Source organism: Lathyrus oleraceus, chromosome 2 (assembly GCF_024323335.1).
Source record: "Lathyrus oleraceus cultivar Zhongwan6 chromosome 2, CAAS_Psat_ZW6_1.0, whole genome shotgun sequence".
Lineage (NCBI taxonomy): Eukaryota > Viridiplantae > Streptophyta > Magnoliopsida > Fabales > Fabaceae > Lathyrus > Lathyrus oleraceus.
Window position 1 is genome coordinate 57,558,411 of NC_066580.1, and position 72,089 is coordinate 57,630,499.

Below are 72,089 nucleotides of genomic sequence, written 5' to 3' on the forward strand. Positions count from 1 at the left end.
GCAATAACTAAAATCAACTAACATCAATCAACAACAGCATAAACACACTAATGAGATTTTCTGGACAGAGTTATGCAACAATATTCAACATCATCATCCATTGAGATTCCAACAAATAAACAACTAACAACAGCATAAAGCATTCATCATTCCATATTCAACATGGAAATTTCGAAATGTCCAGAAGTGAAAATCAGCCATGCTAGTAGCATCATCAAACAACAAACAACAAGAATATAGCAATGGTTTTTCTCGAATCAACCAAATGTGAGCAAATCGATTGGAAACAACCTCAAGCATGCAAAATGAAAACCATGTTTCTCTCAGCATAATCAACCATTTCAAACCATTTAAAGTTCATGATAATCAGCACAACTCACACTAGCTAAAGCATATCATGGCATGGAGAAAGAAGGTACTCGAAAACTTACTTGTTTTTGAAGCAAGTTGTGAAACAGTGATGCTTATGATGATATGAGTGCAAACAGCGGGCTCTTATGCTTGGCAATGCTGAATGTTTGAAGAAAACCAGCTCACCCTTGCCTGAAACTCTCAAATCTTGAGTTCACCATTGTCATGCCCATTGAAAAACAGAGCCAAGAGAGAGCTGCACAGGTGTGGTTTCACACTTGGAATGGGCTTACTATGATGATGGACGATGAAGGAAACAAGAGGAAGCTCGAGGGTTTTTAGGATTTTTGCAGAAAATCACTTTGAGCAAAATGCACTATGTGAGAGTGAGAGAGAATTCTGGTTGTGGCTGCTGCAAAACTGTCTAGGGTTCCACAAATGTCAGAAAATGACTTATATATCACCTGTTTAGAGTTGGATTAGGGAGTGCTAAATTGGTTTAGTTTAATGAGAACCATTTGCATTTTGCTAATCATGTGCACAAGTGAAATGGAGGTATGTTACTTGCACGTTTTTGGGCCTGCTACAGGCTGCATACAGACCATCATGCTTTGCTGTTTTTATTCTGTACTAGCATGCTGTACTGGTTTTTGCTCAATGAACAAAAATGCATAAAAATGCCAACTTTGTACCTTGGTCCAAAATGGTAGGAAAATGGTGATATGATGATGGTTTAGGGTTTGGAGCAAATCACAAATGATGTATGGAACATTTCCCAATTGACCAAATCAAGAAAAAGTCAAAAACTCAAAAAGTCAAAGTTTGGTCCAACTTTGAATTTAAATGAAAAAAGTCCAAAAATGCCATTTTGATTGGCAAGGTTTTAGGCCATGAAATTTATATTTTTGGAAAGAGGATGAAAAATGTGGTTTGTAGGAAAAAACCCCACCAAATTTGGCCTTATGGTTTGAGAGATATGGCTTGTTGAAGTTCAAAAATTGGTGAAAATGATTTGATCATATCTTGACAACCACACATGGGATTTGAGAGTTCTTGGACTTTTTGAAAATGGGAGAACAAGATCTTCAACTTTCATGTTGGGCAAAAATTCATTTGAAGCTTGCATCATGATGTAAGTTTAAGATCAAGAAGTTTCCATTTTTGGCAGTTGAAATTACAGGTCCATTTTCTATTTCTGGAAAATTTTCTGATTGGCTTGATTTTCTTCCATGATGAGGTTTGACATGATATATGAGGCTTATACAAGCATGAATGAACTCCTTCAAATCAATTCTATCCATTAAATCCTTGATTAAATCAACTGTTGACCAAGTTTGACTGTCTGTTGACTTTTCTAGGGTTTTGAGTGACTGGACTTCTTCTGATGAATTCCAAACCCTAATTCCTTGAGAACTTGACTTCAAATGATGTCCCAAGATGTATGAACCTTTGATTATTGATCATGGTGCCCAAATTCTGCAAGAATGGCCACCATCCATTGCTTTGACTGATCAATGACTGACTTTGACCTAATTGTTGATGATTGCTTCAACTGCAAGCAACAAGGTTAGACTGACAATATTTTTGTACTTTTTGAATGATAAACACATGAAAGCAAAGATATACAAATGCAAAGTATGCTTGGTGATCAAGAAACAAACCTACAAGGCAATCTACCCACTAGGAGGGGACAAAGGCATGCAATGATCCTTGAGGTTATGATATGAATGGTATGGGCCATGAGGGATCTTAGGGCCCAAAATTGGGGTCTTACACTGATATTCCACATCTATGTGTGATAAGAGTGAGTGCGTTATCTATGTGTGCTACTGTTAGAAGTTTTATTTAACTTCTGTATGTGTGCTACTATTAGAAGTTTTTATTTAACTTCTATGTGTGTTGAGTGTGCTGTCGCTCTGAGTGTATTAGCTAGGTTAATTTCCCTGCTAGATGTGTGTTTTCCGCTGCTGTGAACTCTGTTGTGATGCCAAAGTGTTTTAGCCAAAAATTTGCCAAAGGGGGAGTTTGTAGATGTTTGATTGGCTGCATGTTATGTTTAAAACATTAACTGGACTCTAATGTCTTGACAGATGTCACGACATGCTTTAGAGATGTTTGATTGGTTGTATTTTGTGTTAGAACATCTAACTGTACTCTGATGTCTTGACTGATGTCATGACATACTTGAGTAGTATGCTGTAGGTTTAGCTAATACAGGATTTACTGAATGTCAAACTAGATGTTATAATATTCATCCCTAACAACAGATACTGAGGTATAGAATAGTTGGTTGTCTGTTATAACTCAGTATTTAAGTTTAGTCTGTTTATCAAGGCAATAACAGACCTGGAATAAGGCCTACTGTCTGAATGTCATACTGGATGTTATGACATTCATCATTGACAGCATATACTGAATAATAGGCAGGTTAGTTTTCTGTTGCAGTTCAGTATGTATCTCAGTCTGTTTATCAAGGGAATAACAGACTTGGCATAAGGCCATTGTGTAAATGTCAAATTGGATGTGTTGACATTTATTACTGTAAGCTGATACTGAAGTATAGACGGGTTGGTGTTTTACAGTACAGCATTTTGTACAGTCTATTTTCAGAAAAATAACAGACTTAGGATATGGTCTATGGTATGGACATCAAACTGAATGTTGCGACATTCATTCTTGACACCATATGCTAAATTGTAGGATGATTAGTTTTTCTATTTTTGCATTTTTCTCAGGCTATTCTTCAGGAATCCAACAACTGAGCTATATTCAGGAAACTAACAACTGAGCTACAATTAAGGAACCTAACAAATAGCCTATTTGTTAGTACCCTAATGTGTGGAAATTAGGTTAACTTGCTTGACCTTAATTTCAGGAAATACAAGTACAAGGCCCAAGAGCTGCAATATAAAAGGATTGCAATCCTTCATTCAGTACTCGGGGGATTTTAGGCGTGAAGATTTTATTGTTCCATCATACTTCACTGGTGTATTTTTGTGTGTCTTGTATTAGGTGTTTCTTGTGAGCCAAGCAATTATCACCTAGATGATTGCATTGGACTAGGGTGTTCATTGAGTTGTAAGTGTTATGTCACTATAAGCTTTTAAGCGTGAGTGCTGTGTATCTTGATTAAAGCTGTTAAGCACAATCAAGAATTGTTTGAAGTGTGACTTCAGGATTATCTTTAAACTTAATTAAAGGTTGTAATCACTGAGGTGATTGAGGGGGAGTGAGTAGGAACTATGATCTTAGTGTAAGATTGAAATTGCATTGGGTAGGTATTAAGTGATAGGATTAAACAGTTGGTTTAAGGTCTGAATTAATACTACTAATAGTGGATTTCCTCCCTGGCTTAGTAGCCCCCAGACGTAGGTGTGTGTGACACCGAACTGGGTAAACAATTCCTTGTGTTATTTACTGCACTTTATTTTTAAGTTCTGCATAATTCTTGTCTGCGCAGAATTGGATGTCATAACATCCCATGTGACATTGAAAGTCTGTTAACTAGAATTTCACATGGGATTCAGAGTTGGTGGGGAAATGGTCATTATGTTCAATGTAGCCCTTTTTCCAATATATATCACCAATTTCAAATTTGTAAAGATCCATGGAGTCTCGCCATTTGGGACTACCATTCTATCAAATAAATTTGAGCCTTTATCCAATCTTTGCACTCTAATTTATTTCTGTTTAACAAATGTTTGCATGTTTTAATTGATAAATATCATTGATTTAAACGAATAAAGTTTTTACAAACTATTTTTAAACAAAGTGAACATTCACAAAGACTGAAAGGATGAATGGAATGTCTTCAGTGCTCTCCCAAGGATAGTATGATCTCACAAAGGTTAAGACATTTGTTCATGTTCTGGCATGTTTGTATCCTCTTCATCATCTTTCAGGTTGTCTCCCCCAGCGAGGGCAGAAAAGAATAAAACCTCAGCAACTCCCCAGAGAGTCTGGAGTTTTGGCCTCGATAGTTTAGAGATGTGTATACCTCTATATCAGGCACTAGCATTTGTATTTTATCAAATATATGGTTGTCATCCCTTGTGCGGACTGACCTAAAATCCCTTATAAATTGATAAAAGTTGATATGTTATCTACTCATGAGGAAGTTTGCCTTTCCCCCAGTGAGCAGAAATTCCCAGCATGAGTAGAAGTCTCCAGTAGAGTAAGCATGTGTTATCTGCAATGCTATTTTTCAGATATCTCCTCAGCAGTAGTTGCCTAGAGCAGTTGGTGAAGGGTTTGTTCCCTTTTCATCCCCAACATGGCACGTGTTGATGAAGGATTCACTTCCGATTCCCTCAGCCAAGACAGTTCCTCCAGAGGTACTTGTGGTTTCTCCCCGGAAAAGTTGCCTACAACTCACCCCCCCTGGAGGATTGCTTGCAGCATATTATCCCCAGTATGGTCGCCTACAAACCATTCCCTATAGGGTTACCTGATCCTATCTTGACGTTGGTACCCCCTCCGATTGGAAAACATTTTCCAGTATTGAGGGATTCTGAGGAAGATGTGTTGTTTCCTTCCCCAGCGGAGCAATTTGTTACTTCTCCCGTTAGCAGAGATGTCTCTTCGGCAGTTAGAAGAGAATGCTTGATTGATGTGTATCTGTTTGGTGGTTGGTCCCCATGGAGTTTCATATCATCCCCTGATAAGATCCCCAATAGAGTTCTTCTATGACAAATCTTATTGATATCTCTGCATTTTCCCCGGCTGAGACTTTGCCTATCCCCGGCGGTTTATAGTTGTGACCATTGCTTATCCCCAGCAGTGGTCTTTGTCCCCAACAGTGATCGGTGATTCTTGGTATTTATTGCTTCCCCACCAGATTTGATTTCTCCTATGGGCCCGACCTTTCTCTTTTGAGATGTTATACCGGATGTCAGTCCATTAATTTTTGGACTTGTTTGTGTTAGATATGTCTGTCTGTCAGCATTGATCATACATAAATTACGCATATACATGCATAATCGTATCATTCAGATATTCATGTTGCATTCTTTGCCATATATCTTTGTTTGTTATCTCCTGTTGTGGGTGAAATATTCTTCCCCAAGCAGATGTTTGTGTCTGATCTTTCCATATAGAGTCAGCCCTATAGGCAGAAAGTGTCTATCTTTCCTTCTATATTCCCCACTGAGTTATGTCCTCGTGGATGATTTGTGTTTCAGTTTCCTCCCAAGTTGTGTATCTGGATGGAATTACTCCCCAGAGTTGTATCCTCATTGGGTTGAGTCTTGTTTAATTGTGTCTTTCTAGTTTGTTCATAGACTGACTCCTTTCTTGTTATTCCCCTACAATTCCCTACGAGTTAGGTGTTCAATTGCTCAGTAACTAGTAATTGCTCATCCTTTCCCCAGTGAATATTTATGTGGCCTTCTACCCAGTAACCGGTAGTTGTAAGTCCCACTTCTGCGGTTTTCTACCCAGTAACCGGTAGATATAATCCCCTCTTTGTTGGTTATCTTTATCCAATATTCGGTATTGATATTCCTTCATTTTTTGAGTATACCATCCAATAACCGGTGATATATCTCTCGGATGATTGCTTTTGTTAAGCAATTCATCCCCCGCGAGTCATCTTTCATTTACCCTTGTTTGGTAATGATTGTTTCTCCTTTTGGATTGGTCTTCATTTTATAACCAGTAACCGACATCCCGATGTCCTTTCTTTTCGGTCGATTTGTCCTTCATTAACCTAGTAACCGGTTGTGGATAATCTTCCATGCGAGTATGTTATCTACATTATGACGGTAATAGATAATATATCTCATGTGCTCTTCAGTCGAAGTCTTTTCTTCCCCAGTTGAGTAAGATTCGTTTTTCCTTGTGGAATCAAATAGCCATCCTGTAAATTGAGTTTGTTTTTTCAGCCCTCCTTTTCGGATGATGAGTGTTTTAGATATGTTCCCAATTCATGCTCGGTTGGTCACCTATCATATGCCCAGTAATCGGTATCCCTGGTGTTCCTTCCTTTTGTTCCCTATTATAACTTTTTGTCCCTTATGGAGTCAGATTTTTCGGAGTTGAGATATACGTTTTACGTCCTCCTCTGATGTTTCGGATGATTGATATCTCTCACCCTTATACCGGTCTTAGATATTCTTTCTCCTTGAGCGTGTTGTTCTCACCCAGTAACCAGTGTTTTGATTGCATGTCTCTCTCTTTGAGTTTATTACCTAGATGTTGGTAATATCTCGTTTTTCTTCCTCAGCTGTGTCCTTTGTGGACATCCCCGTCTGAGTCCGGATTTTTTTTATCCGAAGTATCCTTCGCAGATAGTTTTGCTGTATTGGTATATTCCTCAATACATGCATCTTTGCGTCAGCTCGAGTCTTTCCATCGATTTATTTTCGTGGAATCCCCTCGTGTCTCCTAGCAAGTTTTCAAGTCGTGACCTGCTACCGCATTTTTCCCTTATTTCTCCCCAGAGTCTCTGTCTCCCTAGTGAGTGCATTATTCCTATGGATTTTTAGTTTCTCCTGATTTCTTTTTCCTTTGTGGCTATATTTCCCCATAGAGTATTAACTTTTGCATGCATACATCTGCATCATTAGGTCTCTTAGGGTCCAAAATTCGTCTCTTTGTTATTATTTAAGCCCATTCTACCTCGTCGAGACGAAATTTTAACCTTCATATCTCCGGCTAGAATGACCTTAAATAGGGGCATCTGTAAGACCCTAATTTTCACCCTAAGATCACTCATGGCATCATATCATTTCTCAATGCATTGTGTCGCATTACGCGAAAAAACCGGTGGGAAAAAGAAACAACAGAGCCGCCACCGTGCGTTATTTATCCCAAAGGAGGGAAAGGAAACGCTCGAAGTAAACCTGGTAAGGAATGGTCTCGCGACCATAGATGCAAGGATCGGGAGTCGGTTATGCAAAGGGAAGGTATTAGAACCCCTACGCATCCGTCGAACTCGACGGGATCCACGCTCAGAAAGAATAGAAGAAAGGTTGCTAAAGACTGCTCACAAACTGCACAAGGCTGGAAGGAAACACAGAAAGACAAAAGAAACGGGGGAACGGGGGAAACATGCTCGCTAGGATGTCGCATCCTATGCATACGTATCTTCTCTAACTAGAGAAAGAATCAGAGCACTCGTAGCTCGGCTAACGCATGCCAAACAAAACCCACACAGGAAACTGACTGCCAATCGCTGGACTTACGTCAGACTCCACACAAACAGGCAAACATGGAAACCGAATGCCAATCGCTGGACTTACATCAGACTCCGAACCAACAAACACACACAGGAAACCGACTGCCAATCGTTGGACTTCCGTCAGACTCCAAACAAAGAAACAAGACACAGGAAACCAACTGCCAATCGTTGGACTTACGTCAGACTCCAACACACACAAAGGGTTGAAAAAGAAAAAGGGCGCCCGGAGAGATCAGCTCATCTCCTGCCTACGTACCTCATCTGGTATGAGGATCAGGGCGACGTAGTTCCCCTAAACAGGGAAAGAACTTCTAACCTAACTAGATACAAAGGGAGATAACAGACTACTAGGGAGACTACGACTCGAGCCTAGAAGTTGTCATGCATACGATCCCTATGTTGAGGTTACTATCCTAACTTGCACAGGAAGCAAGCTCTCCTAAACAGCACATCATCACATACAAGCACAAGTAGCACACACACTATATGCAAACAAATGGGCTCATACAAGGCTAGGCTGTAAAAACAAGCCAACTGGAATGGGGTGTTTTCAGCTCTTAACCCTAACATTTAGAGTTAGGGTGAAGCAGATGAAATGGGAAATGAGGGTTATGCCTCCTAGCTCTTATCCCTGGCCTGGGAGAGCTTGACTCAAATAGAAAATATGGGAGTTCAAAATGTAGGAATTCTTCTCCATAGATGACTGACACAACAAGATCTTGGGTTCTTATTCACAATGCATCAACACATGGTGTGTGAGCAAAATGAATGACCCAACTGAATAGCAGGGGATGGATTGCACATCCCTTTTATCTGCCAATTGCCTCCTAAGAGGTCTTTACTTGCTTGGCACAAAATTAAACATTCACAAACATTGCCTCTTAAGGAGGGCTTCAGACAGGTGCCTGCCAACATAACATGACAGGTCTTCCAGACTACATGAAGATCAAGAGATTATACCTTAGTGGTAAGCAAACCACAAGCTAGCAAAGCAAAGTTCAAATGAACTTAAAGCAACTTAAGTACCTGTGAAAACAACTAAACCAATCAGTTCAACTGTACAGACAAACAATCAACAGTTAATAACAAACAAACCGACAAATCCAATCAGGCAACAATGAGCAAGCCACAAGCACAAGTGAATTTGTTCTCAAAGCCTACAAAACACACAAAGGTTAGCAAATGACAACAATTGAACAAGCTTAAATGAATGAGCCACTCCAATCATGGAAATGTATACTTGAACCTGAAATTCACAACCCAAATGGTAAGACCAAACCACTAGGTCAAAGCCTAGGGTCAAAGGAGGCTCAAAAAGTCAAAACAAAACTTCAAGCTCAACACAAAGCATGTTTAATCACTCAAGAACAAGTCCCAAAAAGGACCAAATCATAATCAATAAGCAAGTCCATGTACCAAGCAAGTGAAGTCAAAGACCTTGCTGATCCAACTCTATGGGGGAACGCACGGTTGGGAGTGCCTTGCTGATCCTATACTCTGGGGACGATAGAGAAACCAACTCAATTGGGGAGTCTCTGGCTGGGGAACACACTGCTGCTGGAGAAAGGATCCCACCGGGGACAACCTTCACTGAATCTAATCCGCTTGGGGACTCCACTAGGGGAAAGAACCAATGCTCGCCTCTGCTGAGGATAGCCGTCGATCCACAGGTAGGGTAGACTCTACTGGGGATGATTTTCACTGAACCTGATCCACTTGGGGACTTCACTGGGGAAAACCATCAACACAAACCTCTGCTGGGGAGATCTGCTAGGGGGAAACATTCACAACCCTGATGGGGAAAGGCATACACGACCCTGCTGAGGATTACAGTACTTCATACCCGACTGCTGAGGAATAAACTACTCACTGACATCTCCACTGGGGATACAACATCCTTCTGACTTGGTGGGGATTAACAATCTTCAGACTAGCTAGGGATAAACCCACTTTCAGGCCTACTACCCAACTGCTGGGGAAGAACAGTTCTAATAGTTTTCAGACTTGCTTGGGGGAAACAGCCACTTCCAAGCCTACTGGGGAATCCCTAATCCTGCTGGGGAATTCCTGATCTTGAATATGCTGGGTAGACAAGTCCTGAACTTGCTTCATCTGTTGGGGAAGATCCCCATCCTCTCACACTACTGGACAGTGCTGACAACATCCCTGAACAAACCGTGGCTTATCTGCTCTAGCCAGGAATCAAAGGTAATGACCTGCAAAACCGTAAGACACACATGCCCCAGGGGATTGCATGGACAAGATACACTCAAGTGTACTCAACATTCAAAATGATTTTCAAATCTTTTATCTTTCTACACGTTATTGTCTAGCCTTCATGTTTTTATATGCAATGTTTATCAAAAATTCGGACGTTTTTGCAAACAAAACAGTAAAATAAAAACAAGAGAGCAATTTATCTGAATAACGACATTTATTGATTGAAAATGGACCTGAAAAGGCGAATACATCAGGAAGCAATTCCTAGGAAGAGGTAATTGCGCATAAAAGGAAAACAAACTATCCTAATGGCAATGTGAACACGGCATCCACTATTTCCGAATTCTGTTATGACTCATAGATCCTCAATTTTCTCAAATTCCCTGCTTTCTGAGAAGAATGATTGGACCGATCATATCCTTCGAGATGGTAGACACTGAAGCGCGATGAAGTACAGATAACTCAGACTATAGTCTTCGCTTTAATCCCTCTTTTGGCTGGATCGCCCTTTCAGGTGTTCAATCCACCGGGATACCCATTTTTGCCTAAGCCGCCCTTGCGGGTTTTCGACTTACCGGGTGTATAAATTCTTTTCATTTTTTATCCCTAACTTTGGCCCGAACCTTTTCCTTTTTTTTTTGGTTCGCCGGGATACCCTTTTTTGCTTGGACTCTTTTATTCTTTTTGTCCAGCGGGTCAATTTATGCGAAGTATTTTTGACTACATCTGAGTTAACAGGGGACAGAAAATCTTCACCATCCATAGTTGTAAGCATCAAGGCTCCACCGGAGAAAACCTTTTTAACAACATATGGACCTTCGTAATTAGGAGTCCATTTGCCCCTGTTATCTGTACCGGGAGGAAGGATCCTCTTCAAAACCAAATCACCAGTCTGATAGCTTCGAGGACGCACTTTCTGATCAACGGCTCTTTTCATCCTTCTCTAATACAACTGCCTATGGCACACAGCCGCTAACCGTCTCTCTTCGATAAGGCTTAACTCATTAAACCTTGTTCGAATCCACTCAGCTTCGTCAAGCTTGACATCCAATAAGACCCTAAGAAAAGGAATCTCCACTTCGACAGGTAGGACAACTTCCATACCATACACAAGGGAGTAAGGGGTTGCCCCGGTCGACGTACGTACTGAGGTACGGTACCCATGCAAAGCGAAAGGCAGCATCTCATGCCAATCCTTGTACGTCACGACCATCTTCTGCACAATCTTCTTAATATTCTTGTTTGCCGCCTCTACAACACCATTCATCTTCGGTCTGTAAGGAGAAGAATTGTGATGTTCAATCTTGAAATCTTTACAAAGCTCTTTCATCATCTTATTATTGAGATTCGAACCATTATCAGTAATGATTCTCTCAAGAACCCCGTAACGACAGATGATCTCCTTCTTGATGAACCGGGCAATCACTTGCTTGGTAACATTAGCATAGGAAGCTGCTTCCACCCACTTGGTGAAGTAATCAATCGCAACAAGGATGAAGCGGTGTCCATTAGAAGCAGTAGGCTCAATCTTCCCAATCATGTCAATGCCCTACATCGCGAATGGCCAAGGAGAATTCATGACATTCAAAGGGCTTGGTGGTACATGCATCTTATCAGCATAAATCTGGCATTTATGGCACTTCCGAGCGTACTTGAAACAATCGGATTCCATAGTCATCCAGTAATAACCGGCTCTCAACAATTTTTTGGACATTGCATGACCACCAGCATGGGTACCAAAAGATCCTTCATGCACTTCTTGCATCAACATGTCAAAGTTCCTCTTGTACAACACGTCGTCCTGATTCAGATAAAAGCTTCCAGCTAGCCTTCTTAGGGTTTTCTTGTCATTCTTCGATGCACCTTCAGGATACTCCTGGCTCTTGAGGAAATTCTTGATATCAAAGTACCACGGCTTCTCATCAACAACAGACTCGGCTGCACACACATACGCAGGCCTCTCGAGTCGATTCACCGCCACATGTGGCACATGATTCCACCAATGAACCTTGATCATAGAAGACAAAGTAGCCAAGGCATCAGCCATCTATTTCTCATCTCGGGGGACATGATATAGCTTCACCTTTTTGAAGAAAGTCAGGATCCTTCTGGTGTAATCTCTGTAAGGAATCAAATGCGGCTGATGAGTATTCCAATCTCCATTGACCTGGTTAATCACTAGAGCGGAATCTCCATAAATGTCCAGAGTTTTGATCCTTAAATTGATGGCTTCTTCAATCCCCATGATACAAGCCTCATACTCAGCCTCGTTGTTGGTTACATCAAAAGTCAGTCTGGAAGAAAAAGGTATATGAGCCCCTTTTGGATTGATAAGCACAACCCCAACACAATTGCCATTCACATTCACAGCCCCATCAAACAAAAATGTCCACTTGTCATTAGGATCCGGTCCTTCCTCGACAAGAGGCTCTTCACAATCTTTCATCTTCAGATACACGATGTCTTCATCAGGGAATTCAAACATCATCGGCTAATAATCCTCGATCGGTTGCTCGGATAGATAGTCTGACAGAATACTACCTTTCATGGCCTTCTGCGATGTGTACTGAATATCATACTCAGTTAGAATCATCTGCCAACGAGCAACACATCCAGTGAGAGCCGGCTTCTCAAAGATTTACTTCACTGGATCCATCTTAGAAATCAATAAGGTAGTATGGTTCAACATATACTGCCTCAGTCGGCGACAGCCCAGGCCAAAACACAGCAAGTTTTCTCGAGCTGCGAATATTTTATTTCACAGTCGGTAAACTTTTTGCTAAGGTAGTATATGGCATGCTCTTTTCGACCAGACTCGTCATGATGTCCCAATACACACCTGTAGCACCTCAAATTTGCACCCCCCCTTTTGTACATTCATTTCATATTAGGTCATTAACATGATATGGTCCACTGTATAACATTGCATTGTCCATTTGCCCAAGTGCAAGCCCACTGACAAATTAGGTCAAACTGGTCAGGAGATCAGGTCAAACAAGCAAGCATGTGCTATTTTCATTGGAACAAAGCCTTAGGGTTGATTTATCAAGCTCATATGGTCTAAGGATCATTGTGAAGTGGTTTGGCCAAAGATTGGATGCTCAGAAGCCATCAATCAAGCTGAATTTCTTCAGAAACCCTAGAAAGTCAACTGTGGTCAACTGTGCTTGATTTTATGGATTGGAAGGTGTGAGATGGTTTGAAAGGCTTCATTCATGTCCGTATAAGTCTCATTTGACATATCAAAGACCAAGGTTAAAGATTTGGAGGTCAGACAGAAAGTTTCCAAAAATGGCAGGTGACCTGTAATTTCAATTGCCCAAAATGGAAAGTTTTTCTCCTCAAAATTACTTCATCATACAAGCTTCAAATGGATTTTTGTCCAACAGGAAAGTTGAAGATCTTGATCTCACCATTCCAAAAAGTCCAAGAACTTGAAATTCCCATGTGTGGTTGGCAAGATATGGTCCATTCATTTTCAGAAAATGCCCAAATTCAAAGTGGCATAACTTTCACATGGAATGGCCAATTTGGTTGATTTTTATTTGAGCAAACCACATTTCATATGATCTTTCATGGTGCATAATCAAATTTCATCAAAAACTCTTATAGCAAAATGCCATTTTTTAAGTGAACACATTTGCATTTTTTAGCATGACATGGTGATTTTGAGAAATACTTTGAATTTGCACATGAGACCTCTTCTAACACATTCCAAATGATATTTTTGACTTGTGAGAACTGGTTTTTGCTGTCATAGTGGACTGGTTTAGAAAATGGCATATTGGACCTAACACTTGAAAATGCACATTATGCTAATCATCCTAATTTTGCTAATCATGATTAATTTTTGGATTAGGCATTGGTATATAGTCTTAATCATAACTGTTTCTCATGATCCTAATCACAATTCTCAGTTCCAAGATCAAAATTCTCATATTCTCTCACTTTTCTCACAATTTCACATACACTATTTTTGATCATTTCATCAATAATTCATCAATATTGTTGCAAGTTCTTGGTGGAGTTTTCATCTGCAGGTGCATCTAAAAGACTGTTTGAAGGCATTGAGGTGAAAATCGTGCAAGAACACCAACTGTTGCAAGCTTGGATTTCCATGGAAGCTTGAAGAATTCATCACCGGGAGCACAATTGAGCCGCTACAAGTGTTCCATTCCACTCCTACATCATTATACTACTTCTGCTTTGGCCATTGAAGACCTAGAAATCGCGAATTCCACAGCTGCCATTATCATAAGGTTGGATCTCGACCTTAATGATTCTCCAAATTGTGATATGATTTGTGTAGATCCTTGATTGTAGAATGTAGTGCAATTTGTAGAATTAAGATTCGTCAAGATTTGAGAGAGAAATCTTGATTTGAACTTTTAACGTCAAACCTTTTCTTGCTCGATCCGTCCAATACAGTAGGAATTAGGAAATTCATTTGTATATTGTGGATGTATATGCTTAGACGGTTCCAATGGTACCTCGTTTGTTAATTTTGGTTGAGTTTTGTTCATTATGATTTCCGGAGTTTTGAATGATGAAAAACAGCGAAGAACTTGAGAAATTCTTGAAAAATTAACGTGTTGATCTTCGTTCCCTGGCCGCGCTTTCAAATCCGTGTTTCCCTCCAAGCCGAGCGAATCAGAACGCGCCATCACATTAAGTGATGCGCTGCGTTTTGGCCTTTGACCCACATAATTACCATAATGCCACTCGCGCCAAATAAATTCATTTTTCATGCTAAATATTTATTTCATTATTTCCACAAACTTCAAAAAATCAAAACAAATCCAATTTTAATCCAATTTGCGTGAGGTTTTTTTTTGTTAGATTCCAAATTTCATCTAGTTTTTTATAGGCATGGTAGTCCAAGTTGTGCGTGGTGATTTTGTTGACTTTGCCTATTGCCTTTGACTTGTGTAAATTTTGTGTATGTTTCACCATTTAATTCATAAAATGATCATTAATTATCCAAATTGAATGAAATTTCACATGCTTGTTATTGACTCTCTTCTGGTGATTTTGATGTATAGTTTGTGAATTTTGGATTTATGGTTTGCAAGTTGTGATGTGTGCAAGTTGAGTGTGACAATGTGTGTCACACTATGTTAGGTCAATTTATGATTTTTGTTGCCATGCGTATGCTTTGCCAAATGCTCTCAAATTTTGCATGTGTTGTCATCTGTATGTCTAGTTTTGCCATGATTTTTTGTAGGAATTGTTGAACCATTTCCTATTTGATTGGGATTTTTGCTTGCTGTTTAGACATTTTAGGGTCTTGTTTGAGTGATTGACTTCCATGTCTTGTGAAATGCTCATACCATATCATATGAATGTGAAATTTGATGGAGTGACTCATAACATGTTCAGATGTAGTTTGGCTTTGGTCCCATTCATTTATTAGTTGTTCTCACTGTTTTACATTTGATTGAAGTTGATGCTTATTTTGCTACCATGTGTTGGCTTGCTTGGATTTCTGTTGACTTTATGATTTTCATTTCCTTACTTCCTCTTGTCCAAATGGCATGAAATTTGATATGTAGCTCATTTAACGTGTCCTGTTTAGGCTGGAATTTTTTTGGAATTTATTGAGCTGTTTAGGTATTTGTTTGAGTGTGGCCATTCTGTTTGATCATATAGGATTCACAATTGCCTAGTTTGACTTAAATTGTGCATGAAATGAATTTGGTGCATAGTTTTGATGTGAGACCAATTGGATTCTCTTTTTAATTGATTAATATTGGTTTTGATCATGTTTCACTTGCTGTTTTGACTTTTTTCACTTCCTTTTGACCCTAGGCTTGTCCTAGTGGTCTTGTATCTCATGTTTGAATGTGATTTTCAGGTTAAGAAGCAAAATACCTTAAGGAGGTGGATTCACATTTGATTGAGTTGTCTCATTTGATCTTGTAAACTAACTTGGGTTATGTTGTAGGATGCTTGGCTCCTTTGAGTTGACTTGCACTTTGGTGCATTAGATTGTGTTTGTCTGTGTATAGCTAATTGTGAACCATTTGCTGTTTAATTCTGTGATTGGTATACTGATGATATTTGATTGATTTCAGGTACATTAGTTGCTAATATTGCTTTGCTTTGCTTGATAAGCAATTTGCACTGAGGTATAACTTTCTTGTCTCCATGTAGTCTGGAAGACCTGGCTTGTTATTTGGCCAGGCACTTGTCTGAAGTCCTCCTTAAGAGGCAATGTTTGTGATTGTTTACTTTTGTCCCCAAGCAGGTAAAGACCTTTTGATAAGGCAATTGGCAGAACCCAAGGGATGTGCAATCCATCCCCTGCTATTCTGTTGAGTCGTCCCTCTGCTCACACCACTGTGTTGATGCATTGGGACACAAACCCAAGGTCTTGTACAATGTACAGTTGTGTCCGAGTCTCGAGTGTAGAAGGGTTCCCACTTTCTGAACCCACACTCCTTTGTCTGAAGCTCTCCCTGACCAGGGATAAGAGTTGTGAAGTCTTATCTTCATCCTCCTTTCATAAGCTTCACCTTAGCCCCTCAATGGCAAGGTTAAGAGCTAACACTACCCTTGTACAGAGGACTTGCTCTTGCAGTCTTACCCTTTGATTGCGCCCCACTTGTGTGTATATAGTGTGTGCTACTTGTGAATGCTTGATTTGCTGTTTACTTGTGTTGAATAGGATAGGCTTGCTTCCTATGCAAGTTAGCTAGAAACCTTGAGTTAGGGATGATTTTGCATGATAACATCTAGGCTCGAGTTAGTCTCCCTAGTTGTGTTTCCCTCTGTTATCTGGTTAGGCTAGCCTTTTGTCCCTTCGTAGGGGAACTACGTCGCCCTGATCCTCATACCAGATGAGGTACGTAGGCAGGAGATGAGCAGATCTCTCCGGGCGTCTGTGTCTTTGTTTTGTGTTGTTGTGTGCTTGGAAGCTGATGTAAGTCCATCGAGTGGCGTTCGGGTTCCAGTGTGGGTTCGTTTGGTTCGGATGCTGATGTAAGTCCAGTGATTGGCATTCAGGCTCCATGTTTGCCTTCTTGTATGTGTTTTGGGTTCGGATGCTGATGTAAGCCCAATGATTGGCGTTCAGGCTCCATGTTTGCCTTTGCCTGTGTTTGTTTGTGTGCGTGTTAGCCGAGCTACGGATGCTCCGATTCTCCTTCGTCCAAAGGAGATGCGTATGCATAGGATGCGATATCCTAGCGAGCATGTGTCGTTTCCCTAGTCCGAACTACTTAGACTCTGATGTCTATGCCTGATAGACTAAGTAGGCCCAGGATGCGATATCCTGCCGAGTCAGTTTCAGTCTTGTTTGGTTTTCTTGTGTCTCTTTCAGCCAGTGTGTGTGCGTTTGAGCAGTGTTTTAGCAACCATTTTCCTTCCTTTTGTGCGTGGATCCCGTCGAGTACGACGGATGTGTAGGGGTGCTAATACCTTCCCTTCGCATAACCGACTCCCGATCCCATCTCTCTTTGGTCGCGAGACCATGTCTTTTCCAGGTTTACTTCGAGCGTTTCCTTTCCCTCTTTTGGGATAAATAACGCACGGTGGTGGCTCTGTTGTTTCGTTTTCCCGCCGGTTTTTCGCGTAATGCGACAGCTGGCGACTCTGCTGGGGATGATTGAGAAGTTGACCTGTGCTGGTCCTTCTTCCCTAAGCGAGTCCCTCCTAGCGCTCTTTAGGTTAGGGCTTTGGTTGCTTTGTGTTGTTATTTATTGCATTCATTTCATTTATTGTTTGCATTTATTGTTTGCATTAATGTTTGCATTCATTCATATTCATCTGCTGTGCTGGCTGTGTTTCTCTGTTTGGGGTGGGAGTTACTCGAGGTAAAAGGCCCAATACCCAGGCTATGAGTGCAATCTAGGAAACCTAGGAATAAAGTGATTCATGGGAAGCGGTTAGTATGTGCCACTTAGCGGAACATTGATATCACGAGCAGTTCAGACCCTGGTAGGATATCATCGTTACATACTTCAGGTGTGTATATGATGATATTCTGCGAAAGGTTATTTATGTTGCGTTTCTTTCGACCTTACCCTGGCCTAGATGACACCCGTGAGTGGGGAGGGAATGATCATTTTAACAGGTACAGATGGTGACTGTTGGTGACTCAGTTTCTCATATTGGGTTCAGATGACAGTTGACCAGTTGACTTTGGGTTTCAGAGGATTGCTGTTCAGATTTCGAGCCGCAGCTTCAATCCTGTGTTCAGAGATGCACAGCTTGCCAGTCGTGTCTGCATCATGTGCATCATATCATGTTTATTTTTCAAAAGAAATGCAATAAAAAATAATAAAAAATGAAAAAAAGAAAAGACTAATCCCTGCACGCATATCATTTCTCAGGTACATTCCAGAGCTTGGTTCACTGATAGAGATGGCAACAGTCCCAGAGCCGAAGCGGAAGACCTGTTCCTATAGCTTTCACCGTGAGCCTTTGACGTCTCTGATTGAGTTGAGTAGCTTTGTGACCGGTGATCATCTGAAGGGGTTCGTTGACCAGTATGGGGATCTGTTGACTTTATTGAAGATGGTAGTTGACCCAGTGCCGTTGCAGACTCTTCTTCAGTTCTACGACCCGGAGTTGAGATGTTTCACTTTCCAGGACTATCAGTTGGCGCCTACTCTCGAGGAGTACTCCATTCTGTTGGGTGTCCCTATTCAGCATCAGATTCCTTTCTTGGACGTACCAAAGGAAGTTGACTTCAGGGTTATTGCTAAGGCTTTGCATCTGAGCATCCGAGAGATTAGTGATAGTTGGAAGACCAGTGGGGATGCAGTTGGGTTGCCTTTGAAGTTTCTGCTGAGAGTTGCTAGAGAAGAAGCAGATAAGGGGAATTGGGAAGCTTTTCGTGCCCATCTTGCTGTTATGATTTATGGGATCGCCCTGTTTCCGAGTATGCCCAACTTTGTTGACTATGCTGCAGTCTGCATCTTCATTGGAGGGAACCATATTCCTACTCTGTTAGCTGACACTTACTATGCTATCCACAGTAGGCATGGTAAGGGCGGAGCTATCAGATGTTGCCTTCCACTCTTGCTCAAGTGGTTTATGTCTCTCCTGCCAGTCAGCGGACCGTTTGTTGACACTCAGAGTACTTATAGGTGGACTCAGAGGGTGATGTCTCTCACTTCATACGACATCAGATGGCAGTCTTATCAGATGGACGTGCGGGATGTTATTATGAGTTGCGGAGAATTCCGGAACGTGCCACTTGTAGGGACCAAGGGTTGCATCAATTACAACCCAGTTCTTTCTCTTCGCCAGTTAGGGTTCGTGATGAGTAGAAGGCCACTTGAAGCCGAGATAGCTGAGAGTGTGTATTTTGAGAAGCGTACCGACCCTGTTAGATTGGAGCAGATTGGGAGAGCTTGGAAGTCTATTGGTGTTAGAGATGGATCCGTCTTAGGGAAGAAGTTTGCCATTGCTATGCCTGATTACACTGATTGGGTGAAGAAGAGAGTGGAAACTTTGCTGTTGCCCTATGATGGGATGAATCCGTTGCAAGTGCAACCACCCTTGATTTTTGCTGATACTGTGTCGGCCGAGCAGTATAAGCAAGCCCTGATGGAGAATCGTCGCCTGAAGGAGAAAGAGCAAGATGCCCAGATGGAGTTGTATCAAGCCAAAGCTGATAGGCTGAACCTGACTCATCAACTCAGAGATGCCCGGAGTGCAGGTGTTGGTGGGGCGAGGAGCAAGAAGAGATCTTATTCAGAGATGGAGACCTTGCTAGATGCAGAGCACGGAGAGTGTTTGAGATTGCATAGAGTTGAGGCCAGTTATCTGAAGAAGATCAGAGACTTGGAAAAGCAAATCAGAGACAAAGATATCCAGCTGAAGAAGGAAGTCGACCAGAGACTTGCATCAGAGACCCAGCTTGGGTCAGAGGTTGTCGAGCTTAGAAGACAGTTGAAGGAGAAGATCACTCCCTTGCCAGAATGTTCAGAGTGTGAACTGTTGATAGACCAGTGTCACTACTTGAAGACGCTCATTCCTGGAAGTAACTTGTCTTAGCTTGTATTTCCTGAGGTTTATGTTATGAATCACCCCTAGGCTTGTTGGGTGGGATTCTTTTGGTTGTACTTTGTGGATATTTGGATCTTTGTTGCATGATCCAGTCGCTCATTTATAGATGAGATTTTCTCTGTATTCAATACCCTGTTGTATGATGTTTCTGTATCTCCCTGTTGCTTTGTGTTGTTGCAGGTTGTCATTTCTTGAGATGAATCAGGCTCTTTGAATGCCTGAGAGATGATCATTACCATGTACATCATATGCATTAGCATCATAATAATAACATTTGCATAACGGGTGTTCTTGTGCCGACTTCTCACTCTGGTTCCTGTGTCAGGCATGATAACGGATCAGCGACCACACCGGTATTCTACCCGACTTAATCAGCGAAGAAGCATGGATCAGGTTCAGAATGAGTTAGCTGAGATGAGGGCGAACATGGCCCAATTTATGACGATGATGCAAGGGGTTGCTCAAGGTCAAGAGGAGCTCCGTGCTTTGGTTCAGAGACAAGAAACGGTTATTCAGGCGTCTAACCGTGGTTCACCTGTTGCTCCACCTGGTTTTGAAACTGTTAATGTTGTTGCTGCTCCCATTCATGGCTATGCTACGGGAGAAGAACTCAGAGGGATAAGAGTTGATGGTCAGCCTCTTGCTGCAGAGGTCAATGCCAGAGCTACCCGGGCTCCGGTGCGTCATCCAGCTCCTATTGTCGACAGACAAGAGGACATGTTCACAATGCTGAGTGAAGATGATGGTGATGTTGGTAGAATTGAGGATAGGGATCGTAAGGTCGATGCCCTGGCTGAAAAGATAAGAGCAATGGAATGCCAGAACTCTCTCGGGTTCGATGTCACTAATCTGGGGTTTGTTGAAGGTCTGAGAATTCCCCATAAGTTCAAAGCGCCCACCTTCGACAAGTACAATGGTACTTCTTGCCCTCGCACCCATGTGCAGGCCTACTATCGGAAGATCTCGGCGTATACAGATGACGAGAAAATGTGGATGTATTTTTTCCAAGATAGCCTATCTGGGGCATCTTTGGATTGGTACATGGAGTTGAAACGAGATTCTATCAGATGTTGGAGGGATCTGGGAGAAGCTTTTCTCAGACAGTACAAGCACAACATGGACATGGCACCGAGTCGGACTCAGCTGCAGAGTCTGTGCCAGAAGAATAATGAAAGCTTCAAGGAATACGCTCAGAGGTGGCGCGAGCTTGCTGCAAGAGTTCAACCCCCTATGCTGGAGAGGGAGTTGACGGATATGTTCATTGGCACGCTGCAAGGGGTATTCATGGACCGAATGGGGAGTTGCCCATTTGGGAGCTTTTCTGATGTGGTAATCTGTGGTGAAAGAACCGAGAGTTTAATCAAGGCCGGAAAGATTAATGATGTGGGTTCCTCTTCATCCAAGAAACCTTTCTCTGGGGCACCTCGCCGTAGTGAAGGTGAAGTTAATGCTGTTCAGCACCGACAGGCAGGTTGTTGCAGTGACCATTCCTGCACCACAACAACGTCAACCTCCGCAACAACCTAGACAACAACAACAACAGCAGCAACTTCCTTACCAGCCGAGGCAGAGGCTGCAGCCTGATAGAAGGTTTGACCCATTGCCCATGACCTACGCTGAGCTTCTTCCTGAGTTGCTCAGATTGGGTTTTATGGAACTGAGAACGATGGCTCCGCCAAATGTTTTACCTCCAGGGTATGATGCAAATGTCCGGTGCGATTTCCATTCTGGAGCACCAGGGCATAATATTGAGAAGTGTCGGGCTTTTCAGCATAAAGTCCAAGATCTGATCGATGCTAAGACGATCAACTTCGCCCCTGTGCCAAATGTTGTGAACAACCCTATGCCTGCGCATGGCGCTCATAGGGTAAATTGTATTGAAGGGGTCGAATCTGAAGATTTGGTGGTCAAGGTCGAAGAGATTCAGACTTCTCTACTGGTGGTTAAAGGTCGTCTGCTGAGTAGTGGTGTTCATCCGGGCTGTGGTGAAGACTGTTTGGGCTGTGCAGAGGCTGAAAATGGGTGTGATCTGTTGAGGGCTGGTATTCAACGTTTGATTGATGAGGGCTGTGTGCAATTTGGCCGGGTTGATAATAGAGATCATGGGGCAGTGTCTACTGTCCCAATCTTCTTCAAACCGACTGAAGGACGGGCGCCTACAACAAGTGGTAATCCAGTTACCATATCTGCACCAGTTGCTACCAACACTCCAACAACAATCATTGCTCCGGTAAGAAGGGCTGTGGACAGTAAAGTTGTGCCTTGGAAGTATGACAATGCCTACCGAAGCAATAGAAGGGCTGAGAACAGAGTCAAGCCTTCGAATCTAGCGCCCGTAACTATCAGTGTGCCTGTCGGTAAAGCTCCCGCGGTTGTGAGTCCAGCTGTGGACAATGTGGGTGGACCAGGAGGCTTTACTCGCAGTGGTCGGCTGTTTACGCCTCAACCATTGAGAGATGCCAGTGCTGAGGCATCTGCTAGAGCTAAAGGCAAACAGGCCGCAGTTGATGAAACGCCTGCTCAAGCGAATGTGCCTGGTGGCTCATTTGAGAAGGATGTGGAGGAATTCATGCGCATAATCAAGAAGAGTGACTACAAGATCGTAGATCAGCTCAACCAAACTCCCTCCAAGATCTCTATCCTTTCCCTGCTGTTGTGCTCTGAGGCACATAGAGACGCCTTGTTGAAGATGTTAAATATGGCATATGTACCTCAGGAGATTTCCGTCAATCAGCTTGAGGGTGTAATTGCTAATGTAAGCACCCGACACGGTGTGGGGTTTACAGATCTTGATTTGACACCCGAGGGTCGGAATCATAATAAAGCCTTACACATCACCATGGAGTGTAAGGGGGCTGTGCTGTCTCATGTGTTGGTTGACACGGGTTCTTCGTTGAATGTGTTGCCGAAGCAGATATTGAAGAAGATACCTATTGAAGGGGTTGTGCTGACGCCAAGCGACCTGATTGTTCGTGCTTTTAACGGATCCAAACGTTCTGTGTTCGGAGAAGTCACTTTGCCCATGAAGATAGGTCCTGAAGAGTTTGACATTGTCTTCTATGTCATGGACATCCAGCCTGCTTACAGTTGTCTACTGGGACGTCCATGGATTCATGCAGCAGGGGCGGTCTCGTCGACTCTCCATCAGAAGCTCAAGTACGTCTGGAACGGTCAGATTGTGACCGTGTGCGGTGAAGAAGACATCTTGGTGAGTCATTTATCCTCGTTCAAATATGTCGAGGTGGATGGCGAGATCCACGAGACTTTGTGCCAGGCGTTCGAGACGGTGGCTATTGAGAAAGTGGCGTGTGCTGAACAGAGGAAGCCAGGTGCTTCAATCACTTCCTACAAGCAAGCTAAGGAGGTTGTTGACTCTGGTAGAGCTGAAGGCTAGGGCAAGATGGTGGACTTGCCTGTCAAAGAAGATAAATTTGGCATCGGTTATGAGCCTCTCCGAACAGAGCAGGGCGCAGCAGGTCCTAGTACCTTTACCAGCGCTGGGCTGATGAATCATGGTGATGTCTTCGCTACTGAGGGTGAAGATGTTGACAGTGATTGTGATCTCGACTGCTGGGTCCGCCCGAGTGCACCAGGGGAAGTGATCAACAACTGGACTGCAGAGGATATAGTCCAAGTTACTCTTCAGACAGAGTAATTTTCTTTTGTTTTTTTCATTCTGCACAAAACCCTACGTTCTGCCCAAGACGTAGTGGTTCATTGTAGGGCCTCATGTTTCAATTTTTATCATTAATAAAGGACGTTTTGCAAACAATTTTGTGATCCCTGTCTTTCTATTTTTGTTTTTTCATTTTTCAAAAAATAAAAATGGCAATGTTTTTGTTTTTGTGACTTTCTTGAACTCTTTTTCTAAAATAAAGCATTAAACATGCAGAAGTGACCTTATGGCATCCACTATGAACAAATCTGTTATGGCTCAGTATGATTTCGACAAACCCATCTACCAAGCTGAAGAGGAGAGTGATGAAGACAGTGAACTCCCGAAAGAATTGGCTAGATTGTTGAAGCAAGAGGAGAGGGTCATCCAACCTCATCAGGAGGAGTTGGCGATTGTGAATCTTGGTACTGAGGACGCCGGAAGAGATATCAAGATCGGGGCTGCTTTGAAACCAGAGGTCAAGAGCAGGTTGATTAAAATGCTGAGAGAGTACATGGAGATATTCGCCTGGTCTTATCAAGATATGCCTGGGCTGAATACTGATATTGTGGTTCATAGACTACCTCTCAGAGATGATTGTCCTTCGGTCAAGCAGAAGCTTCGTAGAACGAGTCCTGACATGGCAGTGAAAATCAAGGAAGAGGTTCAGAAGCAGTTCGATGCTGGTTTCTTGTCAGTGACAACTTACCCACCGTGGGTAGCCAACATCGTTCCCGTGCCGAAGAAGGATGGCAAAGTCAGAATGTGTGTCGATTACCGGGATTTGAACAGAGCGAGTCCGAAAGATGATTTCCCATTACCTCACATCGATGTAATGGTGGATAATACGGCTCAATCCTCGGTATTCTCTTTCATGGACGGTTTCTCGGGCTATAATCAGATCAAGATGGCGCCAGAGGACATGGAAAAGACGACATTCATTACACCTTGGGGCACGTTCTGCTATAAGGTGATGCCATTTGGGCTGAAGAATGCCGGTGCTACCTATCAGAGGGCAATGACGACTCTCTTTCATGACATGATACACAAAGAGATCGAAGTGTACGTGGATGATATGATTGCGAAGTCGCAGACAGAAGAGGAGCACCTGATTAATTTGCAGAAATTGTTTGACAGGTTGGTCAAGTTCAAACTGAGGCTGAATCCAAACAAGTGTACGTTTGGGGTGAGATCAGGGAAGCTGTTGGGCTTCATTGTCAGTGAGAAAGGGATTGAGGTTGATCCAGCAAAAGTCAAAGCTATTCAAGAGATGCCTGAACCGAAAACAGAAAAGCAGGTTCGTGGGTTTTTAGGGAGATTGAACTACATCGCAAGGTTTGTATCTCACCTAACTGCCACGTGTGAACCAATATTCAAATTATTGAGAAAGAATTAGGAAATCAAGTGGAATGATAACTGTCAGAAAGCTTTTGACAAGATAAAGGAGTATTTACAGAAACCTCCAATCCTGATTCCTCCAGTTCCAGGGAGACCATTGATAATGTACCTGTCAGTTACCGAGAACTCGATGGGGTGTGTATTGGGACAGCATGACGAGTCTGGTCGAAAAGAGCATGCCATATACTACCTTAGAAAAAAGTTTACCGACTGTGAAATCAAATATTCACAGCTTGAGAAAACTTGCTGTGCTTTGGCCTGGGCTGCTCGCCGACTAAGGCAGTATATGCTGAACCATACGACTTTGTTGATTTCTAAGATGGATCCAGTGAAATACATCTTTGAGAAGCCAGCTCTCACTGGACGTGTTGCCCGTTGGCAGATGATCTTAACAGAATATGATATCCAGTACACGTCACAGAAGGCTATCAAAGGTAGTGTTTTGTCAGACTATCTCGCTGAACAACCGATTGATGATTATCAGCCGATGATGTTTGAATTCTCTGATGAAGACATCATGTATCTCAAGATGAAAGATTGCGAAGAGCCTCTTGTCGAGGAAGGACCGGATCCTGATGACAAGTGGACACTGATGTTTGATGGGGCTGTAAATGTGAATGGTAACGGTATTGGTGCAGTGTTGATCAATCCGAAAGGTGCTCATATACCCTTTTCTGCCAGATTGACTTTTGATGTCACCAACAATGAAGCTGAGTATGAGGCTTGTATCATGGGGATAGAAGAAGCCATTGATTTGAGAATCAAAACTCTTGACATTTTTGGAGATTCAGCTCTAGTGATTAATCAGGTCAATGGAGATTGGAATACAAACCAGCCGCATTTGATTCCGTATAGAGATTACACCAGAAGAATACTGACGTTCTTCAAGAAAGTTAAGTTGTATCATGTCCCTTGGGATGAGAATCAGATGGCTGATGCCTTGGCTACTTTATCTTCCATGATAAAAGTTCATGGGTGGAATCATGTGCCACATGTTGCGGTGAATCGACTCGAGAGGCCTGCGTATGTGTTTGCAGCCGAGTCTGTTATGATTGATGAGAGGCCGTGGTATTATGATATCAAGAACTTCCTCAAGACTCAAGAGTATCCTGAAGGTGCATCAAAGAATGATAAGAAGACCCTGAGAAGGCTAGCTGGAAGCTTTTACTTGAATCAGGATGATGTGTTGTACAAGAGGAACTTTGACATGGTCTTGCTCAGATGCGTGGATAGACACGAAGCAGACATGTTGATGCAAGAAGTGCACGAGGGTTCGTTTGGTACCCATGCTGGTGGTCATGCAATGTCGAAGAAATTGTTGAGAGCCGGTTATTACTGGATGACTATGAAATCCGATTGCTTCAAGTATGCTCGGAAGTGCCATAAGTGCCAAATTTATGCTGATAAGGTGCATGTACCACCAAGCCCGTTGAATGTCATGAACTCGCCTTGGCCGTTCGCCATGTGGGGGATTGATATGATTGGGAAGATTGAGCCTACTACTTCGAATGGACATCGCTTCATCTTGGTTGCGATTGATTACTTCACCAAGTGGGTGGAAGCAGCTTCCTATGCTAATGTTACCAAACAAGTGGTTGCCCGGTTCATCAAGAAAGAAATCATCTGTCGTTATGGAGTTCCTAAGAGGATTATCACTGACAATAGTTCGAATCTCAACAACAAGATGATGAAAGAGCTTTGCAAAGATTTCAAGATTGAACATCACAATTCTTCTCCTTACAGACCAAAGATGAATGGTGCTGTAGAGGCGGCAAACAAGAATATCAAGAAGATTGTGCAGAAGATGGTCGTAACGTACAAGGATTGGCATGAGATGCTGCCTTTCGCTTTGCATGGGTACCGTACCTCAGTACGTACGTCGACTGGGGCAACCCCGTACTCCCTTGTGTATGGTATGGAAGCAGTCCTGCCTCTTGAAGTGGAGATCCCTTCTCTGAGGGTATTACTGGATGTCAAGCTGGACGAAGCCGAGTGGATTCGGACAAGGTTTAATGAGTTAAGACTTATCGAAGAGAGGCGGCTAGCAGCTGTGTGCCATGGGAAGTTATATCAGAGAAGGATGAAGCGAGCCTTTGATTAGAAAGTGCGTCCTCGGACATTTCAAACTGGCGATCTAGTTTTGAAGAGGATCCTTCCTCCCGGTACAGATAACAGGGGCAAGTGGACTCCTAATTACGAAGGTCCATATGTTGTGAAGAAGGTTTTCTCCGGTGGAGCCTTGATGCTTACAACTATGGATGGTGAAGATTTTCCGTCCCCTGTTAACTCAGATGTAGTCAAAAAATACTTCGCATAAATTGACCCGCTGGACAAAAAGAATAAAAGAGTCCAGGCAAAAAAGGGCATCCCGGCGAACCAAAAACAGAAAGAAAAAGGTTCGGGCAAAAATTAGGGATAAAATGAAAAGAATCTGTACACCCGGTAAGTCGAAAAACCCGCAAGGGCGGCTTAGGAAAAAATGGGTATCCCGGTGGATTGAAAACCCGAAAGGGCGATCCAGCCAAAAGAGGAATTAAAGCGAAGACTACAGTCTGAGTTATCTGTACTTCGTCGCGCTTCGTTGTCTGCCATCTCGAAAGATGTGATCGGTCCAGTCATTCTTCTCAAAAAGCAAGGAAGTTGGGAGGGAAACTGATGATCTGTGAGTTATAACAGGATTGGGAAATAGTGGATGCCGTGTTCACATTGCCATTAGGATGGATTTTTCCTTTTGTGCGCAATTACCTCTTTCTAGGAATTGCTTCCCATTGTATTCGCCTTTTCAGGCGCGTTTTCAATCAATAAAAGTCGTTATTCAGATAAATAGCTCTCTTGTTTTTATTTTACTGTTTTGTTTGCAAAGACGTCCGAATTTTTGATAAACATTGCATATAAAAACATGAAGGCTTAACGATAACTTGCAGAAAGATAAAAACATTTGAAAATCATTTTGAATGTTGAGGACACTTAAGCATATTTCGTCCATGTACCCCCGGGGCATATTGTTGTGCTGTTTTGCAGGTCCTCGTCTGTAAGCATTTCCCCCAGCAGATGTTTCTCTAAACAAGTTTGGAAGTTTTCAGAACTGTGTTCCCCTGCAAAGGTGTTTGTGGAGGGTGTCCTCTTCCCCAGCTGATCTAAGGATGGCCTAGCCCCAGCAGGCGGGTGTTTGCAGATTTTCCAGTGGGTGTATTTCTCAGCGAATGTTTTCCCTAGGAGAGTCTCCCAGTGGAATTTATCAGTGGAATATTGTTCCCCAACAGAGTTGTACTCTTCCTCAGCAAAGAGATGGGTTATCCCCGGCAGGGTGGCTTTCCCTAACAGATCTCCCGAGCAGAGATTGGTGTCGACAGATCTTCCTCAGCAAGTTCCCCGAGTGGAGCGGGTTTCGATGAAATATATCTCCAGCAGTTATCCTACTTGTGGATTAAGAAGTATTCCGGAGCGGAATGTCGTTTGTATCCCCAGCTGAGTTTATCCTACGTGCGGATTTGGAGTGGGTCGTCCCCAACGGAGTAGTAGTTGTTCCCCGAAGCAGAGTATCTTACCAGTGGATTGGTCGGTTTCCTCAGTGAAGTCGCCTGGTTATCCCTGGCAAAGCTCTATTACTCCCCAGCGGGTAGTTTCCCAGAGAGTTACGTGGGGTTCTTTCCCCAGCACAGTCGCTTTGGTTAACCTTCACCAGTGTAGTCGCCTGGTGTTCCTCAGCAGAGTTGCAAGGTTGTTTTCCCCGAGCGGAGTCCCCAAGTGGATTGGTGTTCCCCAGCAGAGTCTTTTCTTTCCCCAGCATTGGTTGTTTCTCCAGCATGAGTGAGAAGTCGGTGCTTTCTCCGCAAGGCATTCCCCAATAAGAGTCTCCCCGCAGAGTATTCTTCAAGCGAAGTCTCCCCGCGGAGTTGGAGTATCTGATCAGTTTGGCTCCTTAGCCAGTGTTGCATCTTGCATGTAGTATTCATTGCATCCTCAAAAATGCGTAGCATTTCCATTCAATATGGAGCGTTACGCCATAGAAAAATTCAAACATATGCATTCATGTGGTCGAAATCATCAGACCGTATCCCTGGCAGAAGCGGATTTTTGTTCAACCTGTACAGCGTGTTTGCTACAGTTGCTCCTGATGGCATTCAGGATCAATCCCCACAGAGGTTTATTTCCTCATCCGTTGGTGAAAGGAAAGCCAGTTTCTCCCCAGTGAGATCCCCTGCAAGTGGTCAGCCTTGCCCTGTCATCTTGTAGATGTCAGTATCCTGTCAGCACCCACGTGTGTTGCTTCTTTGGTGTCGGTAAACACCATCTTTCGGTGATTTCCGGTCATGCGTAAGCGTCTGGTTATTCTTTGGTGTCGGTAAACACCATCTTTCGGTGATTTCCAGTCATGCGTAAGTGTCTGGTATTCTTTTGATGTCGGTAAACATCATCTTTCAATGTTCGTAACGTCGTCCCTTCCCTAGTGAAGTTTACTCCTCTCCGTTGGTGTCGATAAACGTCGAGTTTTTCCTATGCGTCCGTTGGCGTATAGTTGATATCTTTCCCCACAGGGTCGTCCCCAGAAGATCTCTCCTCCCCGTTGGTGTCGATAAACGTCGAGTTTTTCCTAGTCGTCCGATGACGTCTGGCTGCTTGTTCCCCGTAGATCATTTGGTAATACCAGGTGACTCCCCTCAGAGTTTCCTCCACTCCGTTGGTGTCGATAAACGTCGAGTTTTTCCTATTCGTCCTATGACGTCTAGTTGTACCTTTCCCCATGCGGATTTACCTCCCCGTTGGTTTCGATAAACGTTGAGTTTTTCTCAGTCGTCCGATGACGGCTGATTGTATACCCTATTCCCAGTCATTCATTAATATTTGGTTGATTTCCCAGCCAGAATCCCCAGTAGACGCCCTATTTGGTGTCCGGTTGTGGTCTCCCTTTCGTCCGTTGGCGTCTGGTTGAGTTTTCTCCTGCTCCGTTGGTGTCGATAAACGTTGAGTCTCCCTTTCGTCCGTTGACGTCTGGTCGAGTTTTCCTGGTCGTCCCAGTTGATTCTCCTTCTCCGTTGGTGTCGATAAACGTTGAGTCTCCCTTTCGTCCGTTGACGTCTGGTCGAGTTTTCCTGGTCGTCCCAGTTGATTCTCCTTCTCCGTTGGTGTCGATAAACGTCGAGCTTCTCCCTTTCGTCCGATGACGTCTGGTCGAGTCTTCCCATTCATCCGTTGATGACTAGCTACCTCTCCGTTGGTTTTGGTAAACGTTGAGTTTTTCCCATTACGTCCGCTGACGTATGGTTGTATCACTATCCCCGCAGATCATCCGTTGATGTCTGTTTACCTCTCTGTTGGTCTCGGTAAACGTTGAGTTTTTCCTAGTTGTCTGTTGGCATCTAGTCGAAATTTCTGTTCCCATTCATCGTGTGTCGATGTCGGGATGTGGTTGTGCCTCCGAAAAAAAAAACAACAACAAAAATAGAGAATTTTTCCCAGCAGTGTGCAAATTTCTACGGTTCTTGGTATTCAATCCCTATTTACCCTAAAAAGTCTGACAGCCGTTGCTATCATCCGTTCGGGTTCCCAGTTGATTGAATAGGGGCAGCTGTAGCACCTCAAATTTGCACCCCTCCTTTTATACATTCATTTCATATTAGGTCATTAACATGATATGGTCCACTGTATAACATTGCATTGTCCATTTGCTTAAGTGCAAGCCCACTGACAAATTAGGTCAAACTGGTCAGGAGATCAGGTCAAACAAGCAAGTATGTTCTATTTTCATTGGAACAAAGCCTTAGGGTTGATTTATCAAGCTCATATGGTCTAAGGATCATTGTGAAGTGGTTTGGCCAAAGATTGGATGCTCAGAAGCCATCAGTCAAGCTGAATTTCTTCAGAAACCCTAGAAAGTCAATTGTGGTCAACTGTGCTTGATTTTATGGATTGGAAGGTGTGAGATGGTTTGAAAGGCTTCATTCATGTCCGTATAAGTCTCATTTGACATATCAAAGACCAAGGTTGAAGATTTGGAGGTCAGACAGAAAGTTTCCAAAAATGGCAGGTGACCTGTAATTTCAACTGCCCAAAATGGAAAGTTTTTCTCCTGAAAATTACTTCATCATACAAGCTTCAAATGGATTTTCGTCCAACATGAAAGTTGAAGATCTTGATCTCACCATTCCAAAAAGTCAAAGAACTTGAAATTCCCATGTGTGGTTGGCAAGATATGGTCCATTCATTTTCAAAAAATGCCCAAATTCAAAGTGGCATAACTTTCACATGGAATGGCCAATTTGGTTGATTTTTCTTTGAGCAAACCACATTTCATATGATCTTTCATGGTGCATAATCAAATTTCATCAAAAACTCTTATAGCAAAATGCCATTTTTTAAGAAATACTTTGAATTTGCACATGAGACCTCTTCTAACACATTCCAAATGATATTTTTGACTTGTGAGAACTGGTTTTTGCTGTCATAGTGGACTGGTTTAGAAAAGGGCATATTGGACCTAACACTTGAAAATGCAAATTATGCTAATCATCCTAATTTTGCTAATCATGATTAATTTTTGGATTAGGCATTGGTATATAGTCTTAATCATAACTGTTTCTCATGATCCTAATCACAATTCTCAGTTCCAAGATCAAAATTCTCATATTCTCTCACTTTTCTCACAATTTCACATACACTATTTTTGATCATTTCATCAATAATTCATCAATATTGTTGCAAGTTCTTGGTGGAGTTTTCATCTGCAGGTGCATCTAAAGGACTGTTTGAAGGCATTGAGGTGAAAATCGTGCAAGAACACCAACTGTTGCAAGCTTGGATTTCCATGGCAGCTTGAAGAATTCATCACCGGGAGCACAATTGAGCCGCTACAAGTGTTCCATTCCACTCCTACATCATTATACTACTTCTATTTTGGCCATTGAAGACCTAAAAATCGCGAATTCCACAGCTGCCGTTATCATAAGGTTGGATCTCGACCTTAATGATTCTCCAAATTGTGATATGATTTGTGTAGATCCTTGATTGTAGAATGTAGTGCAATTTGTAGAATTAAGATTCGTCAAGATTTGAGAGAGAAATCTTGATTTGAACTTTTAACGTCAAACCTTTTCTTGCTCGATCCGTCCAATACAGTAGGAATTAGGAAATTCATTTGTATATTGTGGATGTATATGCTTAGACGGTTCCAATGGTACCTCGTTTGTTAATTTTGGTTGAGTTTTGTTCATTATGATTTCTGGAGTTTTGAATGATGAAAAACAGCGAAGAACTTGAGAAATTCTGGAAAAATTAACGTGTTGATCTTCGTTCCCTGGACGCGCTTTCAAATCTGTGTTTCCCTCCAAGCCGAGCGAATCAGAACGCGCCATCACATTAAGTGATGCGCTGCGTTTTGGCCTCTGACCCACATAATTACCATAATGCCACTCGCGCCAAATAAATTCATTTTTCATGCTAAATATTTATTTCATTATTTCAACAAACTTCAAAAAATCAAAACAAATCCAATTTTAATCCAATTTGCGTGAGGTTTTTTTTGTTAGATTCCAAATTTCATCTAGTTTTTTATAGGCATGGTAGTCCAAGTTGTGCCTGGTGATTTTGTTGACTTTGCCTATTGCCTTTGACTTGTGTACATTTTGTGTATGTTTCACCATTTAATTCATAAAATGATCATGCATTATCCAAATTGAATGAAATTTCACATGCTTGTTATTGACTCTCTTCTGGTGATTTTGATGTATAGTTTGTGAATTTTGGATTTATGGTTTGCAAGTTGTGATGTGTGCAAGTTGAGTGTGACAATGTGTGTCACGCTATGTTAGGTCAACTTTATGATTTTTGTTTCCATGCCTATGCTTTGCCAAATGCTCTGAAATTTTGCATGTGTTGTCATCTGTATGTCTAGTTTTGCCATGATCTTTTGTAGGAATTGTTGAACCATTTCCTATTTGATTGGGATTTTTGCTTGCTGTTTAGACATTTTAGGGTCTTGTTTGAGTGATTGACTTCCATGTCTTGTGAAATGCTCATACCATATCATATGAATGTGAAATTTGATGGAGTGACTCATAACATGTTTAGATGTAGTTTGGCTTTGGTCCCATTCATTTCTTAGTTGTTCTCACTGTTTTACATTTGATTGAAGTTGATGCTTATTTTGCTACCATGTGTTGGCTTGCTTGGATATCTGTTGACTTTATGATTTTCATTTCCTTACTTCCTCTTGTCCAAATGGCATGAAATTTGATATGTAGCTCATTGAATGTGTCCTGTTTAGGCTGGAATTTTTGTGGAATTTATTGAGCTGTTTAGGTATTTGTTTGAGTGTGGCCATTCTGTTTGATCATATAGGATTCACAATTGCCTAGTTTGACTTAAATTGTGCATGAAATGAATTTGGTGCATAGTTTTGATGTGAGACCAATTGGATTCTCTTTTTAAATGATTAATCCTTGTTTTGATCATGTTTCACTTGCTGTTTTGACTTTTTTCACTTCCTTTTGACCCTAGGCTTGTCCTAGTGGTCTTGTATCTCATGTTTGAATGTGATTTTCAGGTTAAGAAGCAAAATACCTTAAGGAGGTGGATTCACATTTGATTGAGTTGTCTCATTTGATCTTGTAAACTAACTTGGGTTATGTTGTAGGATGCTTGGCTCCTTTGAGTTGACTTGCACTTTGGTGCATTAGATTGTGTTTGTCTGTGTATAGCTAATTGTGAACCATTTGCTGTTTAATTCTGTGATTGGTATACTGATGATATTTGATTGATTTCAGGTACATTAGTTGCTAATATTGCTTTTCTTTGCTTGATAAGAAATTTGCACTGAGGTATAACTTTCTTGTCTCCATGTAGTCTGGAAGACCTGGCCTGTTATTTGGCCAGGCACCTGTCTGAAGTCCTCCTTAAGAGGCAATGTTTGTGATTGTTTACTTTTGTCCCCAAGCAGGTAAAGACCTTTTGATAAGGCAATTGGCAGAACCCAAGGGATGTGCAATCCATCCCCTGCTATTCTGTTGAGTCGTCCCTCTGCTCACACCACTGTGTTGATGCATTGGGACACAAACCCAAGGTCTTGTACAATGTACAGTTGTGTCCGAGTCTCGAGTGTAGAAGGGTTCCCACTTTCTGAACCCACACTCCTTTGTCTGAAGCTCTCCCTGACCAGGGATAAGAGCTGTGAAGTCTTATCTTCATCCTCCTTTCATCAGCTTCACCTTAGCCCCTCAATGGCAAGGTTAAGAGCTAACACTACCCTTGTACAGAGGACTTGCTCTTGCAGTCTTACCCTTTGATTGCGCCCCACTTGTGTGTATATAGTGTGTGCTACTTGTGAATCTTTGATTTGTTGTTTACTTGTGTTGAATAGGATAGGCTTGCTTCCTGTGCAAGTTAGCTAGAAACCTTGACTTAGGGATGATTTTGCATGATAACATCTAGGCTCGAGTTAGTCTCCCTAGTTGTGTTTCCCTCTGTTATCTGGTTAGGCTAGCCTTGTGTCCCTTCGTAGGGGAACTACGTCGCCCTGATCCTCATACCAGATGAGGTACGTAGGCAGGAGATGAGCAGATCTCTCCGGGCGTCTGTGTCTTTGTTTTGTGTTGTTGTGTGCTTGGAAGCTGATGTAAGTCCATCGAGTGGCGTTCGGGTTCCAGTGTGGGTTCGTTTGGTTCGGATGCTGATGTAAGTCCAGTGATTGGCATTCAGGCTCCATGTTTGCCTTCTTGTATGTGTTTTGGGTTCGGATGCTGATGTAAGCCCAGTGATTGGCGTTCAGGCTCCATGTTTGCCTTTGCCTGTGTTTGTTTGTGTGCGTGTTAGCCGAGCTACGGATGCTCTGATTCTCCTTCGTCCAAAGGAGATACGTATGCATAGGATGTGATATCCTAGCGAGCATGTGTCGTTTCCCCAGTCCGAACTACTTAGACTCTGATGTCTATGCCTGATAGACTAAGTAGGCCCAGGATGCGATATCCTGCCGAGTCAGTTTCAGTCTTGTTTGGTTTTCTTGTGTCTTCTTCAGCCAGTGTGTGTGCGTTTGAGCAGTGTTTTAGCAACCATTTTCCTTCCTTTTGTGCGTGGATCCCGTCGAGTACGATGGATGTGTAGGGGTGCTAATACCTTCCCTTCGCATAACCGACTCCCGATCCCATCTCTCTTTGGTCGCGAGACCATGTCTTTTCCAGGTTTACTTCGAGCGTTTCCTTTCCCTCTTTTGGGATAAATAACGCACGGTGGCGGCTCTGTTGTTTCGTTTTCCCGCCGGTTTTTCGCGTAATGCGACAACACCCCATCGAGTTCTCAGTCACTGACAGGTACATTATCAGAGGCCTCCCAGGAACTGGAGGTATGAGGATTGGAGGTTTCTGCAAATACTCTTTTATCTTGTTAAAAGCTTTCTGACAGTCATCATTCCACCTGATTGCTTGATTCTTTCTTAACAATTTGAATATCGGTTCACACGTGGCAGTTAGGTGAGATACAAACCGTGCAATGTAGTTCAATCTCCCTAAAAACCCACGAACCTGCTTTTCAGTTCTCGGTTCAGGCATTTCTTGAATAGCTTTGACTTTTGCTGGATCAACCTCAATCCCTTTCTCACTGACAATGAAACTCAACAGCTTCCCGGATCTCACTCCAAACATACACTTGTTTGGATTCAGCCTCAGTTTGAATTTTCTCAGTCTTTCAAACAATTTCTGTAGGTTCACCAGGTGCTCCTCTTCTGTCTACGACTTCGCAATCATATCATCCACGTACACTTCAATCTCTTTGTGCATCATGTCATGAAAGAGAGTCGTCATAGCCCTCTGATAGGTAGCACCGGCATTCTTCAGCCCAAATGGCATCACCTTATAGCAGAACATGCCCCAAGGTGTAATGAATGTCGTCTTTTCCATGTCTTCTGGCGCCATCTTAATCTGATTATAACCAGAAAAACCATCCATGAAAGAGAAAACCGAGGATTGAGCAGTATTATCAACCAATACATCAATGTGAGGTAATGGGAAGTCATCTTTCGGACTCGCTCTATTCAAATCCCGGTAATCGACACACATCCTGACTTTTCCATCCTTCTTCGGCACGGGAACGATGTTGGCCACCCACGGGGGATAAGTAGTAACTGACAGAAAACCCATATCCAATTGCTTCTGAACCTCTCCCTTGATCTTGACAGCCATATCAGGACTAGTTCTCCGAAGCTTCTGCTTGACTGAAGGACAATCTTCTTTGAGAGGTAGTCTATGCACCACAATATTTGTATCCAACCCAGGCATATCTTGATACGACCAGGCGAATATCTCCACATATTCTCTCAGCATTTCAATCAACCTTCTCTTGACGTCTTCCTTCAAAGCAGCCCCGATCTTGATCTCTTTTCTGGCGTCCTCAGTACCAAGATTAATAATCTCTAACTCCTCCTGATGAGGTTGGATGACCCTTTCCGATTGCTTCAATAATCTGACCAGTTCTTTAGGGAGTTCACAATCTTCCTCACTCTCCTCTTCAGCTTGGTAGATGGGATTATTGAAATCATACTGAGCCATAACAGAACTGTTTATAGTGGAGTCCGTAAGATCACTTCTGCATGTTTAATGCTTTATTTTAGAAAAAGAGTTCAAGAAAGTCACAAAAACAAAAACATTGCCATTTTTATTGTTTTTAAATGTGAAAAATAAAACAGAAAGACAGGGATCACAAAATTGTTTGCAAAACGTCCTTTATTAATGATATCATTGAAAAACATGATGAGGCCCTACAATGAACCACTACGCCTTGGGCAGAACGTAGGGTTTTGTGCAAAATGAAAAACAAAAGAAAATTACTCTATTTGAAGAGTAACTTGGACCACTTCTTCTGCTGTCCAATTGTTGATCAACTCACCTGGAGCGCACGGGCGAACCCAGTTGTTCAGATCACAATCACTGTCCCCGTCTTCACCACCGGTTGCAAAGACGTCTCCATGATTCATCAGCTCAGTGCTGGTGAAGGTACTCGGCCCTTTCTGCTCACCCTGCTCTGCCTGCAGATGTTGATAACCAATACCGAATTTGTCTTCTTTGACGGGAAGGTCCACCATCTTGCCCCAACCTTCTGCATTGCCTGAGTTGACAACCTCCATAGCCTGTTTGTAGGATGCAATTGAGGCACTTGGCTTCTTCTTCTCAGCAAAAGCCACTCTCTCAATAGCAACGGTCTCAAACGCCTGGCACAGAGTTTCATGGATCTCGCCATCCACCTCCACATACTTGAAAGAGGATAAATGACTCACCAGAATGTCCTCCTCGCCGCACACAGTCACAATCTGGCCGTTCCAGACATACTTCAACTTTTGATGGAGAGTTGACGAAACTGCCCCAGCCCCATGTATCCAAGGACGCCCCAATAAGCAACTATATGCTGGCTGGATGTCCATCACATAGAAGATAATATCAAATACCTCTGGGCCAATCTTCACTGGCAACGTGACTTCACCAAAAACAGACCGTTTGGATCCATCAAATGCACGAACAATAAGATCGCTTGGAGTGAGGACAACCCCTTCAACATCAATCTTGCTCAAAGTCTTCTTGGGCAACACATTTAAAGACGAGCCAGTATCTACCAACACATGTGACAACACTGCGCCTTTGCACTCCATGGTGATATGCAAGGCTTTGTTATGGTTGCGACCCTCAGGCGTCAGACCCAAGTCTGTGAACCCCAACCCATGCCTTGTGCTCACATTGGCAATCACACCCTCCAATTGGTTGACAGAAATCTCTTGAGGCACGTAAGCCAGATTCAACATTTCCAGCAAGGCGTTACAATGTGCCTTAGAGCACAATAGCAATGAGAGTATAGAAATCTTGGACGGAGTTTGATTCAACTGATCTACAATCTTGTAGTCACTCTTCTTAATAATCTTCATAAACTCCTCCACATCTTTCTCAAACGAGCCCTCAGGCGCCTCCTTCTGAATAGGTTCTTCCTCAACCACAGCTTGTTTACCCTTCGCTTTGGCGAGAGCCTCAGCATTGTTGTCTCTCAAAGGTTGCGGTGCAAACAGACGACCGCTTCTTGTGAAACCTCCTGGTCCCCCCACATTGTCCACAACTGGACTCACAGTCACTGGAGCTTTACTCGGCAAACCAATTGTCACAGGAGCTTGATTCACTGGTCTGATCTGGCTTTCTGCCCTTCGGTTGCTGCGGTAGGCATTATCATACTTCCACGGCACGACCCTACTGTTCTCAACAGGCCTTCTACCAGACACAGCAACAGTAGTGGGAGCACTGACAGTCACTGGAGCGGAAATGGTAACAGGAGTACCAACGGTTACAGGCGCACTAACAGTTCTCTGGCCACGTCCCTCTGACGGTTTGAAATAAATAGTGACAGTTGACACCACTCCACGATCTTTCACGGCCCTAGCAAACTGCAAACAACCCTCATCAATCAAACCCTGGATACCAGTCTTCAACTGCATACAACCATTCTTTGAATCAGCACCGTCTAAACAACCCTCATAACATCCCGGGAACACTCCCCCATCTAGCAGACGCTCTTTTACAACCAACAATGGTGTCTGAATCTCATCCACGTTAGCCACCAAATCCAAGGCTTCCTCCCCTTCTACATTATTCACCCTATGCGCACCATGCTGAGGCATAGGGGTTTTCACAACATTAGGCACAAGAGCAAAATTGATTGTTTTGGCGTCAATTAAGTCCTGGACCTTATGATGAAAAGCCCGACAGTTTTCAATATGGTTACCCAGTGCACCAAAGTGGAAGTCACAACGAACGTTGGCATCATACCCAGGTGGTATCTTTGTCAACGGAGCCATCGTCCGCAATTCAACAAACCCCAATCTGAGCAATTCGGGCAGCAACTCAGCATATGTCATAGGTAACGGGTCGAATCGACGATCCGACATTCTCTGTCTCGGCTGAAATGGACGTTGCTGTTGTTATTGTTGTTGTGGTGCCCTCTATTGCTGCTGTTGTCGCGGTTGATGTGCTGGGATGGTTACTGCAGCAACCTGGCGGTATTGCCCTCTGTTCACATTTCTTCTACTGTGCACAGCATTAGTTTCACCCTCCCTCCTTCAAGGTGCCCCAGCAAATGGCTTCTTCGAAGATGAAGAACCGACATCTTGAATCTTTCCAGCTTTAATGAGACTCTCTGTCCTCTCCCCACAAATCACCACATCAGAAAAGCTACCGAATGGGAAACTCCCCATCCGGTCCATAAACACCCCTTGTAATGTCCCGATGAACATATCGGTCAACTCCTTCTCCAGCATCGGAGGTTGCACCCTTGCAGCTAATTCCTGCCATCTCTGGGCGTACTCCTTGAAACTTTCTCTTGATTTTTGACATAAGCTCTGTAACTGAGTTCGGCTCGGAGCCATGTCCATATTATGCTTGTATTGCCTCAGAAAGGCTTCACCCAGATCTCTCCAACTTTTGATAGATTCTCTTTTCAGCTCCATATACCAATCCAAGGAAGCTCCAGACAAGCTATCCTGGAAGAAGTACATCCACATCTTCTCATCGTCCGTATAGGCAGAGATCTTCCTATATTACGCCTACACATGGGTGCGAGGACAAGAAGTACCGTTGTATTTATCAAAAGATGGCGCCTTGAACTTATAAGGAATTCTCAATCCTTCCACCAACCCCATATTTGTAACATCAAACCCCAAAGAGTTCTGACACTCCATGGCACTGATCTTCTCAGCTAAGGCATCAACCCTCCTATCCCTTTCGTCAGTTCTTCCCACAACTTCATCATCCTCACTGAGGAGAGTAAACATGTCTTCCTGTCTGTCAACCAACGGAGTAGGATGGCGAACTGGAGCACGGGTTGCTCTGACATTAGCAGTCTCTGGAGCAATAGGTTGACCGTTGATTCTGATACCCCTCAACTCATCACCCACGACATAGTTGTTGATGGGAACAGCAGCAGTAGCAGGGTCATTGATTGGGCCTCCCTCTGGCAAAGCATGGTTGACCGGTGGAATTGCAGCTTCTTGTCTCTGGACTAGGGCTCGAAGTTCTTCTTGACCTTGCGCAACCCCTTGCATCATATGCATGAACTGGGCCATGTTAGCCCTCATGTCTGCTAACTCAGCTTGCACTTGATCCATATTCCTCTGTTGATTCAACCTCGTAAAGTAGCGGTGCGGTCGTTGATCAGCAATCCTGCCTAAAACAGGAACCAGAGTGAGAAGTCTCGTTCAAGAACGCCTGTAATGCAAAATGATATGTGTATGATGCTAATGATGCGTATGATGCACATGATATGTTCATTTCTCAGGCATTCAAGAGCCTAGTTCATCTTTCAAGAAATGACAACCTGCAATAAACAACAAAGCAGCAACCTACATAGGAGTAATAAGCACAAGGTGAAACATCAACAATCTCATCTATAGACATGAGCAACAAGGATCATACAACAATATTCAAGCAAAGATCCAAATGATCAGAGTACAACATTAAATCCCATCCAACAATCCTGGAGGTGATTCTCAACATAAACAACAAATACAAACTAAGGAAGATGTCCTCCAGGAATGAGAGTCTTCAGATACTGGCACTGGTCTATCAACAGGTCACATTCTGAACATTCAGGCAGAGGAGTGAGCTTCTCCTTCAGTTGCCTTCTGAGCTCCACAACTTCTCCTCCAAGCTGACTCTCTAATACACATCTCAAGTCTACCTCCTTCTTCAATTGGATGTCTTTGTCCCTGAGCTGCTTTTCCAGGTCTCGTATCTTCTTCTGATAATTAGTTTTAGCTTTCTGCAACCTCAAGTACTCACGGTGTTCTTCATTCAACAATGTCTCTAACTCCTCATAAGACCTCTTCTTGCTCTTCAATCTGCTAGCATCCTCACCTTGCATGCTTTTGAGTTGATGAGCCAAATTCAATTTATTAGCTTTGGCTTTGTAAAGCTCCATCTGGGTATCTTGTTCCTTCTCTTTCAACCGACGCTTCTCCATCAAGGCTTGCTTGTAGTGCTCAGCGGGCACACTCTCAGCAAGGATCAAAGGTGGTTGCTCTTGCAATGACTCCATCCTATCATAGGGTAACAACAAAGCCTCAACTCTACTCTTGACCCAATCAATGTAATTAGGCATAGCAATGGAAAACTTCTTCCCTAACACAGCTCCATCCTTGACACCAATGGTCTTCCAAGCTCTTCCTACTTGCTCCAATCTAGCAGGGTCACTCCGCTTCTCAAAATATACACTCTCAGCTATCTCAACATCTAGTGGTCTTCTATTCATCACAAACCCCAACTGGCGAAGAGAAAGAACCGGGTTGTAATTGATGCAACCCTTAGTCCCTATGAGTGGCACATTACGAAACTCTCCACAACTCATGATGACATTACGCACATCCATCCGGTAAGATTGCCACCTGATATCATAGGAGGTGAGAGACATAATCCTCTGAGTCCACTTATGAATGCTCTGAGTATCCACAAAAGGTCCACTGGTTGGCAACAAGGACAAGAACCATCTGAGTAGCAACGGGAGACAGCATCTGATAGCTCCACCCTTACCATGCCTATTGTGAATAGCATAATAAGTGTCAGCTAACAAAGTAGGAACTGGGTTTCCTCCAAGGAAAATAGTGACAGCAGCAAGATCCACAAAATTAGGCATACTCGGGAACAACACAACTCCATAGATCATAATAGCCAAATGAGCATGAAAAGCTTCCCAATTTCCCTTCTTTGCTTCTTCTTTAGCCATCCTCACCAGGTACTTCAAAGGCAACCCCACCACATCACCACTTGACTTCCAATTGTCACTCACTTCTTTGATACTCAAATGAAGAGCTCTGGCAACAACTCTGAAATCCACCTCCTTTGGCACATCTGAGAAGGGAACCTGATATCTGATCGGGACATTCATCAGAATGGAGTACTCCTCAAGAGTGGGCGCTAACTAATAATCTTGGAAGGTGAAACAACGGAGCTCTGGGTCATAAAACTGTAGGAGGGTCTGCAACAGTACTGGATCTACCACCATCTTCAATAGTGTCAACAAATCCCCATACTGATCAACAAACACCTTCTGATTACCGCCGGTCACAAGGTTGCTCAACTCTATCAAAGACGTCAAAGGCTCACGGTGAAAACTGTAGGTGCACGTCTTCATCTTCAACTCTGGAATGGCTGCCATCTCTCACAGTGAATAGACTCCTGAATGAACCTGAGAAATGATATGCGTGAGGAGATTAGCTTTTTTCTTTTCTCTTTTTTTTATTTCTTTTTTCTTATTATTTTTTTTTAAAATAAACATGCTATGATGCAAATGATGCAAACACGACTGGCTGGCTGTGTATCGCGGAGCACAAGTTCAAAGCTTCGGCCTGAATTCGGAACCACAAAATCATCTGAGACCCAAAGTCATCTGGGACCCATTCTGTAGAACCAAGTCACCAACAGATCAATAGTCACCAACAAGTCACCAACGGTACCTGTAAAATGATTCATTCCCTCCCCACTCACAGGTGTCATCTAGGCCAGGGTAAGGTCAAGAGAAACGCAGGATAAACAACCCTTTCATAGAATATCATCATGTACACACCCGGTGTATGCACCAATAATACCCCATCAGGATCTGAATTGCTCGTGATATCAAGTTCCGCTAAGTGGTGCAATACCACCCGCTTCCCAAGAATCACTCTATTCCTAGGTGTCCTAGAGTTCACTCATAGCCTGGGTATTGGGCCTTTTACCTCTTGTAACTCCCACCCCACAGAGAGACAAACACACAGCCAACACAGATGGAAATATGATGCATGCAAACATAAATGCCAACATAAATGCAAACATACACAAATAAATGCAATAAATGAAACAGTAAAAGCAACCAAACCCCATTCTAAAGAGCGCTAGGAGTGACTCGCTTAGGGAAGATAGACCAGCAAGAGGTCAACTTCTTATGTCCCCAGCAGAGTCGCCAGCTGTCGCATTACGCGAAAAATCCGGCGGGAAAAAGAAACAACAGAGCCGCCACCGTGCAATATTTATCCCAAAGGAGGGAAAGGAAACGCTCGAAGTAAACCTGGTAAGGAATGGTCTCGCGACCAGAGATGCAAGGATCGAGAGTCGGTTATGCGAAGGGAAGGTATTAGCACCCCTACGCATCCGTCGTACTCGACGGGATCCACGCTCAGAAAGAATAGAAGAAAGGTTGCTAAAGACTGCTCACAAATTGCACAAGGCTGGAAGGAAACACAGAAAGACAAAAGAAACGGGGGAACGGGGGAAACGTGCTCGCTAGGATGTCGCATCCTATGCATGCGTATCTTCTCTAACCAAAGAAAGAATCAGAGCACTTGTAGCTCGGCTAACGCACGCCAAACAAAACCAACACAGGAAACCGACTGCCAATCGCTGGACTTACGTCAGACTCCAAACAAACAGGCAAACATGGAAACCGAATTCCAATCGCTGGACTTACATCAGACTCCGAACCAACAAACACATACAGGAAACCGACTGCCAATCGCTGGACTTCCGTCAGACTCCAAACAAAGAAACAAGACACAAGAAACCAACTGCCAATCGCTGGACTTACGTCAGACTCCAACACACACAAAGGGTTGAAAAAGAAAAAGGGCGCCCGGAGAGATCAGCTCATCTCCTGCCTACGTACCTCATCTGGTATGAGGATGAGGGCGACGTAGTTCTCCTAAACAGGGAAAGAACTTCTAACCTAACCAGAGACAAAGGGAGATAACAGACTACTAGGGAGACTACGACTCGAGCCTAGAAGTTGTCATGCATACGATCCCTATGTTGAGGTTTCTATCCTAACTTGCACAAGAAGCAAGCTATCCTAAACAACACATCATCACATACAAGCACAAGTAGCACACACACTATATGCAAACAAATGGGCTCATACAAGGCTAGGCTGTAAAAACAAGCCAACTGGAATGGGGTGTTTTTAGCTCTTAACCCTAACATTGAGAGTTAGGGTGAAGCAGATGAAATGGGAAATGAGGGTTATGCCTCCTAGCTCTTATCCCTGGCCTGGGAGAGCTTGACTCAAATAGAAAGTGTGGGAGTTCAGAATGTAGGAACTCTTCTCCACATATGACTGACACAACAAGATCTTGGGTTCTTATTCACAATGCATCAACACATGGTGTGTGAACAAAATGAATGACACAACTGAATAGCAGGGGATGGATTGCACATCCCTTTTATCTACCAATTTCCTCCTAAGAGGTCTTTACCTGCTTGGCACAAAATTAAACATTCACAAACATTGCCTCTTAAGGAGGGCTTCAGACAGGTGCCTGCCAACATAACATGACAGGTCTTCCAGACTACATGAAGATCAAGAGATTATACCTCAGTGGTAAGCAAACCACAAGCTAGCAAAGCAAAGTTCAAATGAACTTAAAGCAACTTAAGTACCTGTGAAAACAACTAAACTAATCAGTTCAATTGTACAGACAAACAATCAACAGTTAATAACAAACAGACAGACAAATCCAATCAGGCAACAATGAGCAAGCCACAAGCACAAGTGAATTTGTTCTCAAAGCCTACAAAACACACAAAGGTTAGCAAATGACAACAATTGACCAAGCTTAAATGAAAGAGCCACTCCAATCATGGAAATGTACACTTGAACCTGAAATTCACAACCCAAATGGTAAGTCCAAACCACTAGGTCAAAGCCTAGGTCAAAGGAGGATCAAAAAGTCAACACAGAACTTCAAACTCAACAAAAAGCATGTTTAATCACTCAAGAACAAGTCCCAAAAAGGACCAAATCATAATCAATAAGCAAGTCCATGTACCAAGCAAGTGAAGTCAAAGACCAATTCAAAGCATCCAAATGATCAACATGAATGAAAATTCTCAATCAAAACATAAATGATTCAAATAATTCTGGAAAAACTCATGAGCAATCAAGACATCCACAACATCCATCACACAAAATATCAGAAGCATTGGACATCATTTGGCATGGAAATCACATTGTACAAGTCAGATAACCAAATGTGTGACACAAATTGTCACACCATATTAAAACAAGCATAAAACCGAAATGGAGCATGGGAAAAATGTCAAACCAAAACCAAAATGTCCATCAATGTGTCTAGAATCAGCATGCAAAATTTCAAGCTCATTGGATTAAAAACAAGCATTTCACAACAAGATAAGCAAGGCAAGGTCATATATGCATATGTGTTCAAACATCCTAGGGCAAATTAATTTTCCAGCAATGCATAACTTTCCAATTTATGATCATAAAAAACTAAACAGAATAAGGAGTATTTTGCAAAAAATTGGGATTAAATTGGATGAGTTTTCAATTTGTTATGATTTTATGAAGTTAATGAAAAAAAATTGAAGTCAAAATGGACCAAGCATGGCAAAATGGAGAGAATATGTGAAAAAATGCAAGGCAATTGAAAGAATGCGCTCGCTCAGTATCGAACCAGGTCCAAATTTGAATTTGCGTGCTCCACCAAAACGACACCGTTTTGGTCTAACCCTAAGCCTGGCGAATGATTTCCAGAATTTCGTAGCTAATCCAGAATTTCGTAGCTAATTCGCAGCAGGACATGAAGAACTCGTAGCTAATTCTGGAAACTCATGATCTTCATATTCTTCCTCTTGAAGATGATGAACACATTTCCAGATTTTTCAAAACCATTCCAGAAATCAAAAATAAATGCACCAATCGATTCAACATTTCATGCACATCAAAGATCAACAATCATTTAAACATAATTCATCATAACAAGATCAAATCGAAGAAAAACTTTTTGGCATCTCATACTTCAATCATGCATAACTTCATGTATAATGCGCCATTTTAACTTATTTTTCCACCAGAATGATCACCAATCAACGATCTATAAAAATATCATGATGAATTCAAGAATAATTGAACTCGAAACCTGACCTCTTTGAAGAACAGAACCTTTGAACTGCACTATCCAAGGCTTGTAATGGCTCAAATCTCTTCTACAATGCTTGTTGAGGTGATTGATGAAGACTTGGATGCTCCAGCACGCATGAATCCAGCTCAACATGCAAATTCCATGGAACCTTCAAGATTCATGTATGGTCAAATATGGCACGAATTGCTCTAAGTCCACGTTCAATCTTGCTCAGAAACACCTCTTGATCGTGATTCCAATAAGAGAAATGGCTTTTGTGTGAGAAAATTGCAAGTTCTTGATGAGAGAAAAATTTGGTTGTTTTTGAGATCTAGATCTGAAAACTATTGTTAATGCCAAATGCAGTTGTGATTAACAATATATATGTCTTGCTAATGATACTGAAAACATGTTTAAGCCAAAACCAATTGAGATTAGCAAGTTGCAGGGTGTGTGCACAAAATTGGATTTTCACCTTATGCCCTTCATGCATGTGTGAACAGTACCAACATAAGGCCCAAAACCACTTAAAAATAACCCATGCGCACTTTGGAAATGGTTTTCTAAGCATATGATCAACCAAATTGATTTTAGAAATTTGTCTTCCAAAAACTTCATGAGTGAGCACATGATCATGTAAGTGAAATTCATGCCATGTAATGGATGTTTTGGAAACTACATGTTATGAGGAACAAAATGCAAAAAGAACCACCAAAATTGGAGCCTTGGTTCAAAAGTTATGCCGATTTGAATTTTTGAACACACTTTGCTATGATTGGATCATATCTCTTTAACCATTCATTAGAAATTCATGATCTTGGACTTTTTGGAAATGGGAGAGAAAGATCTTCAACTTTCATGTTGAACAAAATTTCATTTGAAGGTTTCTTGATGATGTAATATCAAGTTGAATTTGGTCCAAAACCTTTCCATTTTTGGAAACTTTCAAATTATAGGTCACTTGCTATTTTGGGAAATTTTTGTCCTGACTTCAAATTCTTCAATGTGAGTGTTTGAAATGTCAAATCAGACTTGTTTGAACATGAATGAAGCATCTCTAAACACTTCCAACCTCCAAATCCACAATTGACCTTGCAGTTGACTTTTATGGGCCTCAGATGACTTGCACATGCAGTGATGAGTTATGAGCCTTCAACACTTGGCCAAATTGCTTCAAAATGATCCTTGGGTCCTGTAAGCTCATTGGAACAATCATAGGGCTTTCATCTTATGGAAAATTCTTTTGCTCTCTTGCACAGTTGAATCTCCTGACCAGTCTTGACTGATGAAATGCAACATGATATGCAATGCTTATGACCTACCAATGAAATGAATGTACAGATGAGAGGTGCAAATTTGAGGTGCTACACATTGCCTCAAGGATCATAGCATGTGTGGCTCCTTAACCCTAGCTTAGAACTTGAGTGAGTGGTTGAGACCACCAAGCACGCTTGTATTGTATATTATTTCTTTTCTTATTTTGTTTACTAACCAAAATCACAAAAATATGTCACTAACTCTTTTTGTTTTGAAGCTCAAGTAATCATGAGATCCCCTGCTCCTAGGAGGCTCCTATGCTCAATGAAGTGGCTAGATGAAGATGAGAACAAGCATGACAATGGTACACAAAGCTCTTAATCATAATATATTTCTCCCAAGTATCTCAATTTGTCAATTTGATCAAGATAACCCAAAGGGCTTGAGGATTGTTTCCCAAGGAAACCTTAATTCAACTGTGCTTCAACTATGCCTTGCTCATGAAGCAACCTCAACCTATGATCAAATTTAATCAAGGGAAGTTATTTCATTAATTATTTTATGCATATATGAGCCTATGTGAGTATCCTCAATCATTCATTCATCAAGATTTGAAGTTTGGCCTTGAGAAGTTGACTAGTCAAGTCATCTGACCAAACTGAGATCCACTGAGACACAACTTTTGATATGTTTGTAAAATGAAGATGACCCCAAGATGAAAACTGTTATTAAGCACCATATTAACAACTTTCATGTTCATAAAAAATCCATTTGAAACTTGTAAGGTCATCATTCATTTCAAAACATTATAGGTCATTTTGACTAAAACCCTAATTTTGGGTCAACTTCCCAAGGACCTAACTTCCTTATTTTTTTATGATTTTAAGGTGAGACCAATTGCATTGGAAATATTAAGATGTCTACTTAAAATTTTATGTTATACAAAATTTTATAATCCTAAAAGAAACACATGTGATATTACAAAACATTATAGGCCACTTTGGACCAAAACCATTGAATTTGAAAAATGTCCAACTTCAAATGCCGATAACATTCTCATTAAAAATCCAAATGATGCAATATTTAATTCCAAATTTATCATATTGAAAAGATCTACAACTTTGATGTTTTATGAATTTCCATTTGAGGCTTGCAACATTGAAACAGAGGGGCTTGAAGTTGATCACTTTTGACAAAAAAATTCAAAGGGAACCTAGACATGTTTTGTACCTCAAACTTCAAAGCTAGTTTTCTTAATTTTCCAAACTCCAAATGGATTTTTTCCCAACATAGCTTTTGTTCCTTATGTCAAGTGATTTCCAACCATTACTCACACCACCATGTTTGGATTTTCCATGTGGGACTTTCGAAGAGATGAATGTTAAGGTCTAATTATGCAATTCACTTTGTACGTTCATGCACAAGCTAGTACCAGGCCAATTGCACGTCCAATTCAACTCATAATGATCCCAGCTTGCAATTCCATCCATTTTTGGGCCTCACATGCGCCTGTACAGGCCCATGCATGGAGGACCCAATCTTCATGCACACGAGTATTTCATTGCCTTGCCTTCAGCTCAGCTATGAATAGAGGGCCTTGCTCATTCAAATTTCAACCTCAAGGTGATCTAAAACTCTGCTGGATTCAGAACCTAACCTCACTCAAAGGAATTTATGTTTTTCATTTCTCAATTTCAAGCTTGAATTTCAACATCCTTAGTTGATCTTCAAGTCTTAATTCCTTAGCCTTGCATCCACATTACATCTCCTGATCAAATTGGAATCAAAAGCTTGAAGGAATCGTGTTGTTCAGAGCTGCTCTTCAAAGGTATATCATTCAATTGTTTTGATCTGGATCTTGAAATACAATGTGAATTACTTGTGTTTTTGAACTGTTTTCTGAAGTCCTCGAGCAAGAGGCAGGCCAGTGGTGGTCTTGATTGAATTGAGCCATTTCAGTTTGCATACCTTGATTTTCAAGCTCAGATTTTTTACTTGTGCATTTTAATTGAGGTTGAAAAACCTGCGCGTGGTGGCCACCACCATCCCCACATGGATGCTTCCAGCGCCCTTGGATCTGTTTGAAATGTTATAATCCTGGCCATTGTTCTTGTTGACTTGTTTTAAATGCCTATGTTACGCGCTTGACCAAAGACCATGGTGAGACCGCGCCTCTGAGCCGTGTGGTGGAGCCACGTCATTTAATAAATCAGATCCAAGCGCTCCTGATTTTTCCTATTTTCTATTTTCTCTTTTATTTCTTTTAATTCTTTTTAATTTCAAAAATTCATAACTATTTTATTTGAAGTCACAAAAATATGAGACCAACATCAAAAATTTTCTTGAAAAATCTAGTTTCATAATCTGATTTTTATTTATTTTTGTGACTTCATTTAATATTTTTTGCGAATTAATTTTTTTTGTAATAGTTTTAAATTCATTTTAAATACTTTTTGATATCTGAAAAATCCATCCAAATATTTTCTTAACCCATATGGATCATGATAAGTCTATGAAAATAGTCTCATCAATTTCTTAATTGATTTGAGATTTATTTGAGATTTTAATTCATTTGTGTTATTTTTTATTGTTTTTAATTATTTTAAAATAGTTTCTATTTTCAAAAATTGTTAAGAAAATTTGTCAAACCTTGTTTGACCATGTTAGACCTATGAAAATTTAATTGGACTTGTTTAAGTTGATTTGAATTGAATTTGAGGTTTGACCATATTTTGTTCATTTTATTTTTGCATTTATTTTAATTCCAAAAAAATATGTTTGACTTGTTGACTTCTAATATTCATTTCTCTTTTGTTTTACATTGGTTGATGATGATTTGATTCACATTTGGTCATTGTGTTTTGATATTCCATTTGAATCTTCCTTTTATTCATTTCATCTTCATCTTTTTTCTTCTTTTTATTTTGGCCAATGAGTTAATGATTTGTGGTTGACTTGACATATGAGAGGCTTAACCTTCTTTAATCCAAATCAAACTCAACTTGATCAAAGATCAAGTGAGTTGATTTATGTCCAAGATAGGTTGCTTCTTGGTCAAGCAAAAAACCTAAAGTCCATACAAGGCCTTTCCCCTTTTATTTTGGCATGGCAAGTTATAGGAGTTTGGCTTACTAGTCATAATCTCTAACTTGTGTCATTTGCCTATAGTTTTATTGACCGGTCTTAGATAGGTGTGACTACTACATTAGTCCACTTACGATTGCTTAACATAGCGCTAAATTGTCTTATGACACACCAACATAACCACTAACTATTAACTTTTAATTTGAGCATTTAATTTCTTGCAATTTACTTTAATTCAATTTACTTTCTTGTTCATTTAGTCATATTGCTTTTCATTTTGCTCACATGAGCTCATATTTTATGTTTATGTCATTTTCCTTTTGCTCATTTGAACTCATTATTGTATATAAATATATTGTTGCTTTGTGTTTGTTTTGTCTTTGTTTGTGTGAACCCAATGCAAAAAGGAGAAAGGACATAGAATTAGGACCTTACCTATGCTTAAAGGAGTCCAATGGCAACTAGGCCTCATGCCTTTAGAATGTTAAACTTGTTGAAGAGCAACTATGCATCATGCCTTTAGAATGTTAAATCTTAAAGTTGACTTCAAAGGACCCCTAATCTAAACTTATTCTTTGTCCATTCCTCTTATTGTGTTGTGAACTTTTTTGATGTTTGCTCTTGTGTGATAGGGATTCCATCTTGAGATAGTAAGTAGGACCATTGTCATGAGTAGCCAAGTTATGAGAGACAAGCCAAATGGAGATCCTAGGAGCTTGAATGTATATTTGTTTTGATTGCTTGTTGCTTGCTAAGTCCAAAGGAAAGGAGCATCTTGAATCATCTTTATGATCTCAAGAAAAGGAACTCCAAGGGTTTTATCTCTTCTCTCATCTTTGTATGCTTTAGGACTAGCCCTTCTCTTCTTCTCTCCACTCTAACCCAAGCCAAACTCATTTTGTACAAACTTTGACATTGTTTTCAAAATTACAAACTTAGGCCTTATGCCTTTGATTTTTCAAACTCTTTTCATTAATACTCATTACGAATGAACCTTAAGTCAACTTTTACTTCATTTTGTGAATACTTCTAACTTGTAAATGCAACTCATTTAAAGTTATTTTTGTGGTTCCAATGATCACCTTCGTTAAAACCTTTTTCATAAACATTAGTCATACGTTTGAGTTATCATAGTGGTTGTTGTAAACCTCACCTTATCCTTAGTGATTGGACTATAAGTCTTCCATACTTATTATAGGGTTAACCCCTCACTAGTATGTTGAAGCTCTCCTCACATGATGGATTGTTGGTTTAGGTTGAGTTTTCTCCCTTTGATAACAAAAGACCTTAAGGCTTTTGGTCAAATCAATTCACCAATCTTTTGATATTTTTTACCCCGAACTACGAGGTTTTGATCCTGCCTTTGTGATGGTACGTAGGAAATGGGTTCATCCATTCAAACAACAAAATTGTAAATATAATGTATATTCTTTTCTCATCTCCTTAATCTTATTTGCACAAATATTTTCAGAAATATCAACCTATAACAAACATTTGCAAAAAGGGCTCCCTTAGAGTACTAAGGATGTTTTGGGTGCTTAAAACCTTCCCATTTCATAACCAACCCCCTTACCTAGTTCTCTGACATTTTTATTAGTTTTTGATTTGATAAAACTTCTTACTTGGTTTTTGTTCGCTTTTTAACCTTTCCTTTGGATAAATAGAAGTACGGTGGCGACTCGAATTGTATGTTTACTTTTGATTTAGTCAATAAATCTAAAGGTAACGAATACCCCGCTACAACCGGTTACTGGGCATAAGACCGTAAAGAGAAGAAAATCAGTCATCGGTTAGCATGAACATATTAAGGATTAACTCTCTGGGGAAAGCAAATAGGGATTACAACTACCCTTTTATTGGGTAGAAAACCACAAAGAGAATATTTGTCACCGATTAGGATGAACATATCAAGGATAGACTCAAAGGGAAGTGTCGCAACCTGAAAAATACAGTGCGAAAAAAAACAACCGGCGAAAGAAAAAGACAGAAGAGTCGCCACCGTGCGTTATTCATCCCAAAGGAGGGAAAGGAAACGCTCGAAGTAAACCTGAAAAAGGAAAGGACAAGACGGGGTCTCGCAACCAAATCTTGGGTTCGGGAGTCGGTTATGCGAAGGGAAGGTATTAGCACCCCTACGCATCCGTAGTACTCTACGGGATCCACTTTTGTAGTTCTTGTCTAAAGGGTGTGGGTTTATCTTGTGCTGTTTACCAAAAAAAAAAGGGGTTAAATGAAAATGACTCGCGCGGATGTCGCATCCACTGCATACGTATCTCATCTGAATATGAGGATCAGAGTCTTCGTAGCTCGGCTGACCTATGGGTTGGGGGGAAGTGTGCTCGCTAAGACATCGCGTCTTATGCCTACGTATCTCATCTGGCCTGAGAATCAGAGCAAAACGTAGTTCGGCTAACTACGGGGTTATGGATTGGGTTTTGGACAAACGACGTCACTACGCAATCTACCGGATGCTCGACCTTTTGAGACTTACTCGCCTGTAGTAGAAGGAGTTAACGTGTTGCTTTGGGTTTTAGGGTTTGGGATGCTCAAGGGCAAAAAGGCAGTCCTTGACGAAGGAACCGCGCTACCTGCAGGGATATGAATACAAAACACAAAACATGTATCTCAAAGTAAAATGCCACCAAGGGGCTCAAACGTTGCCTCCTATCGAGGTCTTCCAGCTAGGAAAGCAGTAAAATGTGGGAAAAATGTAAAAGTACCACGCGGATAAAGATCCGAAGTAACAGCAATTAGAGGAATGGGAAACCCTGAGATCCTTCCAAGCTAATGCCATCAAAGAAAAGTGAGTCAGTACAGGTAATCGGAATGAACCTCCAGGGGTTATCCCACAAATAAAGTGGGAAACCACGCAAGTTATCCCTGCAAAAGTCATGTGAGCCCTCACAAAAATTCAACAAAAGGGTTAGTGAAACACCATAAGCATTTTTTTCATGATCAACAGTATGGTTTCAAAAAAACTCAAACCCTGTGGCATACATTTCAGAAATTAAACGGTTAAACATTCAAGGCATTGTTTATACATTCATATACATATTAAACCCATGGGCAAAGGTAATGGGAATAATGGCAAACCTGATTGGAGAGCTTGATTGAAATTGAGTTGCACCCGTGAGGTTTACAAAACAATCTTCAAGGTTTATGTGAGGCAGAGGTGATTCTGTGTAGTTGAGTTCCCTTCGGGGTTTGGAGGCTGCTCTGAACTCCGTTAGGTCTTCTCTCACTATCTTTTTCCTCAGGGTTTTGTTCCAAGGAAACCTTAGAGTATTTTGCTTCTCTTCAAAATCCCCCTTTGTTCTGTGTTCTCTCAAGTGAAGCCTTGGTATTTATAGACTGAATTTCATGGTTTTGTGGGCTCAAATGAGAGAGACCCAAGTCCAAATTTTTTTTATTATATTTTATTTATTTAATTAATTAATTAATTAATTAAAAATTTTTATTATTTTTTTATTATTATTTTTTTGTAAAAAATTAATTTTTTTAATTTATTTTTTTTTTCGTTTTTTTTTTTTTATTTTTTTTTTTATTTTTTTTTTCGGATCTAATTCTGATTGACATGATGAAATGCAATATGAAATGCTAAATGAATGCATGAATGAGGAGGGCAAATTTTGGGGTGTTACAGCTGCCCCTATTCAATCATCAGCTAACCCGAGTAGGATGAAAGCGAACAGCTTATCAGACAAACGGGGTGAGCTGTGATTGAATACCAAAGACAAACCGAAAATTTGTGCTCCGAGAATACCACAAAAACGCGGAAATACACCGCGCTGTTTATCTTTTTCCGATCCTCTGGCTTAATCTGGAGTTTCGATCCTCTGGCTGAACCTATACTCAATTTAGTCCTCTGGTCGGATATTAATTTTGATCCTCGGGCTGGATACAATTTTGATCTTCTGGCTAGATCTTCTTCGATCTTCTGGCTAGATCTCCTTCGTTTCGATTCTCTGGCTGAATCTATTTCCTTTGATTCTCTGGCTGAATCTACTTCGATCTTCTGGCTAGATCTGAATTGTTGCGATTTTCGATCTTCTGGCTAGATCTTCTTTGTTTCGATTCTCTGGCTGAATCTATTTCCTTTGATTCTCTGGCTGAATCTACTTCGATCTTCTGGCTAGATCTGAATTGTTTCGATTCTCTGGCTGAATCTATTTCCGGTCTTCGGGCTACACCTGACTTCGATCTTCTGGCTAGATCTGGATTGTTTTGATGATAAATTCCCATCATTAGGATCCCGCATCTGAGGCATGCGTTGGTTGACCCTCTTTTGAAATCTACACCCAACCTTCATATTAGATATGCAACTTCGAGAATATTACACTTTTGGGCTTCGTACATATTCTTCGGGCTAGAACATGTTGTAACGACTCCTCAATTAGACTTGCTGGGGAAATAAAGCTTGTAGGCGACTTCATTGGGGAATCTTCAAATTGAGCCTTAGGCTGGCTTACTGGAACACGATTCTCAGGCTGAATCTTCGAAATGACCCTCAGGCTGGATCACTTGAACACGATTCTCAAGCTGAATGTTTGAAATGACCCTCAGGCTGGATCACTGGAACACGATTCTCAGGCTGAATCTTTGAAATGGACCCTCAGGCTGGATCACTAGAACACGATTCTCAGGCTGAATCTTCAAAATGACCCTCAGGCTGGATCACTCACGCTTGATCCTCTGGCTGGATCTTCAAAATGACCCTCAGGCTGGATCACTCACGCTTGATCCTCTGGCTGGATCTCATGACCTTGGTTGTAAAGTAATTCTTCAGTCTGCTTGGAAGAACCTGTTTATCAGCTTATGTGTATGCTTGATATGATATGCATGCGAATACAAATGTTATGCATGGTGTAAAAAGAAATCTGCTTGGGGAAGCAAACTCCGGTAGGGAACAGATCGCTGTACCAATCCTTGAATGCTCTGTGGGGAATGATCCGTCTGCCGGGACCAATGAGCCACATAAAATAAATTGGCTGCTTGAAAAGTCGACCTTGCGGGGGGAGTATCGACTATGGAAACTTGGTTCGGCGAGGCTCTGTGAGGAGAGTTTGTGGGGAAAACACTTCCTGGGGAAATGTCGTAGGAAACGACCTTTGCTGGGGATATGAACTTGCTAATCGTCCTCTAGCTGGGGATTAGAACAAATCTGTTAGAAATAATCTGATGGGGATGAGATGAATACTGGGAACACCACCCTCTTGTCCGTTGGGTATGCAACCACTCCGCTGTTGCTAGGAAGATACAGTCTGACACTGTCAACTCCGCTGGGGATAGACAGTCTGGATACTGTCAACTCTACTGGGGATAGACAGTCTGGATACTGTCAACTCTGTTGGGGAACATGCTCTGCTGAGGAGAGACTTTGTCAACCGCTTGGGGATGAGGATTCATGACTTGGCATCCGGTTCCTGTGACCTGCAACCAAAAATACACGTATGCCTCGGGGGAGTTACTCGGTTTGAATTCACCATCCGGGATTAAGCACATTCAAAGCAATTTTAAATGTTTTCCTGTGCAAATCATCTGCAAAAGCCACCATTAAGTTCATATGCAATATGTTTTATCAAAAATTCGGACATTTTTGCAAACAAACTGATAAATGAAAAATAAAGAGGCTCTTTAACTGAATTATTCGACTCTTACTAGGGAGGAAAATTGTGCCAGGAATAGGCGAGGGTATCAGGAAGCTGATCCCTGAAAAAAGGTGATCGCTATAAAAAGAGAACTATCCTAATGGCAATGGGGATACGGGTTCCCACTGAGTTTCGACTCTGCTATGACTCGTATGTCCTCAAGACCCTCTGCTCATCTTGCTTTCTGAAGTGGATGATTAGTCGATCTTTAACCTTCGAAGATTACCGGATTGAATGAAACGGTGATATAACACTGATGAACTCAGATCACAGTCATTCGCTTATTCCCTAACTTTTGCCTGGATCGCCACCTTTTCGGGTTTTCAATCCACCGGGATACCCATTTTTGCCTGAGCTGCCCTTTTGGGTTTTCGACTCACCGGGTGTACTCTTTTTTTATATCCCTAATTTTTGCCCGAACCTCTTTATTCTTTTTTTTTTGGTTCGTCGGGATGCCCCTTTTTTGCCTGGACTATTCTTTTTACTGTTCAGCGGGTCTATTTTATGCGAAGTATTTTTTTAACCGCGTCTGAGTTAATAGGGGACGGGAATCCTTCGCCCTCCATGGTTGTTAGCGTCAAAGCTCCGCCATAGAAAATCCTTTTAACCACGTACGGACCCTCATAGTTCGGTCTCCATTTGCCCCTGTGATCTGTGTTGGGAGGAAGAAATCTTTTAAGTACCAATTCACCGACTCGATACTCCCGAGAGCGCACTTTCTGACCAAATGCTTTCTTTATTCGTCTCTGACCGAGATACGTCAATTCTGGGTACGTAGTTCCAGCATAGCACCATTTCCCTGTTGGTTTGATTGATGACCAAAGCTGAGTCCCCGTATACATCCAGGGTTTTAATCTGTATATTTACGGCTTCCTCAAGTCTTAAGATACAAGCTTCGTATTCGGCTTCATTGTTGGTGCAGGGAAAAGTTATTTTGGCACCAAATGGCATATGAACCCCCTTCCGGTGTGATCAACACTACACCAACTCCGCGACCATTGACGTGGACCGCCCCATCAAACATCATAACCCATTTGGATTCAGGGTCAGGCCCCTCCCCCGGGAGTGGTTCCCCTCAATCTTTCGATTTGAGAAACATGATGTCCTCATCAGGAAAGTCAAACCTCATAGGTTGGTAATCATCAATCGGTTGCTCTGCAAGATAGTCTGATAAGACACTTCCCTTGATGGCTTTTTGTGAAGTGTATTGGATGTCATACTCTGTCAGTATCATTTGTCACCTAGTAACCTTTCCGGTAAGTGATGGATTTTCAAAAATATACTTGACTGGATCCATTTTTGATATCAATAGAGTCGTGTGAGTCAACATATACTGTCTTAGTCGGCGAGCAGCCCATGCCAAATCGCGGCAAGTTTTCTCGAGCAATGAGTATCTTTGTTCACAGTCGGTAAACTTTTGCTAAGGTAGTATATTGCATGCTCTTTTCGACCTGACTCGTCATGCTGACCGAGCACACAACCCATTGACCTTTCTAACACACTCAAGTACATGATCAACGGTCTTTCCTCTCGGCCTGTAGACTGGCCCTGATCTTGATCTCTTTCTTGTCGTCTACGGTACCAACGTTGATGGTCTCAACCACCTCTTGATAAGGTGTAATAGCTCGGTCCTCCTGTTTCAACAATCTGGCTAACCCTTCAGGCAATTCACAATCTTCCTCAACCCCTTCTTTGGCTTGATAGATAGGATTGTCGAAGTCATACTGGGCCATAGCAGTGTCGTTAGCAGTGAGATCCGGGTGATCAGTTTTACGAGGTGTTTTTTTTTTTGGAAAGAAAAACGAAAATAAAACATGAAAAAGAAACATTGCCGTTTTTTGGTAAAAAGTAAAAAAAACTGAAAGAAAGAGAACACAAAATTGTTTGCAAAAGTCGTCCTTTATTGATGATAAAAATAAATTACGAAATGTAACTAAATGGATGGCCCTACAAATGAGCCGTTACACCTTGGGCAAAGTGTAAGAATTTATTATGCATGTAATAAAGGAAAACAATAAAAATCACTCTTTCAGCAGAGTAACCCGAACGGTTTTTTCAGACGACCAATTGTCGAGCTTTTCTCCCGGGACACACGGGCGAATCCAGCTATCTAAGTCACAGTCGCTGTCAGCCTTGTCTTCATCTACAGCATTGACGACGTGGGGAGAAACCAAACCCCCGCTGGAGAAAGTACCGGCTTCATTCTTCTGAGATCCCGGAGCATACCCCAATCCAAACTTGTCTTCTTTAATGACTGGCTCCACAAATTTGCCCCAGCCTTGGGCATTACCAGCTTTAACCACTTCAACAGCTTGTCTGTATGAAGAGATAGAAGTCCCGACCTTCTCAAACTCAGGTGAAAAGATAGCTTCAGGCGCGACCTCATTGATGTTTGTAGTTTCGAAGCCCTGACACAGCATCTCATGCATCTCGCCATCCATCTCTACATACTTAAATGTAGACAGGTGGCTAACAAAAATATCCTCTTCCCCATATACAGTGACGATCTGACCTTCTAGTTCATATTTGAGCTTCTGGTGGAGGGTAGATGTAACAGCACCGGCAGCATGAATCCAAGGCCGACCTAGCAGACAACTGTAGGCAGGCTGGATATCCATCACATAAAAGGTGCTCTTGAACACCTGCGGTCCAATCTTAACTGGCAACTCAACTTCGCCAAAAACAGCTCTCTTAGAGCCATCAAAAGCCTTCACAACTAAGTTACTTGGCCTCAGGATGATGCCATCGCAATCCAACTTCATTAAGGCTTTCTTTGGAAGAACATTCAGAGAAGAGCTTGTATCAACCAAAACATGGGAAAGCACCACCACTTTGCACTCCATTGTGATATGCAAGGCTTTGTTGTGATTCCTGCCCTCAGGTGTCAGGTCATTATCGGTGAAACCTAGCCCCTCGGCTTCAGTATTCGCGCGTAATGTTGATGGTGCAAATAGGCGTCCACTGCGAGTGAAGCCACCAACCCCTCCAACATTGTCTACAGCGGAGCTACCAATGTCAATGTCTTCTTCGTTAACTTTCTGCCCCTGGCAGTAGATATCAGCCCCATAGTTCCACGGGATAACACTGTCTTTCTCATACGGAACAGGTCCTGGTACCATGATGGTGATTGGACCAACCAAAGTCGGTTGAGGGCTGTCAGAGTAAATTGCGACTGGTGCTGAACTTTCGATGTTCACCGCTGCTGGTTCTGTACTTTCTGGGAAATATATTGTTGTCGGAGCGAGTCTCTCGGCAACATATATTTCTCTAGGAGTGAAATAAAACGTCACCGTTGATACATCATTCTTCATCGGACGGGCCTGATCGAACTGAAGACAACCTTCATCTATCAGCTGCTGAATACCCCTTCTCAAACTGTCACATCCGTTTTCGACAGCTTTGACAATTTCTGCATTCTTCCCCACAGCCCGGGAAAATCTGTCCTTTCAGAAGTCGGTCTTTAACCACCGATAGCAAAGTCTTCACCTTAGTCACATCAGAAACCAAATTCAAAGTTTCCCCATTATCAACAACAATAATCCTCTGCCCGCCGTGAGCCGGCATCGGGTTCTGGATAACATTAGGCACCGGAGCAAAATTGATAGCCTAGGCATCTCTCAAATCTTGTACCTTTAACTGGAGAGCCTTGCAATTATCTGTAGTATGGCCAGGTGCGTTGGAGTGAAAAGCACATCTGGCGTTGACATCATAACCTCTAGGCAAATTATTGGGATCGATTGGTGGGGCCAGAGTTCTCAACGTAACCAGATTCATGTCAATCAGCTTGGGAAGTAATACTGAATAAGGCATTGGGATTGGCTCGATGACCTGGTCCGTCTGCCTTGGACGTTGTTGATAGTGTCGCTGCTGACCCGGATTACCTCCTTGTTGTTGATTGTTGTACCTGGGTTGTTGTTGCGGATGATATTGCGGTTGAGGAACAGGTGTTGGAATAGTGACTGCGGCCACTTGATCTTGATAATAATTAGGGCGTCCTCTACCCCTGCCTTTGCCGGTATACACAGCGTTTGTCTCGCCTTCTTTTCTTCGCTGACCGTTACCAGCAAACGGTCTTTTGGGACCTGATGAGTTGGAAGCACTATTGTCTTGAATTCGGCCCATCTTCAACAGACTCTCGATTCTTTCTTCAGTAACGGGGTGCCCGTTAATCCGAATTCCTTGATTCACATTGTACCTTCCGCCAATACCATTTCCAATATTCCCTGTGTTGCCAACATTACCCGGGTTTCCATCAGCATTTGCGTTACCCGCGTTACCAGTGTTCACAGGGTTATCAGCGTTCCCAGGGTTACCAGGGTTTCCCTCAGCATTTGGTATCTCCAAATCTGGATTGGGCCTCGGTTGCTCAACCAATTCCCTCAGCTTTTCTTGGCCTGCTGCCATACCAGTCATCAATGTCATGAACTGATCCATCCTTTCACGCATATCAGCCAGCTCTTTCTGTACTTGGTCCATCGCTAGTTGTGGACGATTTTCCTTTGTCGGGTACCTGTGGACTCGCTTGGGACCAATAACTGCCTGATAGAGGGAACAAACATTAGACACTGCGGTGACACCTGCAAAACAGACAAGGGTTAATATGCATGGTATGCGATGCACTGCTTGTTCAGTTTTAAGGCACCCCCATTTTGAAAGGGAATACCCTGCAAATGAATAAGCATGAGATGTTGGATGCAAATATGCAGATGATGTTATGCAATCCAAAGGCATGTCAATCAGAATTGCTGGATCCGCTTGAACATCTGTCAGGTTGCACTGCCTGGAGAGAAATTAAGAGCACACCAAACAAAGGTCATGGGATGGGTCATGTTATCCTTAATATCAACCATCCATTTTGGTGGATTATGGTTTACACCTTATCAACACCCGAGTTTCATTGATAGTAAGGATGCCTGATCGGATTAACCATGAATCAAGGGTTTGTCGCAAGTCACGAGCATGGAGTTTAGGTTAAGAACCACTCAGAAGGAGTGTACTAAGGTTTAAACCTGCCAAACATGTTCTACAAAAGGTTCCCATAATCATGATCCCATCTTTCGGATATTATCGGAGGAACGACTACTCGTATTCCAACAATATTCTCAAGAGAGACTCTTATGAGTGTAGTATCGCGTAACAATCGTATCAAATCTTACACTTGAACGACTTTCGCACTACGTCCTACAAATAGGCCAAGATGGGTTTGGTAAACTAAGGTCCTTGGCTTCTTAGGTCTATATTGGAACAAGTAATGTCTAACCACAACTTACTTATGTGACATTATTGATCTCAACACGACCTCCACCAAGTGAATGGGCTTGCAAGTCAACTCGCTAAGGAATACTCCACACAAGTTGACAGGACTATGCCATTCTCCTATCTTAAGTGCACTCGAGTTCGGGTATAGAACTCATCTCGCAAAGATCACTAAGCAGCCATAGCCAGCCAACAGATACAACAATGATATATACACCATGCAATAAGGTAAAGCAGGTAAATAAATAACTGTACAAAAGCATGAACACCCAATAAACAAACAAACTACAAAAGCTAGGAGGGACTCGCTTAGGGAAGGTGGACCAGCAAGAGGTCAACTTCTTAATCCCCAGCAGAGTCGCCAGCTGTCGTAACCTGAAAAATACAGTGCGAAAAAAAACAACCGGCGAAAGAAAAAGACAGAAGAGTCGCCACCGTGCGTTATTCATCCCAAAGGAGGGAAAGGAAACGCTCGAAGTAAACCTGAAAAAGGAAAGGACAAGACGGGGTCTCGCAACCAAATCTTGGGTTCGGGAGTCGGTTATGCGAAGGGAAGGTATTAGCACCCCTACGCATCCGTAGTACTCTACGGGATCCACTTTTGTAGTTCTTGTCTAAAGGGTGTGGGTTTATCTTGTGCTGTTTACCAAAAAAAAAAGGGGTTAAATGAAAATGACTCGCGCGGATGTCGCATCCACTACATACGTATCTCATCTGAATATGAGGATCAGAGTCTTCGTAGCTCGGCTGACCTATGGGTTGGGGGGAAGTGTGCTCGCTAAGACATCGCGTCTTATGCCTACGTATCTCATCTGGCTTGAGAATCAGAGCAAAACGTAGTTCGGCTAACTACGGGGTTATGGATTGGGTTTTGGACGAACGACGTCACTACGCAATCTACCGGATGCTCGACCTTTGGAGACTTACTCGCCTGTAGTAGAAGGAGTTAACGTGTTGCTTTGGGTTTTAGGGTTTGGGATGCTCAAGGGCAAAAAGGCAGTCCTTGACGAAGGAACCGCGCTACCTGCAGGGATATGAATACAAAACACAAAACATGTATCTCAAAGTAAAATGCCACCAAGGGGCTCAAAAGTTGCCTCCTATCGAGGTCTTCCAGCTAGGAAAGCAGTAAAATGCGGGAAAAATGTAAAAGTACCACGCAGATAAAGATCCGAAGTAACAGCAATTAGAGGAATGGGAAACCCTGAGATCCTTCCAAGCTAATGCCATCAAAGAAAAGTGAGTCAGTACAGGTAATCGGAATGAACCTCCAGGGGTTATCCCACAAATAAAGTGGGAAACCACGCAAGTTATCCCTGCAAAAGTCATGTGAGCCCTCACAAAAATTCAACAAAAGGGTTAGTGAAACACCATAAGCATTTTTTTCATGATCAACAGTATGGTTTCAAAAAAACTCAAACCCTGTGGCATACATTTCAGAAATTAAACGGTTAAAAATTCAAGGCATTGTTTATACATTCATATACATATTAAACCCATGGGCAAAGGTAATGGGAATAATGGCAAACCTGATTGGAGAGCTTGATTGAAATTGAGTTGCACCCGTGAGGTTTACAAAACAATCTTCAGGGTTTATGTGAGGCAGAGGTGATTCTGTATAGTTGAGTTCCCTTCGGGGTTTGGAGGCTGCTCTGAACTCCGTTAGGTCTTTTCTCACTATCTTTTTCCTCAGGGTTTTGTTCCAAGGAAACCTCAGAGTATTTTGCTTCTCTTCAAAATCCCCCTTTGTTCTGTGTTCTCTCAAGTGAAGCCTTGGTATTTATAGACTGAATTTCATGGTTTTGTGGGCTCAAATGAGAGAGACCCAAGTCCAAATTTTTTTTATTATATTTTATTTATTTAATTAATTAATTAATTAATTAAAATTTTTTATTATTTTTTTATTATTATTTTTTTGTAAAAAATTATTATTATTATTTTTTTTTAGTTTTTTTTAGTTTTTTTTTTTTCGGATCTAATTCTGATTGACATGATGAAATGCAATATGAAATGCTAAATGAATGCATGAATGAGGAGGGCAAATTTTGGGGTGTTACAGGAAGGAATATCCGTCATCAGTTAGGATGAACATATAAAGGATAGACTTCCTAGGGAAACGTAAAACGAATCCACTTGGGATAACAAAAGAAAGTAAATTACAATTTTCCCGGGTATTGGGCAAAAGTAATATACTCAAAAGTTGACAGGAATATTACCAGTTACTGGGTAATAGATTCTCAGGGGACTAAAAGTATCTATCTAGATAAGAGCTAGAAAGAAAACTGTCAAACAAAGACTCACCCCAATGAGGATATAACTCAGGGGGAGTGGTTCCATCCAGATAATCAACTGGGGAGGAAGCTGAAATAATAATCATCCACGAGGAAATAACTAAGTGGGGAAATGTGAACGGTTAAATTCTTTCTGCATAATAGGCTTACACTCTACCATTGAGGGAGGACAAACGTACAAAATCTACATGGGGAAAGGATACCACCATAGCAGAGGAACAAGGAATTAAATATGATAACACTACATAATGCAATGAATGAATGTATATGTATTTGTATATATGATCGATGATGATGATGACAAACCAATCACGAAGGATACAAATGTCATTGATATGAATCATCGATACAATGCTCGGCTAATCTCCCCAGTAGAGTCGCCACTTAATTTATGTAACAGTAAATTCATGATCATCGAGCATTTATAGGAGGAGTATTTCTTGACTACATCAGCATTTATTGGACAAGTGAACTCTTCACCATCCATAGTTGTAAGAATCAAAGCACCGCCTGAAAAAGCTCTCTTAACAACATATGGGCCTTCATAATTAGGAGTCCATTTTCCCCTAGCATCAGGTTTGAAAGACAAAATCTTCTTAAGCACAAGGTCACCTTCTCTAAATACACGAGGCCTGACCTTCTTATCAAAAGCTTTGTTCATTCTCTCCTGATATAACTGTCCATGACACATGGCAGTCAACCTTTTCTCTTCAATCAAATTCAGCCGGTCATACCTGGTTTGGCACCATTCAACTTTAGTCAACTTGGTTTCCATCAAAACACACAATGATAGGATATCAACTTCTACTAGGAACACATCTTCCATGCCATAAACAAGTGAGAAAGGGGTTGTGTAAGACCCCAATTTTGATCCTAAGATCCCTCATGTTATACGAACATATGCATTGGCATTGGGATCACATCTTGGCATCCTCCTTCATATCAAATCGAAATGAGGTAAAATTTGTGATCATTTTGAAGGCCTTTGAAATATCTATAACTTTTATGAAGGAACGTTTCCCATTTGAAGCTCACACAAAAAGTTAGCCAAGGTGGAATAAGTGAACATATGACTTGACACTTAGAAACCTTTTTGATATGTTAAAATTTCCAAACTTCCACCTCAAAAATCATCATGATACAAGATTCAAATGGAAAAGTGTTCTACATAAAAGTTGTTCCTCTCGATCTAACCTTTCCAAAAAGTCCAATTTCATCCATTTTGGACAATATTTGAATGGTTTGTGCATGGCTTGAACATTGCATCATCATTTGGCAAAGATCAAACTTCAAACTTACATATACATTTGCCTTGCATTCCAAGTTGATTTTAGACTTGCTCACACTCGATTATGGATCAAATGGAATGATCTCATGGGCCTGTACATGCCCATGCACACATGCATCACTCATTGCCAATTTTGGAAACTCAATTGTAAGATGCAAATATCATGTGATTCAGCAATAAATAGAGGCCCCTATGCTCAGAATTTAGGACTCCTTGGCACCAACTTTGATCCGAAACACCAAACCCTTTCATTTTAGAGGATAATCCTTAGAATTTCCTTTGGAATTTGAGTTTGAATCTCATTGTTTTGAGATTCAAAACTCCCGGGATCCAAGACCTTTTGTGCATTCTAATCTACTTCTGCAAGCATCCTGAGCAAGATCAAACACGAGCCAAAGCAAGAACACTTGAATCCAGACCTGCATTGAAGGTATTTTATAGAAAATTTCATCTCTTTGATTCACACTCTATTCTCCATAATTCTCTTGGATCCTTGGTTGTCTGAAGTCCTACCAATGTAGGCAAGAAGATTGAGTTGCTTTGAGATCAAATTGAAGCAACTCATATCATGCACCTCAAATTTCAAATCCTTGTATCTCTCAATATACTTGGATTTAGGATAAATTGAGGCCAGATTCGTGCTCAGGGCCATTTTTACTTTAAAATCATGTCCTCCTTTTTTATTTTAGTGTTGGTTATGATTGGACCAGTACAGCGAGGCTCGCTTGAGAAGGAGACCGAAGATTTGCTCCGGTGATGAGTTGGCAAGGTCCAGAACCACATGATCTATTTGATTTCTTTTAATCAAGAGCATTAGTTTGAATTACTAAGTTTGTGGCACACTGACTAGAGTGCACAATGGATTGCACGTTTGTGGCCACTTGATCTACTACCTCAATTAATGAAGGAGATCAAGTGGTCCACGTTTTATCTGATTATTTGATTTTCATTTTATTTGTGTTATTTTCATTAATTCATATTAATTTTAATATTGATCCAACAAATATGAGAGTTTCACCAAAAAAATTTAAATAAATTCCTCTTTCATTTTCTAAATTAAAATTATTTTTTGGATTATTATTAACATTTTTCATGATTTATTTGATTTTGTGAATATGTTTAATTGTTTAAAAATAGTTTTAAGTTTCCAAAAATTATGAAGATTTTTCTCCAAGGTCCTCTGACCTTGTTTGACATATGATAAATCTCATGGACATTTATTCGGTATTTTGACTAGGTTTTAGGAAATTGATTAACCATAATTTAATTTAATGCATATTTTAGTTATTTTTAATTGATTAAATGCCAAATAAATTGTGTTGAGCTTCTTTTATTGACTTATGGAGTTTGATTTGTGTTGTTGGGCCTTGGTCAATGTTGATTTGACTTTGTTAAGTTAAGATCATTGGATTTTGGGGATTGATGAAATGTACATTTCATCTCCCAAAATGAATGAATGATCTTAATTTGGTAAAAGTCCTCATTTGACCAATTTGTGGTGATTCCATTCCCACTCCCTTTTCATCTCATTCCCTTTATTTATTCATTCATGTCATGGACCTACGATATCTCTATATCGTAAAGCTAGTTGATTGCATAATCAACATGAGTATGGATGAGATTAGATCCACCATACTTTTGCATATTCTTTTTGTGTGTGGTATGTTTCATGGGCATAGTCCATTATATTATGTCTCTAACATACATTAACATCAAAATTCTATTGCCCGACCTCAAATAATTGTGACTTCTACATAAGTTCAGTTATGATTGCTCGACATAGCGCTAAATTTGTGTCACAAAAGGCATATCATTCTAGTAAGTGAGATTGTAAGTCTCCCCTCTTTCATAGTATTATGTGGAAACTTGGCCTTTTCTCCTTCCTTTGGAAGATGTCTTGGTTCAAGGATCCATGCTTGTGAATAGTAAGTTGAGTGTTCTCCAAAGAATGACTTAAATAATACAAAGCAAAAGCAATACTAACTTCTAATCAACTAACAACTAACATTTAATTTTAAGCCATTTACTTTTATGTATTTCAATTTTAAGATTTATTCATTTGCCTTTATTCATACCATTCAATTTGTTTGCTTTAATGCCATTTTCACTTTGCCCACTTGGGCAATAATTTGTGATATATTGTGTTTGTATATATGTAGCGGGGTATTCGTTACCTTTAGATTTACGGACTAAATCAAAAGTAAACCATACAAGTCGAGTCGCCACGACACTTCTATTTATCCAAAGGAATGGTTAGAAAGCGAACAAAAACCTAATAGTTTTATCGAATCAAAAACTAGTAAAAATGTCAGAGATCGGGGTAAGGGGGTTGGTTATGCAATGAGAAGGTTTTAAGAACCCAAAACATCTAAGGTACTCCTAGGAGCCCTTTTCACACTTGTTGTAAGGTTGGTATTTTGTGAAAAATTTATTTATGCAAACATGATTGAAGAGATGAGAAGAGAATATACAAGTTATTTACAATTTTTATGTTTGAATGGATAAACCCATTGCCTACGTACCATCTTAAAAAAGATTAGGATCAAAACCTCGTAGTTCGGGGTAAAAATCTCAAAACAAGTTGGTGAATCGATTGGTCCAAAAGCCATAAGGTCTTTTGTTATCCAAGGGAGAAAACTCAACCTAAAAACCACAAATCCACCATGTGAGGATAGCTTCAACATGCTAGTGAGGGGTTAACCCTATAATAAGCATGGAAGACTCATTGTCCATCACTAAGGATATAGGTGAGTATTACATCTACCTCAAGGATAACTCAAACCTAATAGCTAAAGGTTATGAAAAGTTTTGATAAGAAATGGTCATTGAAACCACAAAATTATTTGAATGAGTTATATTTACCAAATGAAAAGTATTTAATAAATATGGTCAAAGTTGAGTTAAAGATTCAATTCAAAATAAGTGTTATAAAGAGAAAGTTTGAAAATCAAAAGCATATTTCTTAGGCTTCTAATGTTTGAAAACAAGTGTTAAATGTTTGCACAAATGTTTTGGCTTGGGTTAGAGTGGAGGGAAGAAGAAGAATGACTAAAGTCCTAATCATACAAGAGATGAAGGATAAGAAACAAGACCACAAATGGAGTTCCTCTCTTGAGATCATATTGATGATCCAAATAGCTCCCATCCTTTGGAATAAGCAAGCAAATAAGTGTAAACTCAAGCAATCAATCAATCAAGCAAAGCTCTTAGGAATCTTCCAATGGCTCTTGGATCTCTCACTTTAGAAGCACATGACAATGGTTCTTCAATTTGGCTCAAATAGGATTCCCTAGCACAAAAGCACACACATCAAAAAGTTCCATAAAGTAAATCAAGAATGGACAAGAGTGAGTTTAGAGATTTGGTCCTTCTATTCCATCTTCAACAATAAGACCTTTTTACTCTATTTTTGCATAGGGAATGTCCTAGAATCTAAGTCCATTTGTCCACTTTTTGCATTTGGTCCACAACAATCAAAACAAAAACACAAGCACAATAATATATACACAATTATGTGCTCAAGTGAGCAAAAGGCAAATTGCATTAACATAAACATGTGCTCAAATGAGTAAAAGGGCAAAAGCAAATGAATAATATGTACAAGAATAGTAAATTGCATAAATGTAAAGTGCAAGAATTAAATGTTAATGGTTAATGGTTAGTGTTAGAGTTAGTGTGACATAAGGAAATTTAGCGCTATGTTAAGCAATCGTAATTGGACTTATGTAGAAGTCACAACTATCTGAGGCCGGTCAATAATAATGTAGGCAACTACACAAGTTATAAATTTTGATTAGTGAATAAAACTCCTACAACTTGCCATGCCAAAAAGAAGATGAGAAATGATCTTGTATTGATTTAGGTTATTTGCTTTATTAGGAAGCAACCTATACTTAATGCAAAGCCACTCACTTGATCCATGATCAAGATGAATTAGATTTGAATCAAGGAAGGTTAAACCTCCCATGTATCAAGGCTAACCACCAATCTTTAACTCATTGATCAAAAATGAAAAAGAAGAAGAAGAAGAAGAAGAATATTAAAGTACATTAATGGAAATGGAATGAAATAATCAACAAGCATTTACCAAAGATAGAGAATATCAAGGTCAAACAATAGTAAACAGAAGCAAGATGAAGATTAGAAGTCAAGAAACAAATAAAATATTTTTGGTATTTTTCAAAAGTAAAATAATACTTGAATTAAAATAAGGTCAGACTTCAAACTCACTTCAAATCAACTTTGAAAAAGTCCAAGTGAATTATCCTAAGTTCAACAAGGTCAAACAAAGTTTGACAAAAAATTTCAGCATTTTTAGAAGTCATAAACTATTTTTAATCAATTAAAAATGCATAAAAATAACCTAATTGAATTAAAATCTCAAATCAATTAATAAATTGATGAGAATATTTTTCATAGATTTATCATCATTCAAAGAGGTTGGAAAAATGTTTGTCTTTTTTGAATATCAAAAACTATTTAAAATGAATTAAAAATAACCAGAAAAGAGAAAATTCCTAAAAAATATCAAATGATAAAATAAAAAATATTAAAAATAATTTTTAGAAACTAGAAATTAAAAGAAGAAAAATGCAATTAGTCTCATATTTTTTGGACCAATAATGAAGGAGATATGAATTTTTAAAATAAAATGGAATTAAAAGAAATAAAATAAACTAAAATCAGAAATTAAAAAAATTAAAAAAACGTGGAGCGTTGGATGCAGAGCTCATTAATTAAGCTGGCAAATCACAAGGCTCACACATGCGCGCCTACCATGTTCCTTAGTCAATGCATCACATGTAGCATTTAAACAAGTCATAACATTGGACAGATCCGATTGAATCTGGAAAACGAAACACACGACCACGATTGAATCTGGAGATTGGACGGTGACCTGCGCCACCGTTTCTCCGGCCAGCTTCCGGTGAAGGTCAAATTTGTAGAGAAATAAATATCCATGAAAAGCCACGGTCTAGGTACCAAACGAAAGCTAGGGTGATGTACATCACCCCTGTGCCAACCAAATCCACTCTAGGTTTCTACATTAAGAGAAATCAGAGGTTAATTTCTGTGGTGTTCAACTGAACTTGTTGGAATTTGAAAATTCAAAGCTCTAAAAGGTTGCCTCTATGAAGAGGACTTCAGACAACACAACAACAACAAGAAACAGGCAGTATATGAGCTGATTCGAAGAAAATAAAATTTGAAATAAACCTCTGATTTGCAGAGTTTGAGAGCATAATTTCTTGGTGTTAATGCTAGCAGTATACTCTATGAATCAAGGCGGTTAGGCTTAGGAACTTTAGATCTAAAATCAATCAATGCAATTGAAGTTTAGATCTGAAAAATTTGAGAGAAAAAAAGGTGAGTTCCTTTTGAGTGTGGTCGAGGGATCAATTGTGCAGCATTTAGGGCGCCTTCAGGTTGCTCCAGTTAGAGGCATTGTCCTTGTATTTATAGCAAACACATGAATGGAGAGGGCCTCCATGCATGGGCCTGTACAGGCGCATGGAGGGCCCAATTCCACTTGGATTTGGCAGCTAATCATAGCAGATGCAAATTGGACATGCAGATGGTGTAGTATTGGCTCATGCAATGCAAACTTAATAGATTTTCAAAAATGCCCCAACATGTTCATGCTTTCGAAAATGTCATGTCCATAATTGAAACACAATCTTATGACTAATGGTTGGAAAGCTTTTTGTATGAGAATCATTTGTTATGATGATCAAAACTTCATTTGAAACTTGGAAATTGATGAAAAGTGGTCATGAAGTGTAGGGTGCAAAACATGTACATGTGAGATTTTCAAAAATGGCCAAACATTAAGCACCTCTATTTCAATTATGCAAGCCCCAAATGACAAAATCTTCAACAACAAAGTTGTAGATATTTTCTAGAAAATCATTTTGGACTTAAATTTTGCATCATTTTGATTTTTGATGAAGACGTTATGGGCACTTGAAGTTGGACTTTTTTACATTTCAATGCTTTGGGTCCAAAGTGACCTATAATGTTTTGCATTATCACATGTATTGCTTTTAGGATATTGAAATTTTTCTCAACATAACATTTGAATTAGACATCTTAAGTGTCCAATGCATTTGATCCCACCTTCAAATCATGAAAAATGAATGAGTTATGTCCTTGGGAAGTTGACCCAAAATTAGGGTTTTAGTCAAAATGACCTATAATATTTTGAAATGGATGATGACCTTCCAAGCTTCATATCAATTTTTGATGAACATGAAAGTTGTTCTTATGGTTCCTAAGAACATGTTTTCCCTTGGGGTCATTTCCATTTGACAAACACATCAAAAGTTTGGTCTTAATGTACTTCAAAGTAGTCAGATGAATTGACTGATCAACTTCTCAAGTCTACACCTCATATCTTGATGAATTGATGATTGAGGACACTCAAATAAGTTCAAATATGCATGAAATGATGAATTAAAGAACTTTCTGTCACACCCCAATTTAGACCCTGAATCGTTGATTCAATGCATTCATCATAGCTATTGCATGTCTACATAGCATACCATGCATTCCATACCGCATAGCGCCTAAAATATCAGTCGAAATAATTTTTTCGGATCTACAGACAAACCGGTCGAATTAATCAATGGATGTGCCTCAAATCAATGGATGAAAAATTTTAAAATCAAGCTTTTAGACGTCAATTTTATTAGTCTACGTTTCGCGTAGTTTAATCGGGTATGCTCGATTTATTTTTTAGTTAATTTTTCGGCCACTTTCTGATCAACTCAAGCCTGTTTAACCGATCAAAATTTATTTCAAAATTAAAAGAAACGCTGTATTTTTTCAATAAGTTTATTTCGCACTGATCATTTTGGTGCATTCAGTTTAATTTTTTTGGCACTTTTGCACCCATTTATTTATTCATTTTAAATTCGTTTATTTTTAATCATTTATTAAAAGATTCAGAAAATCAAATAGAATTGTTCATGTCATCATTTTTGTTATATTATGGTTATTTAAAAAGTTGTGAATTTTGTTTGGTTTAATTAATCAAATTTGATTTTAATCAATTAAAGCATGTAGAAAGGTCATTCTATGCATTTTAAATTGTCTTAAGAATGTGTGCTTCTTTGAATTACTTGTGGCCATCAGATTCATTTGATCATTGGTTCATATTGGCAATTCATGTTCACTCCTCTCATCCAATCAAAAATTAGGAATTAATTGAATTTAAATTAAAGGAAAAAATAAAAATGAAGAATATCTTCCTCCCACCTCTCAACGATACAGGGGATCTCCCTTAATTAGTACCTCTCTCTCTCTCTCCAAAAAAAGGCCAGCTCATGAGGCTCCTCTTTCGAATAAAAACGGTTTGCTCTTATCCAAAGAGAGAGGAGGGGGACGCATGGATGCGGATAATTGGGGTAATTTTTTTGACTGAAAGGGATTCTTCTCTTACCCAACAATAACCACAAACCCTCTATTTCCCTACTTTCCTCTTCTCTTAAAAACAGCCACATGTCTCTCACCATCTTTCCTTCACCGTATTTTTCTCACTCACTC